The 71,894-nt window shown below is 41.7% G+C and overlaps 2 protein-coding genes and 1 pseudogene across 4 annotated transcripts; all 3 read right to left on the bottom strand.

The window, feature by feature from the left end:
• Positions 1 to 16,922: 16,922 nt before the first annotated feature.
• On the bottom strand, positions 16,923 to 40,826 carry CIMAP3 (ciliary microtubule associated protein 3). 2 transcript variants are annotated; one of them, XM_012751674.3, is made up of 6 exons: positions 40,717 to 40,826; positions 29,468 to 29,610; positions 28,203 to 28,301; positions 27,082 to 27,212; positions 25,492 to 25,609; positions 16,923 to 17,159 (listed from the first exon to the last, which is right to left on the bottom strand). In XM_012751674.3, exons 1-6 carry the CDS (start codon positions 40,820 to 40,822, stop codon positions 17,091 to 17,093), a joined length of 666 nt encoding a protein of 221 aa, XP_012607128.2. In that variant the 5' UTR covers positions 40,823 to 40,826; the 3' UTR covers positions 16,923 to 17,090. The 2 variants fall into 2 exon arrangements, with proteins under 2 accessions (XP_012607128.2, XP_012607129.1); XM_012751675.3 differs by lacking the exon at positions 40,717 to 40,826 and adding an exon at positions 29,859 to 29,938.
• A 3,789-nt stretch (positions 40,827 to 44,615) lies between these two features.
• Positions 44,616 to 59,739, bottom strand: LOC105864038 (chitinase acidic). Of its 2 annotated transcripts, XM_075999975.1 has the most exons (11): positions 59,715 to 59,739; positions 58,475 to 58,504; positions 57,711 to 57,912; positions 54,791 to 54,847; positions 53,938 to 54,103; positions 47,363 to 47,487; positions 47,057 to 47,180; positions 46,582 to 46,767; positions 45,980 to 46,099; positions 45,751 to 45,892; positions 44,645 to 44,980 (listed from the first exon to the last, which is right to left on the bottom strand). In XM_075999975.1, the coding sequence occupies exons 1-11, from the start codon at positions 59,737 to 59,739 to the stop codon at positions 44,700 to 44,702; spliced, it is 1,458 nt and encodes a 485-aa protein (XP_075856090.1). In that variant the 3' UTR covers positions 44,645 to 44,699. The 2 variants fall into 2 exon arrangements, with proteins under 2 accessions (XP_075856091.1, XP_075856090.1); XM_075999976.1 differs by lacking the exons at positions 53,938 to 54,103; positions 57,711 to 57,912; positions 58,475 to 58,504; positions 59,715 to 59,739 and having other exon boundaries at positions 44,616 to 44,980; positions 54,791 to 54,848.
• Positions 59,740 to 65,998: 6,259 nt separating this feature from the next.
• Positions 65,999 to 66,450, bottom strand: LOC105864041 (small ribosomal subunit protein eS25 pseudogene; annotated as a pseudogene).
• Positions 66,451 to 71,894: the final 5,444 nt, after the last annotated feature.

Genomic DNA, 71,894 nt, shown 5'->3' with positions numbered 1-71,894 from the left:
GAATGAGTATTTCTCCAACTCTGGGTATTCTGGCATAGCATGGTAAACCCATGAAGGTATTAACTCACTGTTAAGGTAGAAACTCATTTGGAAGAGGATATTGTCTTGCCAATACGTCTCAGCTGCTCAAAGGCTTTCAATTAGAGATAAAATAGCAGAATCTTGAGAGGAGCTGGCTCCAGATGGGAAGGAGAACTTGTGGGAGAAGCCGCTTATTCCCCCAAAGAAATGATTTCAGCAAAATGTGGGTCAACTTCTTGCTTATCCCTATGATAAGGCCTGATTGTTTAATGAGGGTGACAAACTTTCTTTGCAGGATTTCTACTTTGGAGATATCAGCATTGGGACACCACCTCAAAATTTCATAGTCCTCTTTGACACGGGCTCCTCCAACCTTTGGGTGCCCTCCATCTACTGCACCAGCGATGCCTGCTGTGAGTACACTACCACCGCCCTCCGCACCATGGATGGGGACAGAGGGAGGGGCAGAGTCAGGATCCAAGTGCAGCCTTATAATCCCAAATTCAGAGTTCTTTATGCAGATCTATATCTCACCCTCCTTACATTGGGAACATCTAGAAGTCCTGCTATCAGCCTGTCACTTCACCACATTTCAGAAGCACTGACTGTTCTGGAAAGAGAAAGCAGAAGTAGACTAAGGCTTTCATTCCTTTCTTCATTGCTCCTTCTCCTCAGCTCTCTCCTGTGGCCCAGAATTCCTGGCATCTCTGAGGCAATCTGCCCTTTAGGGAGTGATGGGTTAGAAGGAATTTGGGCAATATCTGTTATCTAAGGGAACAGAATTTTCTGGGGCTAGCACAGTTTATCTGCAATGCCAAGGATCTGAGGGTGATGCCCTATCCCAGCGTTTGATGATCCTGAGGCATTGAGGATTAGTAGCCTCCATGCATTTTGGAAAGCAGTGACTGGCACTAACATTCCCTTCTTCTTTCTACAGACAGGCACATGATGTTCGACCCCACCAAGTCCTCTACCTTCAAAGTGGGTAAGGAGATGTTTACCTTGCGCTATGGGACTGGCAGCCTGAGAGTGGCCGTGGGATATGACACCGTGGCTGTGAGTAGTGTTCCCTTAGCCTCTGAAGGTCTGTGATTTGGCTCCCGTTTTCTAGAACCTTAAGCTATTAGAGAAATTCATGCTTACTGAGTACGTGTAACCATCTCAAAAGCTGAGCATTGGAAGGGACATCAAAGGCTATCTAAATTTATGATTAAAGAGACATCACACCAAAAAAATGCTATCTAATTTAAGCTTCCTCCCAAGACAGGAATCACTTTCACAGCAGTCCTGGCTATAGAAAACTCTTTATATTGTGCCAAAGTTGCTATGTCTTCTTGTAACTTTGCTCTGTGGTCCTAACTCTGTCCTCTGGAAACACACAGAATAAATCTACTTCCTTCCTCTTCCACACAGTTCCACTTTGCATATTTGAAGACAGGTCTTTTCATTTTCTTATATTTTTAGGTTAAACACCCAGAGTTCCTCTAATATTCTTGCATGCAGATTGTTCAGTATAAAACCAGTTGCTCCTTTCACTGTCCTTGGAAGTGGAAATCATAACTCCAGAAAACAGCTGCCTGCACCTCCCCAAATACCCACACTTTTTTCCCCAAGACTCATGTGGTTGGTGGCACTGTTGCCCTTTTACCTTCCACTCCCGCCTTGATGGTTGAGCTCTGCATGAAAAAAACCAACTTCTTCTTCCCAGGAGAGGTTCTGGATTCCGGATCCTGAACACCTGAGCCATGATTTGTCTACCTCAATTGTCAAGCTCTACTGTCTGTTCTCCCCAGATTCAGGACATCACTGTCAATGGCCAGGCGTTCGGCCTGAGTTTGTATGAGCCCACCATCCCCTTCTACTATATGAAGTTTGATGGGATCCTGGGAATGGGCTACCCAGCCATTGCGGTGGGGAGTTCCCCAACAATCCTGCAGGAGATGATACAGCAGGGCCAGCTCACTGAGCCCATTTTCAGCTTCTACTTCTCTCGGTAAGAACCCTTGTCCTGGGAAGGGCTCAGGAAATGAGGCTCCAGGGGGTCTCTAGACAAACCAAGATCAGACGGGGGCCCAGGTTATAGTTTCCTGACACAATGAATATTTCTGAAACTATATTTTGGGAGGAATTTAATTTTAAATAGACTTTAAGAGTTTTAAATTATATTAGCCATAAGCCATATGATAACTCTTTTCTTAAAAGTGAGCAACAGTCCCTCAACATTTATTTAGGACTTCTGAAGATTGCCATATTTGGCAATACCTCTACAACTGTAGAGGTATAGAATAAACTAGCAAAACGAACAATAATGAAATAATAATTATACCATGTCTGGCTTTATGAAGCATTCTCATAGCAATTACTTCAAATGACATCTCAAAAATCCTGTCATTAGCCCCATTTTGCCAGAGAGGAAATGGAGGCTCAAACAGGTTGTTAGTATTGATCAAGGTCACCCACTGGTAGTTATGAAGCCAAGACTCAAACTCAAATACCTTGATTCCAAATCCAGTGCTTTTCTTATTTCACCTGGCCTTGAAATTTTGTGTCAGACCTTACTTCCTGTTCCTTCTTTCCTAAACACATGATCCTCAAGGTGCCAGACATAAAAATGTCTTTATTCTATGACTGGGGGGACCAAGATAGTGAACACAAAGGGGCTAAATTTTTCCAGCGTGTGCAGCACCAACTTGACCACAGTAGGAACATGCCCCTCATAGCACACTTGAGGGCTCTGTTAAACCCTGTTCCAGGTGCTCCTAGAGGTGTTTCTTCTCATTCTTAATTCCTCCCTGGGGAGAGTTTCTCTGGAATACCTTCACAGTTTGTTTCCAGGTACCTGGTTTCCAATTCCATCTTGTCCAACTATGGGCTAATACTTGATGTGTTATTCTGAGAAGCCTCCTCTCCCTGTGGCTCACCTAGGGGAACCTGAGAGCAGCTCAGAGGTAGCATCTCCTCATTCTGCAGCACCTCTGTGTCTGAGGGAGTGAGGAAAGGACAGAGGAGAGATAGAAACACCTGACCTAATTTTGTTGTGGGAACTCACACTTGTGTACATTTCTCCCCAGCACACCAACCCATCAGTATGGTGGAGAGCTCATCCTGGGAGGTGTGGACTCCAAATTTTATTCTGGCCAGATTGTCTGGACCCCTGTCATCCAGAAAACGTTCTGGCAGATTGCCATCCAGGTGTAAGTAGAAAGGGCAGTTCTTCAACATGACACTATTTCCCGTTCCTGCCATGGCTGACACCCTTCCTCCACATCACACAGGTTTCTTAAAGAATCTTCAAACCCCCAGGCTGAGATGGTCCTGGAACTCAGTAGACTCTGGCGCCTAGCTCTTGTCTGAACTTTTTAAATTGGTTACTGGGCCTGGCATGCCAGTAGGTTGGTTGTTCCTAGGCACTGTGAATAATCCATGTCTTCATTCTTGGAAGCTTCGTTGTCCTGATCTGAATAATCTTTACTACTTCCATCATTAGCTAAATTAATAGCTATTGTTTATGTTGGGTACATGCCAGATGCTGTGCTAAGTACTTTAAATATATTATTTCATATAATCTCCACAACAACACTATAAGGAGGTCAGCAATATATTTCATTCTATAGATAAAAAAAAAATCAAGGCTCAGAGGTTGGCTGGACATGGTGGCTCACACCTGTAATCCTAGCACTTTGGGAGACTGAGGTGGGAGGATTGCTTGAGGTCAGGAGTTTGAGACCAGCCTCAGCAAGAGCGAGACCCCATCTCTATAAAAATAGAAAGAAATTAGCTGGACAACTAAAAAATAGAAAAATTTAGCCAGGTGTGGTGGCACACACCTGTAGTCCTAGCTACTTAGGAGGCTGAGGTAGGAGGATCGCTTGAGCCCAGGAGTTTGAAGTTTCTGTGAGCTAGGTTGATGCCATGGCACTCTAGCCCAGGCAACAGAGCAAGATTTTGTCTCCAAAAAAAAAAAAAAAGAGAGAGAGAAAAGAAAAAAAGGCTGAGGGATTCTAAAGTCACATATTTTCTAAGGCCAAAATTTGAGCTCAAGCTTATCTGATCCCAAAACTCATGATCAGTTACTTCTACACTCAAAAGCCCTCCAGAATTCTCTATCACATGCAAATTAAATACAAAACTTTTTTGGCCTACACTTAAGAGCATACGAAAGCTAGACTCCACCTGTCAATACAGCCTTTCCAGTGCTTCCTGATATGAGGTAAAGACGTCTATGAGTCCTTGCACCTGGCCATGACTTTCTTGCTTCTCTTATTTTTATTATACCTCCTAGAGTGCTTACTTGAATTTCAGGCATCCTTCAAGGCCCGTATTAATTTCTACCTCCTCCAAACATCTTCTCAGGGGCCCAGTGCACAGTGATCCCATAGTATTTACCTGTGCTCCTGTCACAATGTACGCATCTTCGTCATTGAGTCAGGCACTGAGGAAATAGTCCAATGTGCTAGAGCAGCAGAGAGGTAAGAACTTGGCAGGTCATGAGACTAGTTGTGTATGGTTAAGAGGTGTCTTTTTCACATGGCCCAATTCTACTCATACTTTAAGTGTCACTTCCTCAGAAAAATCCTTGCCTGACCTCCAGATTAGATCAAGTCCCCTTTCTCTGGCATGTTGCATTTCCTTCATGGCACTTACCAGGACTGCAATTCAGTATCATTAGTGTGTTTTTGCTAAGTGTCTGACTCCTACACTGCACTGTGGTGTCTGCCTTGTTCATTGTTGTATCTCCAAGTGCCTTGCATGATGCCTAGCTCATAGACAGCACCCAGCAAGTATATGTGGAATGAAGAGGAAAGGTAGAGCAGCAGAAAAAGTTGAACAAGAAATCAGAGATTGAATCATGTAAGAGATTATGTACCACATTGCAGAGTTTATCAGATATTGCCCTATGGTGGTAGTCATGACTTAATGGATTATGTGGTTTCATCTCTATTAGAATAAGCTCCTTAAAAACAGTAAGTACAAATTACCTTTTCCTTGTATCATCATAATCCCTGAAAATGTCTTATATGTAGTGTTTTATACTATATGCTGGACCCCATATAGGTAGATTAAAGAAGACAAGATACAGCTTCTGTCTTCCAAGAACTTTTAGTAGCTGGAGAGGACACCGGACCAAGACTGGAGATATTGCTCTAGTAATCACAAATGCACAGAAGTATTACATGGGCAGATATATAATGGGGGTGGCCTGGGTTCCTGGAAAAGGCGGGATATTGGAGTTGCTGCATTGAGGGGATGAGGGATGGATGTGGCTCATTTTTTAAGGCACTTGATTCTCTTTGTCCTGGTGTCCCTCAGATTTTCCATGGGCAATGAGACTGCTGGCTGGGGCACCCACGGCTGCGAGGCCATCGTGGATACCGGCACCTACCTGTTGACTGTTCCCATGCAGTTCATAGGCTTCATCATGCAGTTAACAGGAGCCCAGCAGATTCATACCGGTGACGTGAGTAACCAGGAGCCAAGGGCTTTTCTGCGCATCCAGGCAGCCTCAACACAGTCACCTAAGTGCAAAGAGTTCACAGAAGAGAAGTGGTTGGATGGGACCTGAGTACCTGGCAGGAAAGATTGGGTGGGGACACAGAATAGCATTTCTGCCATGAACCTTCAATGCAAGGTAAGGGGAGGAGTAACTCCATCCAGACTGTGGGTATGGGGTGAATGGTGTCAGGAGGTGCTGCTAATCCATTATAGATCCTAGGAGCATAATTTCAGCTTTGTCTGGCCACTGTCATTTGACTTCTCTGAAATATTAGAATCAGGGACCAAGGCATTTCTCCATTCCCTTTGGTTTCTTTCTTCCCTAGGAATATATATTTGGATTTTACTTTGAGTAGTCTTCCGTTTCCACACTTGCCCCCTTTGTGGTTTGCTTCTGCCTGCATGCATGCAAGAGTCTGTGCCCAGACTAAATCTTGGTTCCTTAAGTTGTGTATGTGTGTGTGCTGTGGTGAGTACATGAATATGTGCACACAAACATCGGCCGGGCGCGGTGGCTCACACCTGTAATCCTAGCACTCTGGGAGGCTGAGGCGGGCTGATCGCTCAATGTCAGGAGTTTGAAACCAGCCTGAGCAAGAGTGAGACCCCGTCTCTACTAAAAATAGAAAGAAATGAATTGGCCAACTAAAAATAGAAAAAATTAGCCGTGCATGGTGGTGCGTGCCTGTAGTCCCAGCTACTCGGGAGGCTGAGGCAGAAGGATCGCTTGAGCCCAGGAGTTTGAGGTTGCTGTGAGCTAGGCTGATGCCATGGCACTTGCCTGGGCAACAGTGTGAGACTTTGTCTCAAAAAAAAAAAAAATTAAAAAAAAATAAAAATAAAAATAAACATGGATATGAGTGTACATGAGAGTAAGAAAGTATGCTCCTACAAATGTGTGCCCCATGCATTTATTCTGTACTTTGAACTTTCTGAGGTTATAGACTATGTTCTAGAATGTGTCTCATTTCTTAAGGCTGTATCAATATAACCAAAATCCACTAGCTGAGATGTATTTAAGGAGAGGACTCCAGAAGGCCAGAGGGCCTGGTTAGTCATGCCTGGGAATCAGGCCATGCCTCCCATGCTCTGAAATAGCTTCTGCTGGAAGGTTGTGAGGAAAATCTCACAGGGTACTCACAGGAAAAATGGGGGGCTTAGGCCCTTTGTCTGGGCTCCCAGTCCTCTGAGCACCTTGGCTTTGCCTCTTCCCTCTCTCAGTTTATTGTCGACTGCAACAATGTGCAGAGCATGCCCCCCATGGTCTTCGTCATCAGCGGGGTCAGATTCCCTCTGCCTTCCTCCGCCTATGTCCTCAATGTACGTATTCATCTCTGGGCTTTTTGACATTGTGATTGGTGGGCCCAAACAGGTGTTCTGTGTCCCAGCTCACATCTGGGCAGCTATGAAGAATCACTAGGGGCCAGGCTGAGGCTGAACAAGAATTCAGAGCCCCCTAAAGGGGCCATGGCCTATGGGTGGGGAAGTTCCTGTGGGGGAAGGTCTCTACAGTGCAACTGGTTATATCTTCATGTCCTTTGTCTCTTCAGAAAAATGGTTCCTGCAGCCTCGGGATTCAGGGCACCTACCTGCCTTCCCTCAATGGGAAGCCCTTGTGGATTCTGGGAAATGTCTTCTTCAAGGAATATTACTCTGTCTATGACATTGCTAACGACAGGGTGGGCTTTGCCTTCTCTGTCTAGGCTAGCTAGAGACAGCTGTCTTCACCCTTCTCTGCAGGACTCTGAGATTACTCTGTTGTTTCTGTGGGCCGATGGCAGCATTTTTCACAATCCTGACTCCTTCTGCTCACTGGAGTCTCACTTTCTGCAACTAATAAATCAGGAAACTCCAAATGTCTGTGTTGTTCATTCCACAGTGTCTTTTCTGGTGTGTTCTGCTTTTAGAATAGTAGTTTATTCTAAGTCCAAAATTAGCAACAGTTATTACAGGGGATCAATTAATTGATCAATGGGAGAGAAAAGAGGGAGGAAGGTCTCTGAGTATGAAACTGCAGCATGTATGTAAAGGACACGGTATCTCCATGGGGGCTCTGGTTGGAGGTTTTCACCCCTCCTAGTACTCTCTTCCAACTTTGTCTTTTTTCTCCATCCTTAGAAAAGAACATGAACCAGAGCAATTACTGATTCAAGAAGAATATAAAAGGGGAAAGAAAACCTTCCAGAGCATTTCAAACAGGTGCTCTGAAAGCCAAATTTGATCAGAAAACTTTTTTTAGTGATGCAGCACAGTTTTAATGAGTGTATTGAGCAGCGTTATATTCCTTGTTACTCCCTACTGGTACTCAGGCTGCCTCACATGTTTATTTTGCCTGCTGGGACCTGAAAGCAGTTGAGTTTAAAACCTCAGTTTTATTTCTTTTGGAAGGAACTTAGGCATGGAGAGGTGATCATACAGTTAGTGTTAACATCAGATCTGGATTCACCATAATAAATGTTTTTGTATTACATTGCTATGTAGTAAAGTCCACTGTGCCACCAGGACATGAGAAATATAACTGAGGCATGGCTTTGACTCCTAAGAATTTGTCATTAAGTAGAGTATCTTGCTTTTGAGCATTTTCCCATTTGAAGTCAGCCCAGTAGTTGGATTTGCATTACATAGTCAGTCATCAACAGTCATCCGAAGTGGGGGCCTCCACTGCTGACAGCTGCCTACAGAGAATTAAAAACTGGCATTGACCTGAGACCTCAGAATTGTTTCAATAATGGGGATATCACATTCAGAAAAGTGTACCTGGAAAAAAGATGGAAAGCATTCTCAATCCTTGTGTGTGTGTGTGTGTGTGTGTGTGTGTGTGTGTATGTTGGTGTGCATTTCCCCACATCATTTCATCAGTACCCTGTACTAACATATGATAGAGCTGATCTTATGGAATTGGGCAATGTCTGCAATGGGCCATTTCTTTTTTCTTTAATGTTGTGTTTCTTTTGAGGGAGAAAGAGATTCTTTTTTGTCAAAGAGAAGGGAGATACAGGTCAGGTCAGCCCCAATTAACCTCCACTCTCCTCTCTTACCCAGTCAGTCATTGCTCATGCCTCAGTATCACCTCTGATTATGCTCTGGCCTTTGACCTCAAGAGTTGAGCAAAGATCTTGAGTTAGAGACAGAATGTCTAGAAAGTTCTCAATGCAGTTACTGAGATACAACCAAACTCAAATTATCACAAGTCACCTGAAATTTATCAGCAGGAACCAGTCTGCTAGAACAATGTATGGTATTGACAAAGCCAGAGTTAGAAAATTCTACCTGCTCTTGGATTCTAGAAAATAACAACCAATAAAGAACTCCGCTAGCTTACGGTCTGTGCTACTTTGTCTATCATTTGGGATGGGGACAAGATTTGTTAACATGTGAGTATTTCCCACCTTCCACTAGCACCCCTCTGTCCTTACCACATTAAATAAAGCTCTTGCCTGCCCAATTCTTATATTTTTGTGATAGAGAATTGGGGGACTAGGTTGAGAGAGAGAATGAGCAGGTCCATAGAGGTAGAAGGAAAGAGGAGAGAATTTAGGTAGAAAGAGCTGGAAGATAATAGGGAGGTGGGAAAAGATAGAAACTATGAAAGGGGAGGTAAAGATAGAGATTTGGGCTTTGTTGGGGGGAATACCTCAGAGCAACAGCTCATTCTTCTGATTTGGCCTTACAGACAAGTGCCAAGTTTCTGGTAATAACATGAACATGAACATACTGACATGTACACAAACAAGCACACATAAATATCAATACCCAAAAGACCTTTACACATAAACTCACACACTTCTGGCTCTTTAAAGCCAAACCTAGGGCTCAAGGTAGAGAAAATATATAATTACAAAATTTTTTCTTTTTTTACTAGCTCTGACTAACTCCCCCACCTCTTACTCCATGTCCAGCCCTGTCTTTCCACCTCTGCCCTCTTTCCTTTGACATGTTTAGGGAGGAGGAAGCAAAGATATGACAAATGAAAGTGAGACTGGCCTAGGACAGTAGGAGGGAGGTTCTGACTGTTTAAATCCCTTTGTTCTTAAGACAGGGGATGGAATTAAAGCTGCTCAAGAAGAGGAATATTACTCCTTGCACTGCTGATCAGGGTGACAGAAATCCTAGACCTTTTCATTGGAGGGTCATAGAAGGCATTGTAATGTAGCTGGCATAGACTTTTAAGGGTGAGAAGTTAGGGCTAACCATAAGGCAACCATGTTACCACTGACTTAAGCATGAAGGTGTGGGTAGCCACAGTCTCTCAGACCTTGGCAGTTATTCACTGGTAACCAAAAGGAAACCTGATTTCCCATGAAATCCAGGCCTTGGGCCCAGTTCTGCATGCTTGTTGGAGGATACTGGCATTCCATAGTAGTAACTGAAGATCAAACTCTATTTGCTTAGAGTTTTTTCTGGGAGCTGTGGCAAAAGTACATTTTTATTCCGTGGAAAGAAAAAGGAGCCTAGTTGTTTTTCATTACCTGTAATGTGGCAGTTTTATGTTTTAGCTCTTATAACAAGCCAAGGGCTGGATTCCATGAAGAATACATGGTGAGTATGCACCTAACAAATGGCAGTTGGCATTATTATATGGTATATATTATTTCTATTTTTCAATAAGGAAATTATTGGTAAGAGAGATAGATTTACTTACCAATGGCATACATTTAGTAAGTGGTGTACTAGGATTTGGCTTATAGGTTTGAATGATGCCAAAGTTTATGCTCTTTCCAGCACACCACACAAACTCCCAGTTTCTAAAAACACTTGGCCTTCCAAGAGACCCTTGTATGGGGTTGAGTTGGCTTCCTCTTTGGGAAAACAAGATGGCTGTATGTAACAGGAATGATATACATATGTATACCTTTTAGTCTCCTATTCCAACTCTTGGGTAATTATTAGGAAAATCAGTGTGGTCAAAGCTTTATGTATAAAGGTATTTCTCCGAGTCTTGCTTATGATTCCAAAATATGAAAACAATGAGGGAAAGGTGTATTAAATTATAATCAATAAACACAAAAGAATATTTTTAATCATCACCAAAAATGGTAAGTATAAAGACTAAGCAGAAATATGAGAAATGTTTATTTCTGATGCAAAGTGAAAACAAAGACAAAAAACAGGATATAGGTGGTTTGTGTGTGTGCTATGATGGTGACCATGTAAACCAGGATGGCATGTACACAAAGACTATGGCCAACATGAAAACACAATTATTTTATAGTAATATGATTTTGCTTTTCTTTGTGTTTCCTTTTTTTAGAAACTCTCTGATCCTATTGCATCAATTTTATAGTGCTTTAAAAGACTTAGTTCTGGATCAACAGATTACACTCTTATATCACAGTTATGTTTCTGGAAGCAAATGGGTTTGGTGGTGCCATGGTTTGGGTTCTGGACTTAGATAACTTCCTGGGAAAGTTCTGCAGGGAAGGTTCATATTCTTTCATCTACAAATTCAAGTCGTGATACTGCTGCAGATGCCAAGTAGTCAGGGATATATCTGCATACTTTGAACAAAGAAACTACACGTTAGTGTTTACTTGTTGATGTCCAGAAAAAAACAGAAGCACAGGCATGATTTCTGCTCTGGGGATTTTAATTCATTTCTTGCTGAGAAAAATTTAAATTTTCTAGCTAGGGTGATCATATAATTTATTTCCAATTGTAAAATACAGGAAATTCGTAAAATACAGGAAATTGTAAAATACAGGAAAAATCGTAAAATACAGGAAATGGCAAAATACAGGAAAAAACACACTGTTTTTCCCACTCTCTACTCTCTACTGTCACACAATCACGCAACACTTCTGGCACCAGATTTGTGAGTTTTTTTCCCTCATACACCAAACAATTCTCCAGCAGATTCTCCAGTAGACACCAGCTGGGTGTCCTCCAATTTAATTCAATTTTGGCACTGTCTACCTGGAGATAGCATCACATCCCACAGGTGAGGGCTCAGTCCCACAAGACTGCCCCTCCCCCACTTCAGATGCCAGTTGCAAGTACTGGTTGTGACCTGTGCATCTGACCCACTGGCTATAAAACAGGATTCTCAAGACCCCAGAAATGGGATCCCTTCTGTGGGTTAGATTAATTTGCTAGAGCAGCTCACAGAACTCAGGGTAACACTTATGTTTACCAGTTTATTAATAAAGGATATAATAAAGAAGAGAAATGAACAGCCAGATGAATAGATGCATAGGGTGAGATCTAGAAAGGACCAGAGTGAATGTAGGAGCTTCCGTTCTCATGGGGTTGGGGTGGGCCACCTTCCCAGGGTTCACCAACCTGGACACTCCCCGAATCCCATAATACAGGGATTTTTATGGAGGCTTCATCACAGAGGCACGCTTGATTATTAACTCCATTTCCAGCCTCTCTCCCATCTCTGGAGAATGGGGGCTGGGCTGCAAGCTCTAAGCTTCTAATCATGACTTGGTTTTCTTGGGAACCAGCCCCCATCTAGGAGCCCATTGAGTGTCACCTCATTAGGACAAAAGATACTTCTATCACCAGGAAATTCCAAAGGATTTAGAAGCTCTGCACTTGGGAACTGGGTCAAAGACCAAACATTAGAATAAAAGATTCTCCTAGCATACCTGTCTATAAGGGGATTAGGAGCTCTGTGCCAGGGATTGGGGCAGAGAACCAACATGTGTATTTTGTATTATTTCATACCAACTCAGGACAATTTTGAGTGAAGAGTGTAATCCTGTACAGTCCACGGCAAACTGAGATGGATGGTCATCCTATTTAGAGCAAGTTAGGGCTCATGGACCATTCTACCCAGACAAGGAACATTATAATTTAAATGGTGTAAAATGAGGGTCAGCAGGCTGAGTTAACCTCAGGACAACTGATGGCTTCTAATTTTCCATAATTTCTCATTTGGGAGCATGGGATAGGCTGTTGAGGCAAATTAGTTAACAAAAACACCAGAAAATGCATAGTTTTTCATATGACAATATGTTATATACAACATTTCTGGCTTGATATGGTGAACTTGCCTTCTTCATTCCCACACTTAAGAATGTGTAGATCTGCACATTCTTAAGTGGAACACAAGTGCCTGGGTTGAGGGCCAAAAAGTGCCATATGCTTACAAAGATACTGAGTGGATTGGCTATGACAACATTCAGAGCTATGGCTATAAGTTATGAACATTGCAAAAAAATATATAATCCTGGCTTCAAATAATTTATTTGGAGTCCATTTTCCTAAGATCTGTGGCTTCAGGGTTTTAAATATGTGCTGAGGGAGGGTAGACCAACCTCATTACAACTTACCTTTTCCCTAGAGAGGGAAAACAATATGATTAAATATAATTTAATTTTTAATAATATATAATACACTGAAATATACTGGAATACTCTAATATGATTAAAATTTCTAATTTTTGTCCAGTATGAATTTCTGTTAGTACATATGAATTGTTATAAGGCTGGCATAAGACCATCACCTTCAATGACAATAATAAAAATAATCCTTTACATTTTTACCTAAATGTTTTACTGTTGCAAACCAAGAGTTCACAACCATTATCTCGCTAGATTCTATACAGTCCAGTGAGGTAGGAAACAGCCTCTCCATTTTACAGATGTACAACCTGAGGATCATGGATGCTATGACTAATCCAAGGCCACATAGCTGGAAAAGAAAAGGAGTAATTGAAAATGTGGTCTGGCTCAGAGTCTAGTTTATTTCCCCTATATTACTCTGTCAGGTCATCTTTACAGAATCCTGGGCAGAAGAAAGGTGGCTGACAAGGAGAAGGGAAGGGGTGTTATGGTGCAGTGCTTAAGAGTTAGACTTTGGAGTCAGATATACCTTATTCCAAATACTCAGTCTGGAGAGCTCAAGAGTTTGAGGCTACAGTGAACCATGGTGATGCCACTGAACTGCAGCCCTCCAGCCTGGGAGACAGAGCAAGATCTGTGGAAAGAATCCATACAAAGAATGAGGGGCAATATTTCATAGAAAAAAATGGCAGACTAGAAGCAGCTTGCCATGATGCTGCTCCCAAGGAAAGAAGTGAAAGGTGCAAGGGAGCTGCCTACATATGGATCACTCATCCATGAAGTAGCATTGTTAAGTCACATGGAATCAAAGTGAGATACTTAGAGTGGGAAATAAAAGGTCAGATCAGCCCCACCGTCTGCACAGCCCTGCTTTTGGCTCCTTCACCCTGCTCAGAAGTTCTGCCTTCTGACTCCTCCCCAGTCTTGGCTCTGAGGCTCTCACACCACAGCCAAAGGCTCTACCTCTGTGCCTCTAGAACCCCCACCAAGCCTAAGACATCATCCTTACATCTCCAGTGCTGCACCTAGACCCCAAGACCCCAGCCCAGAGCCTCCACCACTGCAGCAGAGTTGGAAGAACTGCTCTAAAGTCTAACATCCCACCAGAGACCCCCAGCCTCAAGCTGCCAGTATATTGCAAATTGGTCTGAGCAAACACACACAGCCTGGAAACCCACAACGACTGCATCCACTTGCTGCTGTCACCTCTGCAGAGAAATCCTGGGTACAGCAATACCCACAACACCAGCCTCAGTAAAGAGAGTCTCACTCAGCTCCCAACTCAAATACCCTATAACTGTTTGGTGACCAACCCAACACCCAACACAAACAGCATTTAGCACAGGTTTGAGAAGTGGCAACTAAAGGTGAACAGAACAAATCAGAACAGCTACATTACAGGCTTCTAGTGCACACACCCCTCCTCTGCTGCATCAACATTCCAGAGTAGATGGGTGTCAAGATGTCAGACCAAAGACACCACAAGCCACAGTGTCTCTGTAAGAAGGAGAAAGTTTGAATGAAAAAATCCCAAAAACCAGACAGACAGATATAGATTGGAAGAGGATCTGAGGGAAGGGTGCTCGAACCTACAGGAGACTCCATGGGAAAAGGTTGCAGAGCAGAACTGGAAGGAGAAAAAGCATTAGCAGGGATTAAGCCCAGAGAGACTCACAGACCAGTAAGAAGGGTAGGTGAATTGGCTAAGATCCCCCACCCTCACATCTTGGGCTGTAGATATGATCCCAAGATGTTGGAGACACTTCTGTCGAAGTGAGCCCAGAGACTGCTCCTGCCAGTGAATGGAGAGCTTCTTGCAGACAGGGCACCAGGCTCTCACCCCAGCCCAGGGTGCCTCCCGCTCCACAGACTTGAGTTGGATGGCACACCCCATATTGCCTCTCTACCCGCCAGGTGCCTTTGCCCTCCCCAGGGGACCTCAATCACACAGGTTCCATCTTACTCATCCCCACACACAGACATTTCCAAACTCCAGCCCAGACTACAGGAGCTACGGGGATCCAGTGGGTCCTGGGTGATCTGTGTGACTCCAGAGCCCCGTCATTCTGGGAGGACTGCCTCCCCGAGAGAGGGTTGGAGATGACCAGAGGGTGGACTTTCCCTTCCCCTAGACTCTTTGCTGACAGAGATACTTGATCCAACACATGGAGGCTTCCATAGGGAACCATACCTTTCCTTGAGGGGTCCTGCAGCAGACTGAGGGGTGCTCAGGCTGTGAGCTCCCTGTTTGCTGGCCCTCCCTGTGCTGCTTGCCTAGTGACTCCAGAAGAACAGGACATACCCTGAGGCGGAGGGACACTGAATCAGCTTGGGCATCATGTGAGAGATTTGAGATCAGTATCCTTTTCCCTGGGGTGGTCAGGGTTTCATCCCTGGGGCCCAGGGGATAGACCAGACTGAGACCTTACAAACTAGAAGGGACTAGAACCCCATTCTTAGTCTTCTCAAATGGAATAATGCCCAGCCTAGAATTTTGTATCCTGTAAAACTAAGCTTCATATGTAAAGGGGAAATAAAGTCTTTCTTGGATAAGCAAACACTGAGGGAATTTGTTAAAACAAGACCTACCCTACAAGAAGTACTCAGAACAGTGTTACACATGGATCAGCATGATAGACACTCACCAGTCTAAAATCATCCAAAAGATAAAGGTCAAGGGCAAGATACCACAAAGGCTCAAGAGAGAAAACAAAGCAACAAAATTCTACTCAACATATGAACAGAAATCCACCCCACTTATCACTTCTTTCAATAAATGTGAATGGCTTAAAGTGCCCACTGAAGAGACATAGTTAGCCAAATGGATAAATACACACAAGCCAAGTATCTGCTGTCTTCAGGAAACACATCTAACCCATAAGAATGCATGAAGAATGAAGGTGAAGGGATGGAAAATGATATTCCATGCAAATGGAAACCAAAAGAAAGCTGGTATAGCAGTTCACATACCAGATAACTTAGTCTTCAAATCAACAAAAGTAATGAAAGACAAATATGGTCATTATATAATAGTAAAGGGAACAATTCAACAAGAAGACATAACAATCCTAAATATTTACCCACCTAACACAGGTGCTCCCAGATTCATAAAGCAAATCCTACTTGATTTAAACAAAATGATAAACAGCAGCGCTGTAATAGCTGTATTGTATCAATGTAAGAGTTTTACCTCACTGGGAAGAGATTTAAGGTGATACCACAGGTAGGCAGTGTGTTTTTTACTCTCTGAAGAACTCCTATGCTGCCCAGGAGTGAGTGTCTGGAGAACTGTGTAAACAGTGAGCACCCTACGTAAGCAAGCTATAATGAACTCATGTAACTCACCAAGCTGAACTTGAGTCATCTTTGATCTCTCAGCTCCATCTCAGGGTGGAGAGCAGTTTTCTATATAGTCCCAGGATTTTGCAGAACAGAAGGAAAGAGGCCTACCTCTCAGGCTCAAGTGTCTGAATAAGTATTTTAAAAGTGGTTGCTGTGGGTTCTAGACTTTATAACTCTGGACTAACTTGTGAAGCTTCAGAGGTCATTCAGATTGGGAAGCAGACACAACCCATTAGCTGCTCTGAGGAGTCCTCCTCAGACTTGAGGCCAGGACCAGGGGGCTAATAGATGAGTTTATTTTGATTCATGCTGTATCCGCATTGCTTACTACTCTGCATGACACATAGTAGGAACTCAGCACATATGTTGACTAACAGACCACATAGATGATGTAATGGGAAAGGAGTAATTTTTGGTTCTTTGAGTTTTATGTCAATCTGAGAAAGGCAACCAAATCAAGACCTTCCCACTCCACACAGGAGAACTCCAAAACTTGGAAGAACTCCTAAGACATACACATAAATATTTTAATTTGCTTTAGGTGTCTTTTGCATCTAATAAACCCAGATCCCATCCAAACTCTTGATATGCATAGACCGATATCCTCTTAGGACCAGGGTTAGGGGTAGAATATAAAAAACTAGTGCTTGGGAATTAGAACTAGAGGGCAGGGGCCCCTGAGTATTTTATTATAATGAAACCAACTCAATACCCAACAGGAACCCTCCCACCCAGCTCCGTATGTATACACCACAAACCAGCAGATGGAGCTAGCACTCTGTACTACTCTTTATGCTTTCACACAGTAGTTACTAGCCCGGCCCCACCCTGGGCCCCATGCTGGCAGACAAGACAGCACAGCAATACAGAAGGAGAAGAGCAGCTTCGCCCTCAATCCTGGAGACTCTGTTTTCAAGAGGAGCACATGAAGGTAGTCACTGCTGCTCAGTTGTAAAACAGGCTTAGGTAGGCCACACGGTTCCGATGCTTTCTGAAGTCTTTGTCTGTAGACAGCTGCAATGAAAGAATATTGTCGAGATCAATATTCTAATGAGGCTTGAAAAATATGGAGGAATAGGGCTGACCTCTTGACTCTCGGCTCTCAAGGTGAGGGGTGAAGAGGATGGACGACCACACGCAGGCCATCTGCACCTACTCTGGAGCACATTCGCAGGACTGCAAAGAGACATCGGGATACGGAAATCGTGGACAACAATTAAAGGTGAACCGAAATTCTTCCACAAAATCCGGGCAGTCAGAACTATAGTGGGGAGGGAGCGCGCCCGCGTGTCTGCCGCCCCACGGGCTGGCTGGAGGAGGCATCCCTTCTCCCCCACACAGGGAGACGATCTCTTCCCCACTGGTCCCCACGCCCACGCAGACAGGGAACTGCCTGAAGTTGATGGGGGATGGCAACGTGGGCAGACGAGAGGTTTGGCGGGGAGTCTAGAGCAGGCGGCATTTTGAATTCTACACAGCGCCCCACTGAAGCAGTGGGGAGTACAGGAAGGGTCTGAACCCAGCACCTGCTCCTTAGCCCTGCCGTGCTGCCCCCGTGGCTTTGAGACTCCATGCAGAGCCATGCGGGAGACGTTCTCCTTGCTTTCCCACTGCCCCAAACCAGCTGAACTATTCCTGCCTCAGGAGAGGACTGTCTATCGAGGCCACAGTGTCGCTGAAGTGGTAGTGGGTAGGGAGAAGGGCCCAGCTCTGTGCCCGCTACACTGCCCCGCTACCGTACCCCCATGGCTTGGAGAAGCTGTGGAGGACCATGCTGGAGGAGTTTGCCAGGCATCCCTACTACCCTAAACCAGACAGACTCTTAGAGCAGCTGGAAAAGGCACCTCTCTGAACCGCCAGAACCCCACTGAACCAGTAGCGGGAGAAGAAAGGGTCCAAACCTGTGGCCACTTCCTAGCACCACACTGCCCCGAAGCTTGGAGACGCTGTGGGGGACAGCGCTCAAGCATTTCTCTGGCACCTCTTCTACCCTAAACTGGCTGATCTGTTTGGGCCTCCAGAGAAGGCAACTTGCTGAGCTCCCAGTGCTCTGCTGAAGCAGAAGCAAGTGGGAGAGGGTCCAAACCCAGCAGCTGCTTCCCAGCTCCACTGAGCCACTCCTTAGCATTAAAATGCTGTGGAGGGCTGCCCTGGTAGTAAACTAAGTCTACCCCTCTGCCCTAACCTGGCAGGTGGCCTTGAAAGCTGAATTTATAAGGGTGGAAAGTTGAGAGTGGTGCTTTGTTCAGCAGCTATCTCACAAGTTTGAACCTGAGTGGTATCTTGCTACACTCAGTGGTTGGTGTTCTGTGCTCAGAGAGTAGAGCCTGTCATAGCAAGGCAGAGAAGTGAAGGAGACTGCTATTACTGAGGACTCAAAGAACCCTTGGGAGATACGATACATGACCAGAACACATCCTCCCCAGGTCTTCCAAGGATCATTCCTTTAGAACCCAAGTACACAGCTTATAATTGACTTCTAGCACCTCTGGTCCTCAACAAAGTATCCGGATGAGGAAGAACCAGCGAAAAACATCAGGAACCATGAAAGATCAGAGAGAAAAGTCACCTCCAAAAGAAAATACTCATTCTCCGCCAACTGACACCAACTTACATGATATGATTAAACCAACAGAAGAATTCCAAATATGGATTGTTAGAAAGCTCAACAGAATCGAAGAGAAAATAGAATCCCAACATAGAAAAACCACAGGAACAATCCAGGAAATGAATGAAAAATTCTCCAAAGATATAGAAGTAATTAGGAGAAACAAAGCAGAAATTCTAGCAATGAAGGAAACATTCAAGGAACTCCATAACACAGTGGAAAGCCTCAAAAACAGGATAGATCATGCTAAGGAAAGAATCTCAGAGCTTGAAGATTATACCTACATGCTAAACAAATCAGAGGAAAAAAGGGTGCACAGAAACAAAAGACAAGATCAAAGCTTACAGAAAGTATGGGATTATGTTAAAAAGTCGAATCTCAGAATGATTGGCATTCCAGAAGGGGAAGAGGAACATTCACAAGGGTTGGAAAACTTATTGTATGGCATACTGGAGGAAAATATGCCGGGCCTACCTAGAAATCTGGATATTCAAATTCAAGAAGCACACAGAACTTCTGGGAGACACAATGTGAATCGGCAATTGCCTCGTCATGTGGTTATTAAGCTGATCAAAGTAAATGTGAAAGAAGCAATCCTCCGTACAGCAAGACGTAAACAACAAATAACCCACAAAGAAAAGCCTATCAGAATGACTGCAGACTTCTCATCTGAAACCTTACAAGCCAGGAGGGAGTGGCTGCCTATGCTTAATCTTCTAAAACAGAACAAAGCCCAACCTAGAATTCTTTATCTGGTGAAATTAAGTTTTTTCTATGAGGGTGAAATAAAATCCTTCTCAGACAAGCAATCGCTGAAGGAATATGCAAAGACCAGACAGCACTACAGGAAATTCTCAGACCTGCCTTCCACAGTGAACAGGGCAATAGACACTCCTCAAAATGAAATCTTCAAAGAGTTAAAGTCTAGATCTCGAACTTCATGATGACTCAAGCTCTATGTCAAAGCAATAGGACGTCACCCATTAATATGAACAGAAATCTTCCTCCAATTTCAATCCTCTCAATAAACATAAATGGTTTAAACTGTCCTCTGAAGAGACATAGGCTGGCAGAGTAGATAAATTCCACAAGCCTAGTATTTGCTGTCTACAGGAAACACACCTAAACCATAAAGATGCCTCCCGGCTGAAGATCAAGGGATGGAAAACTATCATCCAAGCAAACGGAAGTCAAAAGAAAGCAGGTGTTGCTATCTTATTCGCAGACAACATTAGTTTTAAATTAACAAAAGTTAAAAAGGATAAAGAAGGCCACTTCATAATGGTGAAAGGGAAGATCCAACAAGAAGACCTAACAATTCTTAATATTTATGATCCCAATGCAGGAGCACCCAATTACATAAAGCAAACCTTGTCTGAGCTAAATACCACCCTAAACAATACTGCCATAGTAGCAGGGGACTTCAATACACCACTAAATGAACTGGATAGATCCTCCAAACAGAAATTAAGTAAAGAAATAAGGGACCTAAACAAAGCTATTGAACAAAAAGGTCTGACAGATCTATACAGAACATTTCACCCAAATAAAGTTGAATTTACATTCTTCTCAGCAGCCCACGGATCCTTCTCAAAAATTGATCACATACTAGGCCGCAAAGCAGATCTCAAAAAATTCAAGAAAATAAAAATAATACCTTGCATTTTCTCTGACCATAGTGGTATAAATTTGAGTTCAACTCTAACAGAAATACACACCACATTACTAAGTCATGGAAACTAAACAACCTACTGTTGAAAAATTATTGGGTCAAGGAAGAAATTCAGAGGGAAATTGAGAATTTCTTCAAACAAAACGACAATGGAGCCACATCTTACCAAAACCTTTGGGATACAGCAAAAGCATATCTGAGAGGAAAACTAATAGCAATAAATGCTCACATAAAAAAAACAGAAAGATTAGACACCGACAACCTAATGAATAAACTCAAGGAATTGGAAAAAGAAGAGGAAACCAATTCCAATCCTAGCAGAAGAAGAGAAATATCTAAGATCAAAGCTCAACTAAATAAAATGGAGAATAAGAGAATTATATGGAAGATCAACAAAACCAGAAGCTGGTTTTTCGAAAAGATCAACAAAATTGACAGCCCTCTGGCTAGGCTGACAAGAACTCAAAGGGAAAGGACTCTAATAACCTCAATAAGAAATGAAAAAGGAGAGATCACAACAGACTCCACAGCAATACAAAACATTATGTTTGACTACTATAGAAATCTATATGCCCCAAAACTACAGAATGAAGATGAAATGGACAGATTTCTGGAATCACACAACCTCCCTAAGTTCACCCAGGAGGAAAATGAGTTCCTGAACAGACCAATCACAAGCTCAGAAATTGAAGCAGTTATTGAAAACCTCCAAAAACGGAGAAGTCCCGGGCCAGATGGCTACACCCCAGAGTTCTACCAAACATTCAATGATGAACTCATACCTATACTACAGAAACTATTCCACACCATTGAGAAGGATGGTATTCTTCCTAACTCATTCTACAAAGCCCATATCACCTTGATACCAAAGCCGGGAAAGGATGCAACAGAAAAGATAATTACAGACCAATATCCCTCATGAATATAGATGCAAAAATCCTAAACAAAATTTTAGAAAATAGAATTCAGCAGCACATCAAAAAATAATTCACCATGACCAAGTGGGGTTTATTCCTGGCATGCAAGGCTGGTTCAACATAGGCAAGTCTATAAATGCAATCCACTTTATAAATAAAGTCAAGGACAAAGACCATATGATTCTGTCAATAGATGCAGAAAAAGCATTTGATAAAGTCCAACATAACTTTATGATAAAAACCCTTAACAAAATAGGCATAGACGGCCCATACCTTAAATTTATCAAATCCATTTATGACAAACCAATGGCTAACATCATTCTAAATGTGGAAAAATTGAAATCATTCCCCCATCAAACCAGAACTAGACAAGGATGCCCACTTTCCCCCCTCCTATTCAACATAGTGCTCGAAGTCTTAGCTATAGCAATCAGGCATGAGAAGGGTATTAAGGGCATCCAAGTTGGGTCATATGAGATTAAACTCTCACTCTTTGCCGATGATATGATATTATATCTAGAAAACCCCATGGACTCATCCAAGAGACTCCTAGATCTGATAAATGAATTTGGTAAAGTTTCAGGGTATAAGATCAATATACACAAATCAGAATCATTCATATATGCCAAAAACCATCAAGCAGAAACTCAAATCAAAAATGCAATACTCTTTACTATAGCTCCAAAGAAAATTAAATATCTAGGAGTATATCTAATGATATATACGAAAGATTTATATAAGGAGAACTATGAAACACTAAAAAAACAAATTGCAGATGATTTAAACAGATGGAAAAATCTACCATTCTCATGGTTAGAAAGAATCAATATTGTTAAAATGTCAATATTACCTAAGGTGATCTACAGAATCAATGGAATTCCCATCAAAATACCACCAGCATTCTTTACAGATCTAGAAAAAATAATCCTTTGCTTTGTATGGAACCAGAGAAAACCATGCATAGCCAAAGCAATCTTAAGTAAAAAGAACAAACTGGGAGGGATCAGTCTTCCTGACTTCAAGCTGTACTATAAGGCAATAATAGTAAAATCTGCCTGGGACTGGCACAAGAACAGAAACATCGATATCTGGAATAGATCTGAGATTCCAGAGATCAAACCATCTGTATATGGTAACCTAATCTTTGATAAAGCAGACAAAAATATACTGTGGGGAAAAGATTCTCTCTTCAATAAATGGTGCTGGGAAAACTGGTTAGCAATATGCAGAAGAGCAAATCAGGACCCCAACCTCTCTCCCCTCACAAAAATTCACTTAAGATGGATAACAGACCTAAACCTAAGACATGAAACTTTCAGAATCCTAGAAGAAGATGTTGAGAAAACCCTATCAGATATTGGTCTAGGCAAAGAATTTATGAGGAAGACCCCCAAGGCAATCACCACCACAGCAAAAATAAACAAATGGGATCTGATCAAATTAAAAAGTTTCTGCACTGCCAAGGAAACAATTATTAGAGCAAATAGACGACCCACAGAATGGGAGAAAATATCCGGTCTCTACACTTCCGATAAAGGTCTAATAACAAGAATCTATCTAGAATTTAGAAGAATAAACAAGAAAAAATCAAACAACCCCATCAAGAAATGGGCAATGGAAATGAACAGAAACTTCTCCAAAGAAGACAGAATAATGGCCTGCAAACATATAAAAAAAGTTCAACATCTCTAATCATTAGAGAAATGCAAATCAAAACCACAATGAGATACCACCTAACCCCAGTGAGAATGGCCTGTATCAAGAAATCCCAAAACAACAAATGCTGGTGAGGATGCGGAGAGACAGGAACACTCTTACACTGCTGGTGGGACTGCAAATTAGTGCAACCTTTGTGGAAAAGAATTTGGAGATATCTCAAACAACTAGATATAGAAATACCATTCAACCCTGAAATAGCATTGTTGGGCATCTATCCAAAAGAACATAAGTCACTCTATTATAAAGACATCTGCACCCAAATGTTTATGGCAGCACAATTCACTATTGCACGGTCATGGAAACTACCTAAGTGCCCGTCAATTCATGAATGGATAACTAAAATGTAGTATATACTCACAATGGAATATTACTCAATCCTAAGAAACGATAGTGAACTAGCATTGTTTATGCTATCTGGGATTAAGCTTAAGCCTGTAATACAAAGCGAGACGACACAAGACCTGGAAAATGGGCTACACATCTACTCGCCATCAAATTGGTACTGACAGACTAAAACTATGGTGCTAAAATAATTGTAGTGTTCAACATAGATTTGGCGGGGGGAGACCCACATCTTAAGGATGTAATGAGCATTGTAGGGGGAAAGGATTACCTCCATCCCTTTTTAGGGAGAGGCAAAGAAACACACTGTAAACAAAATGTCTAAAAAAAATTTATTAATGGGAGGTGAACAGGTGGAAGGGGGGAGAATGGGAAGGGTACCCACTTTCATGGTGGGTGCAGGGCGCACCACTTGGAGACTGGACACGCTTGAAGCTCTGGCATAGCGGGGTGGGGAGGGGGTCCAGGGCCAAGATATGTAACCCTAATAATATTTGTACCCACAGAATTTGAGATAAAAAAAATAAAATTAAAAAAATATATATTCTAATGAGAACCCTCTGCCTCTGGTCTGCCCAGCTGTGCAAAAGAGAACTGTACATTACAGATACGTGAACCCCAACCCCACAGTAATCTAGCCTTAGTGAATCTCTCAACATTTGTATGTCCATCTACCCTTTATCAACTTACTATGGTATATATCATGCTAAGAATAACTTGCCACTTGGCAAATTTCCAAGTAATTGGTAGCCTTCTTGAAGATAAGGATTATATGTTTAATTCTTTTTTTTTTTTATTTTTTAAAATTTAAAAAATTTTTTTGGTCTTTCATTTCTTTCTTTTTTTTTTTTTTAGCGTATTATGGGGGTACAAGTGTTAAGGTTACTTATATTGCCCATGCCTCCCCTCCCCCCTCGAGGAAGAGCTTCAAGCATGTCCATCCCCCAAATGTTGCACTTCTTGCTCATTGTGGTTGTATATACCCGTCCCATAGGCCCTAACACAATGATGTTAATACATTAGGCATTTAATAAATATTTGTGGAATTAATCCAAAGTTCCACCAGGGAAAATAAAAGGCACCTCTGGAATTATGGTAACAAACATGGTTTGAGCATTTATTATGCTATCAGGTGCTGTATTAAATGATTTTACATATTATATCAATGTTTATAACCTTATCAGATTGATTCCATTATTTTACCCATTTCACAGATAAGAAAACTAAGACTTAGAAAAATTAAGGAACTTGCCCAAGATCACATCGCAAGTAAATACTGGGGCTGGTATTTGAACCTAGGCAGTTTTGTCCCCAGAATCCATGCTTTTAACCAGAATGCTCTACAACTCTCTAGTGATCTAATACTCAAGTGATGTGAGGGAGAGGGCACTGGCTTAGGACTCAAGATCTAGATTCCAGTTGCGCAACCTGCACAAATCACTTCCTCCATCTGAGTCTCCTCTCTCATATAGGGATATTTCTATGAGTGTCTTCCTCTCTCATATAGGGATATTTCTCCTGTATCTACCACAACAGATTATTTGAGGATCAAATAAAAAAATGTGACTTTTGTTTAGTCATACACACCTTAAAAAATTTAATGAGGCTGGACATGGTGGCTCATGCCTGTAATCCCAGCACTTTAGGAGCCCAAGGTGAGAGGATGGCTTGAGGCCAGGAGTTTGAGACCAGCTTGAGCAACAGAGTGAGACCTCCTCTCTACAAAAACTAAAAAAATTAGCCGGGCATAGTAGTGCGTGCCTGTAGTCCCAGCTACTCAGGAGGCTGAGGCAGGAGGATTACTTGAGCCCAGCAGTTTGAGGTTATAGTGAGCTATGATGATGCCACTGCACTCTAGCCTGAGTGACAGTGTGAGACCATGCATCAATAAAATAAAAAATAAATAAAAATCTAATGAAATTGTGTAGCTCTCCAAAAATATCCTCATATTTAGATACATACAAAATTGTGCATATAATTTCAGAACCAAGGACTTCCTAAGAGTCATTCCAAGCCTCCTGGTTAAGAACTCCTCATATATGTGAAAGTAACAGATAAGAGTCCTCTACAGAAGTCCAATGGTATTACCTCAGTTTTAAAGGTTCTTTTCTGTATACATGGAACTTGAGCCCAGTCAGGAGACCCAAATCTCATTGGCCAAGCAACTTTGGGATGTGGCTTCATCTCTGGGTTGTATGTGCCAGGACTAGAAATAAAAATACAAACATCATTTTTAATGAGTTAGTGACTATTCACAAACTCCCTCAGTACCATAGCCATCCTTGAACTAGGCATAACCCCTGGGAAAAAGGCAACAGACTTGATTATCTTTTTAATGTCTGGCAAACATGGGGAACATGGGGTTCCTTTGCCTGTTAATGTATTTCTAATTAGATGTTAGTGTTAAAGATGGCCAATCTTGATATCCAGCTAGGGTAAAGATCAACTGTAGTTTAAAAGATATTTCTGCGAATCAGTATCCTCAGCTGAGAGAGCAGAAGACCCCAAAAGCGGTGGGTGATGAAAGACATTTACAACAGTGATGAATTAGCACTGCCCACAGTTTGAAGTTGGTGATAAAAGTGCAGCAATAATCTATTTACAATGTAGGCACAGCAAAAGAGAACCAGTTAAATTTTCTTGACAATGGTATTATTTTAAAATTGTGTTTGCTCATAACACTTTGTGTTTTCGTACAGATTCTTTGCTGTGGAGAAGTAACACTTAGATTTGACTTAGGGGCAAGACTCAACGCTTCCATTTCCTCAATGCAAGCTCAAGAAAGTTACATTCACTCTCTGATCCTTGGATTTCTCATCCATAAAAGAAAGGCCTTGACTCTTTGCCCTACAATTCCATACATTCTAAACAGCTTCCTGAAACACTGAGAATAATCCCCCTAACCTGCAAATCCTGTATACTTCAGCCCACCCTCCTTTTCTGTTCTCATTCCCCCCTTGTTCACTACACTCTAGCCATGCTAAACTTCTTTTTCCCTCATACCAAATTCCTTCCCAATTTGCAGTCTTTGCATTTGCTGTTCCTTTTGACTGGAATTCTCTGTTCCTAGATCTTCATAGGGCTGGCTCGGTCTTACCATTCAGATCTCAGATCAAACGTCATTTCCTCAACCCTTGCTAAAGTAGTCTAGCCCATCACTCCCTATCATATAGTCATCTTTGTTTATTTTCTTTGTAGCATATCACCAGGTCAACTGGTTTGCCTGTGATAGTTTTAGCTTACGGCTACTGTCCTGATATAATTCTTAAAAGGCCCCCTTTCACTCTCAGAAGTGGTGCAATTTGAATAATAAATTATATGGTCACTCTCCTTATTACTATTGATTTTTTTTTATTTTTTAATTTGCTTCTCATCTGTCTGTGCCCAGGAATGTAAGCTCCAAGATATCAGAAGCCTTGTGTAATGGGTTTACTGCAAAATCTCTGGTACAAAACTACCTGGCACATTAATAAATATTTATTGAATTAATATGATTCTACAATTCTACAATGCCACAGATCTGGGAGGCAATAGGTTAAATTTTTAAAGGTGAGTGTTTTCTTATTTAATTGGGATAATTTAGATGTAATCTCTTCTTTATGTACTTCTTTTCCTATTATGTACTTTTCCCCCTTCTATTGCTTTTTGTTGAAGTGCACCAGAAAAGACGAAACATACCCAGGACAATAAGTGTCTTTTGAGTAGCTCCTAAATCGAGGCACCAGAGCATTAAATGGAGCAAAACTTTGTTTATGTTTTTCCTCCTGAAGCCTTACTTTCTGGTACATGCCTGGGTAAAGTGTCACATCCTGTTTCCAAGAAAAGATCAATATGTTAGAGGGTGATATATATGCACATAAAGTCTTCCTGGTAGAAAAAACAAAATTATCCTCTTCCTGTTTGTAAATCAGCTAAAGCTCAGCCACCTCAAGCTATAAAAATAGGCTGAGGGTAGGTAGAAAACCAAGATATGGGTGTCGTGCAGCTACCTAAGGATATACATAATGAATAGAATGCAGAGATAAACCTAGAACCAAGGCAACTTGTCCCAGTCACTACTCTTACCACTCAACTCAGATTTTGAGAGGTGGTATCACTACTTCTTGAGTTTAAATGTCAGGAAAATGTCCATAAGAAAATTAGGATCTTATAGTAAAGACTTTAGACTTGAAATCCAATCACACAAAAGGGTAGAAAAGTTGGAATTTTTTTTTTTTAGACAGACTCTCACTCTGTTGCCCAGGCTAGAGTGAGTGCTGTGGCATCAGCCTAGCTCACAGTAACCTCAAACTCCTGGGCTCAAGCAATCCTGCTGCCTCAGCCTCCCGAGTAGCTGGGACTACAGGCATGCACCACCATGCCCGGCTAATTTTTTCTATATATATTAGTTGGCCAATTAATTTCTTTCTATTTATAGTAGAGACGGGGTCTCGCTCTTGCTCAGGCTGGTTTCAAACTCCTGACCTTGAGCGATCTGCCTGCCTCGGCCTCCCAGAGTGCTAGGATAACAGGCCTGAACCACCACGCCCGGCCGGAATTTGCTTTTTAAACTAAGATACTACAATGTATGTAAACATAGCTTCCAGTATTTTAACCTCGTGCATCTCAGCACTAGTCCCTGTCTTGGGACTATTTCTTCAGTGAATTTTTTTCCACTCTCCTTGGGACACTCCTAAATGCCTACCCTTCTTAAATTTCAGGGTATATTCTTTTAGTTCACCCCTCCGTTCCCTGCCCTTTTAACCCCAATGCAAACACATTGCAGCAACATGGACCACACTAAAATCCTAGCACATTACCTTGTTGGTTGGCTTAAACCTCACGGCTGTTCTGGCTCCTAAAGTATATCCTTTTACACTGGTCGGGATCTTAGATAAGTTGTATGCCAAGTCATTCCTCTTTGGGTGGTGTATAAAAAACAATGAAAAAACAACACATAGATAACATTAGGGCCATCAAAATGTAGTGAACTTAGAATGTTTCCATCTGAACCTTCTCTGTGAGAGTTTGCTCTTTTTTGTCTTAACTCCTTACAGGTGAAGACCATAAGTAACACAGGTAACCCTGAAAAGGGATGTGGCTGAATAGGTAAAATAAATGACATTTCTATGTATTCTAATTAATCTAGTCTTCTGAGCCTAAACAGCTGAACAAGCTCTAAGGCAACTGTCAGCCTGAGGTTTGGACTAATGGGAGGGTAATTAGTATTGGGGCTCAGAAAACAGTGCCCCAAAATGAAGGCCTCAGAAACAAAAGTTTTTCTCTGACTTTCTCCTGTCCTCCTGTCTCTCAGTCCCATTGTCCCCCTAGGCTGGCCACAGAAACTAGAATTCTTCTTCTTCAAGGTGGGTCATAGAAACCAGAACCCCTTTTCCTGAAAGCCAGCCATAAAACCCAAAAATGTTCTCGGAAAAACTGGCCGTAAAGAAATTACCTGGCCTACTTTGACGGTAGGTCATTGAGACCCTCATCTTAGAGAGAGTCCTGCCTTATACCTAGAAGGAAGGAATGCATGCTCTGAGAGACCAAAAAGAACCTAGACAGTCCTTCCTGCGTTTCTACAGTCTATTAACACTAGAGCATACACTTCTAGTCCAATCATATTGCTACATGGTTGTCCATACTTTGTTCAATACAAGCATAAAAATGGACAATGTCTTCTCTATCTTTGGGTTTTCATTCTGAAGGCTTTCATGTACACATGTTAAATAAATTTGTATGCCATTTCTCCTGTTAATCTGCCTCATGGATTTTCAGCTAATCTCCAGTGGGCCAAGGGCCTTAACGTCCACACTGGCATTGGCTCACAGGCCTGAGGAGGCGAGGAAGGAGCAGGGACTGCATGAAGCTGAGGCTTGCATTTAGACTGGGTGCGCGGGGGTGGGGAGCAATGGTCCTTCAATCTCTGGCATTGGCTGGAACAGTTGGTTGCAGGAGACCAGAGCACTTTCTCCTGTTCAGACTGTGAAGATCACAAATCTCCTATAGTTTTTCTTCCACAAAATTTGGCTATCCTTCAACAGCCTTAAAACTGAGACCTAGCTAAGGGGAAGTGAATACTCACATCTTCTGGTACGTAACATCCAGGCCCTATATGGGGCGATCCCCTAATAGGGAGAAACTTGTTCCCAAACAAGTTTGGGGGATGGTAGAGAGGAAAGAGCTTCCTGTGTTGACGTGTTCCAAAGGAGGACTTATTCGCCGCACCTAAAGATCAAGAAAGAGGAGAAACTCCATGTGAGGGAAATCATCCTGGTCTGTGTGAGCATGCTGAGGGAGAAGAGGGTTAGGAGGGGAGGAGGAGCAGAGGACAGGGCCAGACCGTGCACTTACAAAACCCAGGCTGAAGGAGCTCGGTGGAGAGGGGCGGACTGTACTTCCTCCTGCATCATCTTTCCCAGCCCCCCAACGCTTCCCCGAACCTCTACTCTGGACTCCTTCCCAGCCCTCCTCACCCAATTTGAGGAAACACATCGCGCCCAGCCGAGGCTAGCACTTGTGTACTGCGTTGCCAAGGGAACGAAGGCTCTCGGCCCAGCCCGAGCGGCAGAGCTCTGGTAGAGGAGGGGCCGGGAATGCGTTTGCGCTGCCAGTGGGGGAGCCACCATCCCGGAGGGCGCCACCATCCCGGAGGGCGCCACCATCCCGGAGGGCGCCACCATCCCGGAGGGCGCCAGCACCTGGGAGCCGGAGCCCAGTGGGTAGTGATCTCGGCTGCTGGGCTGAAGGTAAAGGGCTTGCTGGACCTGTGGCCTCGTGGGGCCTATGGGTGAGGGAGTGGCAAAGAGCTCTGGAAACTTGGTCACGAGGAATGCGCTGCTGTAGAGGGAGGGACAGTGGGGTTCAGAGTGCCCCCGAAGTCCGGGCAACTAGGATCAGGGAAGCAGAAGAATGCAGTCGCTGCAATGATGGGTATGGGAGTGGGCTTTCTGGACAGCGCCTAGAGCTGGGCAGTGGGAGGCGGAGTTGAGCTAACTGCTAGTTCCATATTAAGCCCTTCTAACACCCATTTTCCCATTTCCTCAAGCCCTTCCAATAAGTTTGCATAACCCCCTTCTACGCCTACAGCTGGGCACGAGGACTTTAAAAGGTCTGGAGGCCTGAGGCCTTGAGTTCCTCTTGAGTACAGAGGTGCTTAACAGTTTTAAAAATCTTGGGAAGTCACTTAAATTTCTATGTAAATTTGGCTTGTAAAACAGGACAGAAAAAAAAAAACAAATTGGGGATAATAATTCTTCTTTATAGAGTTGTTGAGAGGATTGAGATGACAGGATTAGAACAGTTCGGTGCATGTGCCTTGGTGGGTGACAATACAAGAGGTTATTAGCACTGAAGATAATAACCCAAGAAAAAAAAGTCAGGGTATGTGTTGACTTTTTAACTTTTGTCCTTATTGTTAACACTAACTTATTTTCACTAGATTAGTCGTCGTGGTAACGGAGCGGTAAGAGAACATAAGCACGACTGGTCCATACTACCTTTTGGCCCCTTATGGATGATGATCTGGGCTCCACACATATCCTGGGCTAGCACTGTCTTCAGGGATGATTTTATAAGTCTAATGCAGGTTTTTCCAAAAATAAAAGGTGATACTGAGTCCAGAGGGTATTTTGGAAGCATTTTCACTTATTAAAAATGCCTGGGGTGTTGCTCCTGGTCAGCAAGCCAGGGAGGCTAGACATCCTGCAGCACATTGTCTAGTCACACAATAAATTGTCCCTTGTCCCACATAACATTTACATGCCCTGCTGGATTCTACAAAAATAATTAGTACTACTTATATATATTAACATTGATAAAAAACTTTATAAGAAATAATTCAGAAAGCCCAGTAATAACAACCCAGAAGGTTGTTATGAGGAGCCAAGCTTAAATGGAATAAAAGTAGGGTCTCAAAATTATTGTGTAATTTACTCCAAGCATTCTGTCTACTCACAATTGCCATAATGCTGATGGTAAATGCAACGTAAAGGTGTAGAATCATGCATCACTTAATGATGGGCATATGTTCTGAGAAATGCATCACAAGGCGATTTCATCATTCTGTGCTCCTCAAGAGTGCACTTTTACAAACCTAGATGGTAGTGCCTACTACACACCTAGGCTTGTGGTATATAGCCTATTGCTCTTAGGCTGTTAACCTGTATAACATGTTACTGTACTGAATACTGAAGCTAACTATAGCACAATGTTAAGTATTTGTGCATCTAAACATATCTAAGCATATAAAATGTACAGTAAAAATATGATATAAAAGATAAAAAATGCTGTATCTGTATAGGGCAGCTCCATTATAATCTTATGGAGCCACCATTTGATCTGCCACCATATGATCTTATGATCTTATCACCATATGATAAACCACCATATGAACTTATGGAGCCACCAATGATCTGTTATTGATCAGGATGTCATTATGCAGTGCATGAGTGTATTGGTTTTGATTTGATGATTTTTACATTCATTAATATTTTAGGTACTATTAATATTTGTAGGTAACCACAGTGTTTTTTGAAAATAATGTTTACATTATTGGTGACACCAAACATGTCTCAGAAAGTACTTTGAAAATATGGCAATCCATTCCTACATTGGTAGACTGGTTTGCTTCAGACTAATTCTTGAGCTTACAGGTAAAAAGCTGGACTAAATCGATAAAATATATATATATTTGAAGATATCAAAGATATATGAAGGAAGAAAAAACAGACAGGACCAATCCCAGAGAGAAGACCAAAGTGGTGGGTTCAATAATTGGTACTGCTGTTGCCTTTGAACATTTGGTAAATAAAAAGCTATCTGAGAAGCAGAAGATTTGACTAGAGCTTTGGACAGTCTCTGAGACCTGAGGAATGAGATTTAGGCTGGCCATGGAGAAGAGGAGACTGGCAAATACCCTGGGATTTTAGTTGAGACTTCAGATAAACTCTAGGAATAAAGATAAATAGGAAATAGACCAGTTCTCAAGAAACCCTGAAGTCCTATTTTGCATCAACTCAGTCCCCAATAGCATTAAACTGACCTAGACCTATCCTTACTGCGTGCAAGAAACAAAAGTACATCTTCACTGAAGATATCACCCAGACACTCAACTAATTTTTATGATTTTTTTCATGCAAAATGTTTGGCATTTACTATAAAACTACCACTTATAAAAAAAAGTAGAAATAGGCCAAAGGAATTCAGAGATTGGAGGCATCAAACGTAGCCTTTAAAATAACTATACTTGGCGTGAGATTTTGGAAAAAGCAACAGGACTGCGAGGTGAATGTAGGGAATCAAAAGAAAGCAGAGAAATATTTGAACATAAAGCAAATGCTTGGCTTCTGAGGTAAGAAGCTAAAATAAAGAGATTAGACCATAAAAACAGTCAATAAAGATCCCAGTGTACTCAAGGAAAGAGAAATTCCCTATTAATCTCCTGTTCATATTACTGACATAACCAGTATAACTGGGCCCACCTGGATTGATGTGAAATTTATCAACTATTCATTCAAGCCAGTTTGAACATAATACAAAGATGGACTATCTATATGCCATGTATATCCCCTGTATAACCAATGGTGTAATGGTAAAATTGAGAAGCTAATGCAGAATTTCAGATAGCTCTAAGGAATGTCAAGGATCCAATGTTTGAATGATGACTATGCACAAAGGAACCTATGCAGGTGCCTACTAATACCAAGGAATGCTTAGACAAAATTTATATTGTGGCTACTTTAGATGAAGCCTTTAAGTAAAGAGTTTAGCAGTTTCTGTCATGTACATTTATAACCACAGTTATAATATTAAGAGAATGCTAGATGTTTGTGGAGACTATCTTCTATAACTATATGAGGCATTTATCTACTTTCCTCATTTGACTGTCTCTGAGTCCATTATAATAATAATTATTATTATTCCAGGGAATTACTTGCTCTGCTGCAGTAGTCTAATTGAATGAGGATAAGTAGATTCAAGTTTTGGCATAATGTTTTATTTATTTTTTTATTTTTTTATTTATTCTTTTTTTTTGAGACAGAGTCTCGATTTGTTGCCCAGGCTAGAGTGAGTGCCGTGGCGTCAGCCTAGCTCACAGCAACCTCAAACTCCTGGGCTCGAGCGATCCTTCTGTCTCAGCCTCCCGAGTAGCTGGGACTACAGGCATGCGCCACCATGCCCGGCTAATTTTTTCTATATATATCAGTTGGCCAATTAGTTTCTTTCTATTTATAGTAGAGACGGGGTCTCGCTCTTGCTCAGGCTGGTTTTGAACTCCTGACCTCGAGCAATCCGCCCGCCTCGGCCTCCCAGAGAGCTAGGATTACAGGCGTGAGCCACCGCGCCCGGCCTGGCATAATGTTTTAAATGGATTTGTCTCATTTTAAAATTTATTAAATTAAATAATAATGAATCATTTCAACACAGAGGATAAGCTGATTATTATATTTAAGAAATTAGCCAGACATGGTGGTTCATGCCTATAATCCTAGCACTCTTAGAGGCCAAAGTGGGAGGATCACTTGAGGTCAGGAGTTCAAGACCAGCCTGAGCAAGAGTGAGACCCCATCTCTACCAAAAATAGAAAACATTAGCTGGGTGTGGTGGTGGGCGCCTGATGTTACAGCTACTTGGAAGGTTGAGGCAGCATGAGGATTGCTTGAGCCCAGGAGTTTGAGGTTGCTGTGAGCTATGATGATACCACTGCACTCTACCTGGGGATGGCAGAGTGAGACTCTGTCTCCAAAATAATAATAATAATAATAATTTAAAAAGGAAAGAAAAGAAAAGAAAGTCAATGACAGGATGGAAAATTTTGGAAGCAACAAAAAAGGATCAAATAAAAATTATAGAAATAAAAAGCGCCATCACTGAAAATAAGAACTCATTGCATGGATTTAATAGCAGATTAGAAAAGTTGGAAAAAAGAATGAATGGAGAGAAAAATGAATCAGAAGAAAGTATCAGACTGAAGCTTGAAGAAACAAAAGGATAGAAAATGCATAAAAAATGTAAGAAGAGATGAGAAACAATGAAAAAAAGACTGACACAGCTGTATTTAGAGTTCCACTAAAGGTGGAGAAAGAGAATGTGGGAGATGCAAAAGTTGAAGAGACAATGGCACAGAATATTTCAGAACTGATGAAAAATATTGAACCAGAGGTTAAAGAAATACCACAATCTCAAGCAAGACAAATGAAAAGCAAACTGCACTTGGTCATTTCATAGTAAAACTGATGAAAAACAAAAACAAAGAGAAAATCTTGAAAGCAGCCAGATACAAAAGGTATTTTACTTTCAAAGAAGCAACAATAAGAATGATGACTGACTTTTTGACAGAAACAATAGAAGCCAGGAGGCAATGGAACAGTATCTTCAAGCATTGAAAGAAATAACAGTAAAAGGATGGAATACAAATTCCATATGAAGATTAACAAAAAGAAAAAGTGAATTTATGCATACTAATATCAGACTGAATAAAGCAAGAATCATCACTAATGATAAAAAAGATAAATAAAAGTTACTACCTCTAAAACCTACAGCATTTCTAAATGTATATACATCTATCTAACAACATAGGCTTAGAATATATAAACCAAAAATTGATGGAATAAAATGAGAATGACATCATTCTACATTCATAATGGAAGGTTTTAATACATCACACTTGGTAATTGATAGTACAAGCAGGCCAAAAATATCAGTAAGCATGTGGAAGATTTGATCAATGCTACTATCAAATTTGACTAAATTGATATAGAGAGAACACTGCATCACTAACTGCAGAATACATATTATTTTAGAGTCATATGAAACATTTACAAAAACTGACCATGTGCTGCATCATAAAGACGTGACAGATTTCAAAGGATTGAAATCTGAGCTGCAGAGTATATTCTTTAACCATAGTGAAAATAAAGAAACCAGTAAGAAAGCCAACAATAGAAAGATAAGAAAATGAGAAGGTATTTTAATTGAATCATAAAGAAAATAGGATGTGTATAAAGTTGTCTGTGGAAGCCAAAACAATGACTAGATGGAAAATCATAGAATTAAATGCATATATTAGAAAACAGAAAAAGCTGTAAAAAAAATCTTAAGGTGCCCATCTCAAGAAATTAGAAAAAGAATATTAAATTAAACCTAAAGGAAGTAAAAGGAAGTTAATAAGAAAAGCAAGTATAAATATTTATGAAAAAGAGTGTAAATATATAATGGAGAAAATCATCAAAATCAAAAGTTGGTTCTTCAAGAATACAAATAGAATTGATAAATCCCTAATAATAGTGTTTAGGAAAAAGAATGAGAGAAGACACAAACTGCCAATATGTGAAAGGAAAAGGGGGAGATTATGACAAGTTGTACAGACATTAAAAATTGACATTACTCTGGGAGGCCGAGGCGGGTGGATTGCTCAAGGTCAGGAGTTCAAAACCAGCCTGAGCAAGAGTGAGACCCCGTCTCTACTATAAATAGAAAGAAATTAATTGGCCAACTGATATATATATATAAAAAAAAAATTAGCCGGGCATGGTGGCACATGCCTGTAGTCCCAGCTACTCGGGAGGCTGAGGCAGAAGGATCGCTCGAGCCCAGGAGTTTGAGGTTGCTGTGAGCTAGGCTGACGCCACGGCACTCACTCTAGCCTGGACAACAATGCGAGACTCTGTCTCAAAAAAAAAAAAAAAATTGACATTAAATGGAAATCATAAAATATTTTATTCAATAAGTTTGAAGATTTAGATGAAATGGATACATTTCTAAAAAAGTATAACTTCAAAATTATTCTAATAAAGAAATAGAATTCATAATTTAAAACCTTTTCACAAAGAAAAATACAGACTCAGATGACTTCACAAAAGAGTTCTACCAAATATTTAAAGAGGAAATAACACTAATTCTATACAAGCTAATCAAGATAACATAAAAAGAGAGACTGTTTCCCAGTTTATTCTATAAGACTAACAAAACAATAATGACAATACTGGACAATGACATTATAATAAAAGAAAATTGCACACCAATTTTGGTAAAAAAATATTTTAATAAAAAATTCATTTTATAGAGACAAGGTCTGATTATATTGCCCAGGGTGGTCTTGTCCTGGGCTCAAGCAATCCTCCTGCCTCAGATTGTAGTTGGGACTGCAGGCACATGCCACCACTCTTGGCTCTCTTTATGACTATAAATGCAAAAATGCTAAACAAAATTTAGCAAACAAAATACAGTCATTTCATGACAAAGTTAGATTCACCCCAGAAATGCAGGTGAATAAAATAAAATAAAATAAATGTAATTTATTATATTAACAGAATTTTAAAAAGTGATCATCTCAATAGATGGAAACAACGCAATAGCACTCAATGTCTACTTGTGGTTTAAATAATAAATCTCTGCCGGGCGTGGTGGCTCACACCTGTAATCCTAGCACTCTGGGAGGCCGAGGCGGGCGGATTGCTCAAGGTTGGGAGTTCGAAACCAGCCTGAGCGAGACCCCGTCTCTACTAAAAAAAAAAAATAGAAAGAAATTAATTGACCAACTAAAAGTATATATACAAAAAATTAACCGAGCATGGTGGTGCACGCCTGTAGTCCCAGCTACTTGGGAGGCTGAGGCAGAAGGATTGCTTGAGCCCAGGAGTTTGAGGTTGCTGTGAGTTAGGCTGACGCCACGGCATTCACTCTAGCCTGGGCAACAAAAGTGAGACTCTGTCTCAAAAAAAAAAAAAAAAAAGAAAAGAAAAATAATAAATCTCTTAGCAAGTTTGGAATAGCTTTCTTAATCTGATAAATATTATTTATAAAAACCTATAGCAAATATACATTTTTCTTCTGAGATTAAAATTAAGAATGCCCACTGTCACCATATTGCAATCTGCTGAATAAAATGGGAACACATAAGTCCGTACGGATATAAATAAATTAATAAGAAGGGAAACCACCTTCTTATAGTATAATGCCAACTAATAAATGAAGAGAGAATGATGCAATAGGTAATCATTTGGCAGCCATCATAGTGATAGTTGGTATGGGAAGAAGTTATAAATGGGTGCTAAACCTGATGAGTAGGGATTCATGAGGATCAGGATGTTGGTGTAATATAGAGACATTTCCTGTGATAACTTTTGATAATCAATTTAGCTAGGCTGCAGTTCCCAGTTATCTAATCAAACACTTGTCTAGGTTTTACTGTGAAGGCATTTTGGAGATGTAAATAAATAAAGTCCCTAATCAGTTGACTTTAAATAAAGGAGATTATGTTGGCTAATCTGGATGGGCACGATTTAATCAGTTGAAAGGCTTTAAAAAGGCAGTGCTGAGGAGAGAGAGGAGGAGAGAGGAGAAGAAATTCTACCTGTGGATAACAGCTTCAGCCCATGGGGCTCAGCTTGCCCATGATTTTCCCTTTCTGATTGCCTGCCCTGTGGATTTTGGACTTGCTTAGCCAGCCACCACAATCTGAAATGAACTCAGGTTGAGGGTCCTCCTACATAATAAAAGGCCTGTGTTTTTTAAGACTATCAAGGATATGAGAGACAAAGGATGAGGAATTATTCTGAATTGATGGATATTGATGAGGCATGATAATTGAATGCATCACGAATTCCTGGATAGGATCCTGGGTAAGATAGGAAAATATGTTCTTGGGACAGCTGACAAAATTTGAATTGAGTATGTGGATTTAATGTTAGTAGTAGTGTTGTATCAATGCTGATTTTCAGATTGGTAGGTTGTGTGGTTGTAATATAGGAGTGTATCTTTGGGAGAGTTACAGTGAAGTTTTTTTTGAGGATGGGGCATGATGTAAGAAAAGTGGGGAGAGAGAGAGAGAGAGAGTGCAAACATGTGCAAGAGAGAAAAGTAACATTTAACAATTGAGGAGTTTGGGTGAAGAGGATAAAGGAATTCTTTGTACTCTTTTTTAATGGGTTTGAGAGTGTTTCAAAATAATAATTTGAAAAGATACACCATTAAGAGAATGATAAAGTAAGTCAAGGTATGAGAGAAGATATAAGTGATAAAACATCTGGACTTGTGCTGTCCAATACAGTAGCCCTTACACATATGCAGCTATTGAGCACTTGAAATGTGGCTAGTCCAAACAGAGATGTGTATAAACACAAAATATACACCAGATTTTAAAGACTTAGAATGAAAACAAGAATACAAATTTCTCGTTAATAAATTTTATATTGATTATGTGTTGAAATTGATAATATTTGGGATATATTGGATTAAATAAAGCATATTAAAATTAACTTCACATATTTCTTTTTACTCTTTTTTAATGTGGTTACTTGAAAATTAAAAAAAATTATACATCTTGCTCACACTGTATTTTCATTAGACAATGCTAGTCTAGAATATATGAAGCACCATTACAGATCAGTAAGAGAAAACAGTCTAGCAAAAAAATGAGTAAAAGACTTGAATGGGCACCCCACAAAAAAAGAACATCCAAGTGGCCAGTAAAATTATAAAAAGTGCTCTACTTCAGTAGTCATAAAGGAAGTGCAAATTAAAACCACAATGAGATACCTGAGAAATGGCTAAAGTTATGAAGTCAGATTAACACCTCATGCTGGTAAGAATATGAAGCAACTGGAACTATTGACTACTGTTTTGGTGGAAGTGTAAATAGATACCTTAACTTTGGAACACTGTCTAGCAGTCTTTCATAAAGCTGAACAGATGTTTTTATGACCTAATAATTTCTACTTCTTGGTATTTACTCAGTAGGAATGCACACAGTTGTGCACTGAAAGACATGTACAAGAATGTTAAAAGCATTATTTTCCGTAATAGCCCCAAATTTGAAACAAAAATGTCCATTAACAATAGAATGGAAAATAAATTGTGGAATATTCATACAAAGAAGTACTATGCAGCAAAAAAATGGACAAAATCATGTACAATCATATACATTCAATAATACAGATTAATGATGTCGAATAAAATAATTCAGTCATGATCATTTACACACTGAATCAATTTATATAAAATTTAATAATAGGCCAAACTAATTTATGGTTAGAATTCAGGGTAGGGAGACCCTTGATAGAGGAGTGTGGGGGGAGTAGCGGGGGGATATGAGGAGGGTTTTTAGTGGGAGAGTGATGTCCTGTTCCTTGAACAGGGCTCTGCTTACACCAGGAAATTCGCATGTTTTATTAAATCTGGATCCTTTTTGGTATGTATTATAGACCAATTAGTTTATTTTAAAAAAATATGACAACCCTGGAGAAGCTCATTGCTATTGTTCACTCACTTTTCAAGAATAACATATTCGTATCCCTCCCTTTTTGTACTTCAGTGGTTTGTAATATTCCTAGGTATTATCCCTATTTCCACTAAAGCTATTTACTATCAGAAAACAGTAAATCTGGAGTGTTTTTAGTTTTCCTAATACTAGTTTTTATTGTGGTATCCACTTATAATTCTGTCCTTTAACTTTCCTAAATTGATTGTATGAAATGACTTTTAGCCTTCTCATAATTCTAGACTTATTCATTATACAACATATGGTACAAAAACCTTAAGTGCTCCCTTGTCTCTAAAGTAGTTATATCTGAACATTTATATACTGACATCCATATTATTTTATTAATAATTATTTTTTTCTCCTTTACCTTACAGTTATGGCACTATATTGAGTTGTTTGTAAAATTATATGTGGTAGGTTATATTATCCATGAATTAATTTTAATTTTAGAATAACACATAGGGTGTTATAATCTGTTACTCAAAGCAGGTTTGGGGTCTGAATAGGGTTGAGAACCCTTGATCCAGAGAATAGAAATCCTCCTGGATCTCAACTCTGGAGAAGAGAGACAGAGGGGAAGGAAATAGACTTTCTAAATCCTACTTTCTAGACTTTCTTACAGCCAACCTCTCTCATCTGGGTAGAGGAATGAACAAAGTCTTTAAAGTCCCTCAGAATTGGCTTTCAATAAGGGCTGTATGCCATTTAATAGTTACATAACCTTATGGAAACTACTTAAACTACCTAAGCCTTGGTATATCTATAAAATGGCACTAATCATTTCTTTCCTCCTAGGGCTGCCACGAGAATTTGGGAGCTAACACAGGCACAAATCCTGCACAGTGAGTGACTAACCTACAGTTGGCATTTAACAAATGTTAGTGCACTTCCAGTCTACCACCTCCATGCCCAGGGATGCAGGGCTGCAGGGCTGCAGCTAGCTCCCCATGCCCTCACCTAGGATCTGGGCCCTTATGGAATCCTGTGCACATCCCACTTCTTTCCAGTTAGACTCTAACACTGAAAGGATACATCTTCATACATGTGCTAGAGTCCAAGAACATAATTACCTTGATCAAAGTCCCAAAGGTATTGCTTGTTGATCCACTGTGAGCTTTTGTTCCCAGGCAGGTCATATGGCAAGGACTTGAAGGATTTCTGCGAAGCTTTGACCATGATCCGTCCCTGAGAGGGACTTGCAGTGAACTTGGATTTCTCGTATATTATCTCCATGATTCACCACCCTCATCTGTGGACTTTAACCAAGAATATGAAGGGTGTAGCTAAGACTGGCTGCTAAGCAACAGCCCCGCTCTGGAAGTCCCTCTTTTAAGTCATTGTGACATTGCTTTTGGCAAGGAAGCATTGTGGCATAAAAGGAGCCAGAAAGACCTAATTGTGAGAATTAGCTCTACTGATTACCAACTACGTGATCCTGGGAAAGTTATTTATCCTCACAAGGCCTCAATTTTGTCACCCTGTATCTTGGGGATAATATTCCCCACATAGGAGATAACTTGTATAAAGTACCTTGTCCAGTACTTGGAATGCTCAATTTGTTAATTCCTATCTCACTTCATGCCCTCATTCATCTAAATTCAAAAGCTCCCAATTAAACTCTCATAAAATGCCAGGCTCTGTTCTAGACAGTGAGGATATAGCAGGGAACAGAAATCCTTATCCTCTTGGAGGTTACTTCTAGTGGAGGAAGTAGACAATAAAAAAGGTAAATACATAAAATGAGTGATATGTCAGGTAGTGATGAGTGTCAAGGAAAAGCAAAGGAAGAACAGTAGGGAGAGGAGAAAGGGGGTTTCAATCTTAGGTTGAGTGGCCAGCAAAATCCTCACTGAGAAGGTGACTTCCAGGAAAATCTTGATGGAAGTGAGGGAAGCAGTCAAATGGAAATCTAGGGAAAGCATGTTCTTGCAAAGGCCCCAAGGCAGTAACATGCAGGGAACAGTTGAGAAACAGCAAGGAGGTGACACAGTTGAAACGGAGTGAGTGAGGATTGTAGTGAGGTCAAAGTGGTCATGGGGGCTAGTTCATGCCCATCTTCTTGCATATGGTAGCCACACAGTAAACATTTGTTGAGTGAATAATTACTATGTAAAAATAAAAGGAAAATAGGGGGCACTATATTTTTAGGCTGCAGTAATTTCTGCATTCTAGAAATGGTGGCAGAATTAATCTTTGTGGGAAAATAGTGGCCATGTTAAAGGTGTTAGTATGGAAAACCACTGTGATCTAGCCACTGGCCACTGTGTTGTTTAATGATGCTGTTCCTCAAAGCCAACAGCTGACTTCATGTCCGCTTGTCATCCAGTCCAGAGCCCCACATCCTCATGTCCTCCCTCGATGCCATTTGCCTTAGTAGTGACCTAAATAGAAAACTCCTTCCAAAAGGACTTCCTATACTTTATTTTACTCCAGACTTCATCATTCTTTGAGTAGAAATGTAATGACCTTCATAACAATATGTAATTTTACTCACTTTTGCCTTTGCCTGCTCATTCAGGACACAAGTCTCCCACTTCTAGGTCTTCTATCTCTAATGCATGTCATGTAAGTGCTCAAGAGTCAATTTATTAGCTACAGTCACCAAGAGTGCTATTGTCCATATTTTATTTTTTACTGCTCTTCTGTCCCCAACTCATCAATGTTGAATGTAGATCCTGTGACCACCACCCTGTCTCTGCCATCACCTTCCAGTGGCTTCCGGGCTCACTTACAACAAAACCCAAACTTCTAAGCATGTTTCGACACCTTGTATGATCTGAACCCTACCTGTTTCTGCCCCCCCCCGCCCCCACCTCATGGCCACTGACCTTCGTGTATCTAACGTGCCACGCTCATCTCCACCTGAAGAACTTTGCACTTGCTCTACCCTCTGCTTGAAATGCACTTTTCCCAGATCTCAAAACACCTGGCTCTTTTTGACTGTCAAGGCCCACCTCATATGGGACCTCCCCAGAGAGGCCTTCCTGGACTACCCAAACTGAAGTCGTCCCTCCCTGGCCACTTTCAATCACCATTTTCACTTTCCTCATTTCCTCATTGGCTGATTTACTATCTAACACTTCCACCAGCAAAATGTAATCCCCATGGGAGTGGAGTCTTTGTCTTATTTACCACCATGTTTTCAGTAGCGAGAACATCACCTGGCACATAATAGTAAGTGTAGTGAGTTCATGAATGAATGACGTTACCCGGAGAGCTAGGTGTACCTCGTCACTGTCACAGTGCTGTCATCTCCCACGAGAACACCGTGGTCTGTGTCAAGGGAGGCCAAAAAACATATTAATAGCAGATGCGACTGTGAGTTCTGGGGTCGCCTGTCTGGCTTTGGATCTGGCTCTGCAACTAACTAGCTGTGTGACAACGGGCAGGTTAACTAATTCCTCTGTGCTTCAGGTTCCTGGAGTTAATGTTATCTATCTTATAAGGTTTCTGGGAAAGCTAAATAACAAAATATGTGTAAAACACTCAGAAAAGTTTGACACATACTGAGCATGCCAGAAAAAAACCTGAGCCATTATATTCTTATTATATTAGTCTTTCTTTCTTTCTTTCTTTCTTTCTTTCTTTCTTTCTTTCTTTCTTTCTTTCTTTCTTTCTTTCTTTCTTTCTTTCTTTCTTTCTTTCTTTCTTTCTTTCTTTCTTTATTTCTTTCTTTCTTTCTTTCTTTCTTTCTTTCCTTTCTCTCTCTCTCTCTCTCTCTCTTTTTCCTTCTTTCTTTCTTTCTTGACAGAGTCTCACTTTGTTGCCCAGGCTACAGTGAGTGCCATGGCATCAGCCTAGCTCACAGCAACCTCAAATTCCTGGGCTCAAGCAATCTTCCTGCCTCAGCCTCCCGAGTAGCTGGGACTACAGCCATGTGCCACCATGCCTGGCTGATTTTTTCTATATATATTAGTTGGTCAATTATAGTAGAGATGGGGTCTCACTCTTGCTCAGGTTGGTTTCGAACTCCTGACCTTGAGCAATCCGCCCGCCTCGGCCTCCCAGAGTGCTAGGATTACAGGCGTGAGCCACCATGCCTGGCTGAGTTAGGCTTTCTTATTTGCAAGTAAAAGAAACAAACTTGAGCCAGCATAAGCAGCAAAGAAGAATTCATTATATAGGGAATTTATTATATATTTATCATAGGGATGTTTCAGAGAACGCAAAGGCAGGCAGAAATGCATCTGGCCTCAGGAAGGAGCTATAATCAAAGCCATCTATTGGTAAGTGCTCTCTCTCTCTACCTCGCATCCTGGCTTTCCTCTGTTGCTCTGCCCCAGAGCAACTTTTCCTTCTCCTCGATCTCTCACTACAGCTCCTGAGCTCACATATTACAGACCTAGACACTCTCAGAGACTGACAGGCAATTTCTTTTTGTCAGTTGCAAATTCTGAGGGGTGACGATCTGATTGGCCCTCTTGGGTTGGATGTTGACTCCTGTCACAGCCAAGCCAGAGGAGGGGATGATGTGTACCAGCTCAGCAGCTGGTGGCCACCAGCGTGTTTCATTGATGGGAGCAGTCTCCTGAGAAAGGGATCCTGCGGGCCTTCGGGCTGGGCAGACGCCCTACGCAGAGCCCGCTGCACAGCTCCTCCCCAGGCTGCCAGTACAGGAGGAGCTGGACCAGCTCTGGGTCTTCAGCAGAAGTGGAGGGAATACCCCAGCCTCCCACTCGTTAGTAAGCCAAGCTGCACTGCCTGTGCCCCTCCAGCTCCTTCCTGAGGACTGTCACAGGCTGCAGACCTGTCCTCTTCATATCCTTATCCCACCGCTGCACCAAACATTCAGACATTTCCTCCATATAGCCTCCAACCTTCACGCAGGCGAACGCAGGCAGGAAGAAGGCTGTTGGCTCCCCTCTTCCTCACACACACTCTGCTGCCACTCCACCCGCATGAGGGGCCTGTGTTTTCACATCTAGAAAAGGTTTTCATCCAAACCACTTAAGACCAGGGACACTCATGTTTTTGACTGCTGATTTTATTGCAGAACGTTAGGCAGGAGCACGATGTCCTGGTGCCAGGAGACTGTTCAGAACCCAGGGCAAGCTTATGCCCAGTTGCAGCATTCACAGCTGGTGTCGAAGACGAGCCCCGCCTGGCAGTTCTGCTGGTACGTGACTCCATTCTGGCAGTGCCAGAAGGCATTTCTGTTATTTGCCACAGGGTAGAGGCCGTTGGCTTTGCCAGCACAGAATCCACTGCCCCCTGGGCTGCCTCCAGAGCTGCTGCTTCCGCTGTCACTGCCACTCCCACTGCCACTGCCACTGCCACTGCCACTGCTAGGAGCAGCAGTTATTGGCTCAATGGGCTGAGCGGGGGCCTTGCAACCTGAAACACACAACACAAAGAGCAGACTAGTGGGCCTAGTCGAGGCTCCAAGCTTCACATGGAGATGAAGAGCACTGGGGTGGAGGTGTGCTGGTGTAGGTGTAGTTAGTGGGTGTAGTTTGCTCTGGGTCCCTGCAACTGAGGAGCCCAGAAGGCAACACCATACTCGGGAATTAGGAAAAGCTACCATGTCAAGCCAGCCTGGCTTTCAATTTAAAAAAATGTCACTCTTTCCTTATGAAGTCTAAATCATTTGAAAAATATTTACTAAGCACTCAGTATGTGCAAAACACTTTTCTAGGATCTGGGTGTAAGTGGTGAACAAACTCTAAAAGAAAATCTGGAAATAGTGTAGGGAGTTGACACATTCCCTGAATTACAGATTGGAGATATGTGAGCATGGGTGAGGGTTTCTTGTTAAATCTCCCCAGGTGGGTTGAGAGAGACTTCGAATAAGGGATTCATAGAGAAGTAGATGCTTATATTGAAGGCCAACATAATTTCTCGAGACTCTGCCACACCTTTAAGCCTTAGCAGACTTGGAAAAACCCACCCAGGTAGGTGTGGTTTTTCCATAAGAGCGTGCAATTCCTGATGTGGACGTTTAGGGGTAGGAGAAGGATGCAGCACTTGTCTCTCACCTGGGCAAGAGCAGTGAGGTGAAATAGGAAGAGGCTCCCTAGGCAATGGGGGTGGGTAGGTGTCAGGGCTGCCTTTGGAGTTGGAGAAGGAGTGTTTTTACACCTGGGCATCCTCCTGCTGTCACTCACTTGCATTCTGCAGGCCGAGGGCATTCCTCAGGGCGGAGATCAGGGGGAACTTGCCCTGGTTGCAGAAAGTGCCAGTGAAGTCATCCAGATCAAGGGCCCAGACCATGGCACCTCCAAAGTTGTTCTGCTTAAGCCACTGAGCCTGTTTAAAGAGAGAGGACAACAGGAGTCGTTTGATTTCCTGGAACTCAGGGCTAGAACCTCAGCACATCTGAGGGGCTGAGCTTACCTTGATATCGAAGCTCTTGACATTGTCATAGCCAACCCACTCCGTGTCCTGATAGGCGTAGGGCACATCCTGAGGGGCATCCCACACCTGAGTGGCTCCATTTTTCAGGAAGGTGCAGATCTTTAAAACATCAGGAGATCCATATCTTTTAATTATTACTTCCATGGAAGAAAAAACATGCTTGTCTCTGATTTGTTTTTCTTTTGTGTCTCCAGTTGGGGGGTTTTCCTCAGTTTTCTAATTATAGGTTTTTATTTGCAGTAGAGAAGATCCAGTTGCTTTCCAAATACTCAAATGTTGTCCCTACTCTTAGTGCTTAATTTGGGGAACCCACAGTAATAGGAGAAGTGTATTCATTTTATTCCCTATGTGCTAATATAAATGACCTTAACAATGTGGTCTGTTGCTTGGAGGGATATTGTGCATTATTAAATACTCTTCATTTGGATTAAGTAGATGAATATGTTATTTAAACACTTTAAGCAGCTGGAGTGACCTTGTTTGAAGCAGGAAGGTAGTAGGCAGTACAACATTCAAGAATTCAGCAGATTCTAGCCCCACGCCTAGAATTCACAGAGCACTGTACAGCCCAAACCACCTACCTCATAGTAGGCCCAGAACCCAGACTGCCTGGTGTAGGGCCCAGCGGGACCAGCACCAGAGGTAGGGGCATCAATTCCATGGTCGGAGGGGTTGCTCAGGATGAAAGTGTGTCCATAGGCAGGGAATCCAACGATGAGCTTCTCGGCTGGGGCCCCATTGTCCTTCCAGTAGTTCATGGCATAAGCCTACAATGGCAGCGTATTAGCTACAGGCCCCAACGGGGTGATAAGCCAGTGTTTAGTTATGTTGTAACAGGTAAAATTGTGTGATGTTAATGACAGATGGATTAGTTACTGTTGTTCTTCAAAACATTTTGGTGAAGTTGTAGGTAGTGATATATGGTCAGTACTTAAAAGGAAAATTCAAGTTGTCTAACTGAGACATGAGCAGAATTGATGTCTATTTTATGCCTGAATCCCCATGTGATTCACATCATCATCTCTGGTCTGCTTGTGCATCTGTGCAGGGACTCACCACATTGAGGTAGGCATTGCTGCCAGTGGCAGTTGGGTACTTGTAGAGGGGGCTGTTCTCTCCCGCGTAGCCCTCCCAGGAGCCATGGAGGTCATAGGTCATGACATGGATGTAGTCCAGGTACCTGAGGTAGGATGAATGATTTAAAATCATTGCTGATGGTCATTTCCCCACTTACGCAGGCAAAAGACACTACTTCCAAAGCCTCCTAAACAAGGTCCTGAATAGCGGCAAGACAGACCAAGGACAAGTCTACTCTGCCCAAACGATATCTATACAAGTTTGAGGGTAGGGTGCATCACTCACTGGGACAGCTGGGGGATCTCATAGCCAGACTGGATGTTGGAGATGCCAGCAGCTACCGCAGCAGTGACCATCAGCCTGGGCTTGTTGATCTGCTTGGCCTCTTGCTCAAAAGCTTCACGCATTTCCTACAGAATAATAAAGTGTAATGGGACATTTATGAAACTGATATTAGCTCCTTAATTATAATAAATATATGTTTATATAACGCTTTTCTTTTTTAAAGTGATTTTCCATATTTTATCTTACTTTAGTTTCAAAACATCCCAATAAAGTAGATAGGATAAATGATATTAATCGATTTTACAGCTATCTAATATGCACAACAATCAGGAAATTTCATCAGATTCCCACAGTAAGTTAGTAGCCAGGTCATGACAAGAATACAGGTCCCAGATGACCATCAGAGTTCCACTTATAGCACCACACTCTGAAGCTATAGTTGCTGCAGTACCCTACATCTAGCAGTATGGAAATTTCCTTCTGTTTATTCAATAGATGAATTACATTATAGGACTGACATCCCATAAAATGAAATGCCAAATTGGCCAATAAGGAAGGGGCTAACAGTGAGGTCGTAGGTTTCATTCAAAGCTAGAGGTTAATCCACCACCTGTATTTTGTGTGACTGTAAAATCATTTGGAGTACTGGATTTGGTTCTTCTTCTTCTTCTTTTTTCTTGCTACATAATTTTTTATTTACCTATCATTTTCTTTTTTTTCTCTTTTACATTTTTTCTATTTTTTTTTTAATTTTAGAATCTTACCAGGTTACAAATGTTTAGGTTACATATATTGCCTTTGCCCCCACCTGAGTCAGAGCTTGAAGCCTGTCCACAGATGGTGCATACCACACCCATTAGGCGTGTATATACCCACCTCCATTCCCTCCTCCCCCCCACCTGCCCAACACCTGATGAATGTTATTATATGTGCACATAAGTGTTGATCAGTTAATACCAATTTGATGGTGAGTACATGTGATCCTTGTTTTTCCATTCTTGTGATACTTCACTTGGTAGAATGGGCTCCAACTCTATCCAGGATAATACAAGAGGTGCTAGATCTCCATTGTTTTTTGTGGCTCAGTGAAACTTCATGCTATACATATACCACTTTTTATTAATCCACTCATGTATTGATGGGCACTTGTGTCATTTCCACATCTTTGCAATTGTGAATTGTGTGGCTATAAACATTCTAGTGTAGATGTCTTTTTAAAAGAATGTCTTTTTTTTCCCTTTGGGTAGATGGCCAGTAATAGGATTGCTGGATCAAATGGTAGTTTTACTTGTAGCTCTTTGAGGTATCTCCATATTACTTTCCACAGAGGTTGCACTAGTTTGCATATACCAGCAGTGTATGAGTGTTTATATCTCTCAGCTTCCATGCCAACATTTATTGTTTTGGGACTTTTTGATAAAGGCCATTCTCACTGGAGATACGTGATGTCTCATTGTGGTTTTGATTTGCATTTCCCTGATGATTAGAGATGTTGGGCATTTTTTCTTATGTTTGTTGGCTGCTAGTCTATCTTCTTTTCAAAAGTTTCTGTTCATGTCCTTTGTCCACTTTTTTTTTTTTTTTTTTTTTTTTTGAGACAGAGTCTCGCTTTCTTGCCTAGGCTAGAGTGAGTGCCGTGGCATCAGCCTAGCTCACAGCAACCTCAAACTCCTGGGCTCACGCGATCCTCCTGCCTCAGCCTCCCGAGTAGCTGGGACTACAGGCACAAGCCACCATGCCCGGCTGATTTTTATATTATATATATTAGTTGGCCAATTAATTTCTTTCTATTTTTATGGTAGAGACGGGGTCTCGCTCAGGCTGGTTTTGAACTCCTGACCTTGAGCAATCCGCCCGCCTCGGCCTCCCAGAGTGCTAGGATTACAGGCGTGAGCCACCGCGCCCGGCCCTTTGTCCACTTTTTGATAGGGTTTTTTTTCTTGCTTATTTTCCTGAGTTCTATATAGATTCTAGTTATCAGCCCTTTCTCAGATGTGTAGCATGCAAATATTTTCTCCCATTCTTTAGGTTGTCTGTTTGCTCTCATGATAGTTTCCTTGGCTGTGCAAAGCATTTTTTGTTTTGTTTTGGTTCTTTTTTTGAGACATAGTCTCACTCTGTTGCTCAGGCTAGAGTGCCATGGCATCAGCCTAGCTCATAGCAACCTCAAACTCCTGGGCTCAAGTGATCCTCCTGCCTCAGCCTCCCTAGTAGCTGGGACTACAGGCATGCACCGCTATGCCCAGCTAATTTTTTCTAAATATTTTTAGTTGGCATAAATATTTAGCTGCATAAATATTTAGCATTGTTATGTCTTCTTATTGAACTGTACCCTTCACCACTATATAGTGACCATCTTTGTCTTTCATTACTTTTTTTGATTTGAAGACTCAGTTACCTGAAATCAGAACTGGTACACCAGCTTTCTTTTGGCTTCTATTTGCATGAAATATTGTTTTCCATCCCTTCACCTTGAGTCTGAATGCATCCTTGTGGGTTAGATGTGTTTCCTGAAGACAGAAGATACTTGATTTCTCTATATTTATCCATTTGGCCAGCCTATGTCTCTTTAGTGGGCAGTTCAAGCCATTCACATTTATTGAAAGAATTGATAAGTGGGACAGGTGTTCATCCTATTGAGTTGAACTTTGTTGCTTTGTTTTCTTTCTTGAGCCTTTGTGGTATCTTGCCTTTGACCTTTAGCTTTTGGATGATTTTACACTGGTGAGTGTTTATTGTCCTGATCCATGTGTAACACTGTTCTGAGTACTTTCTGGAGGGCAGGTCTTATTGTGATGAGTTTCCTCAGTCTTTGCTTGTCTGAGAAGGTCTTTATTTCTCCTTTGTGTAAGAAATGTAGTTTTGCAGGGTACAAGGTTCAAAGCTGAGCATTATTCTGTTTGAGAAGATTGAGAATGGGGCCCAAGTCTCTTCTGGCTTGAAAGGTCTCAGTTGAGAAGTCTGAAGCTAGTTTGATGGGTTTTCCTTTGTAGGTTACCTGCTTTTTCCTTAAAGCTCATGGGGGGGGCTCTTTTGTGGTTATTTTGGCCAGTCTGATGACTGTGTGACGTGGTGTCTTCCTGTTTGCAATGAATCTGCCAAGAGTCCTTTGAGCTTTGTGTACCTGGATATCTATATTTTTAGCAAGGCCTGAGAAATTTTCTTACATTATATCCTCAAATATATTATACAACCCTTGTGTATTTTCATCTTCACCCTCAGGGATGCCTATAATTATCATCTTAGGTCTCTTCACATAATTCCACATTTCTTGTAGGCCTTGCTCTTTTCTCTTATTTCTGCTGTATCTCTGCAACTAACTTATTTAATTGAAAGGTGTTATCTTCAATCCCTGAGATTCTTTTTTCTGTTTGATTTAGTCTATTCTTGAGGCTTTTCATTGTGTTTTCTAATTCCTTGAATAAATTCTTTATTTATAGAAGTTTTGTTTGATTTTTCTTTAATATTTTAAATTCTTTAGTGAATTTTTCCTCCAAGTTCTGGATTTTTTTATTGTGGTTTCTTTGTGTTGGGTCTCCATTTTCTCTTGCATATCATTGATTTTACTTATATTCCATGTTTGAAATTCTTCTGTCATTTTAGTGTTCTGAATTTGGTTGATATCCATTGCTTGAGAGCTGATGTTCCCCTTTGGGGGTGTGCTTTCAGTTTGACTCTTCACACTTCCAGAGTTCTTTCCCTAATTCCTTCCCATCTGGAGCAGGTGTTGCTTCTTACCTTTGCATTTTTGTTTAGATAATGTCACACGCAATTTAGTCTCTGAGCCAGTGGGTGGTCTTTTTGGGTGAGGTTTGACCACACCCTGTATGATGAATCAGTAAATGCAGTAAAAGGGCATGCAAATTGACCTCCCTGTCAGTAGGTGGTGCTTGCTGGGAGGAGCAAGCTGCAGCATTGTTTTGGGGTCCTGTAACCAGCTCTGGTTCCTCTGGAGAGGCACTCTAGAGCCTCAGGTGGTGTGTGTGGCCCTGGAACTTCCAGGTGCATCCTTATTCTCCACCTCAGCAGGGGTAGGTAGGGGAGTGAGGTTGGGTGGGTCTGGGTTGGGTTGGGTGAGCCCACCCTCAAGCTCCACAAATGCTGTCAAAGATCTGTTCCCTGCTTCTGGGCAAAGCTTCCAGGGAGGGGCTGAAACAGCCCCACTCATCCAAAAAGTCTGTGTGTGGGGATGGGGCTTTCTGAGACCTGCAGTCTGGAGCAGGCCTCACTCCTTTTCACACTCCTCTATTCTGAGGTTTTTCCCAGGCCTCAGCTGGCAGGGAGGACCTCAAGCCAGCAGATCTCCTCTGACTGTGATGTGAGCCGGCAGACTAAGCTGGGAGTGTGGCCCTCCCATGGGAAGAGGGTTGCCCCTAAAGCACACTGCAGCTGGGTCCCACTATGATCTGCCCCTGAAAGCACACAAACTTCGTTACTAGTTCACAAATATCCCTTCTATGCCCCCGGGCAATGCAATTGAGACCTGGGTGTATGAGAACTGGTCTGTAGGCCTGTGCCCTGGACCCTGGCCAATCCTTGACCCTGCCAGGGAGAATAATGCTGGTCTCAAGTCATCCATGTGGTGCCCAAGCTAGATCAATGGTGCCAAGCTAGTCTCTCTGCCTTGGGATTCGTCCTGCTCTGCTGGAGTCACCAGGCAAGCAGCACCTGGGAGGGCTGGTATGTAAGGAGCTCACGCTCTGAGTACCCCTCAGTCCACTGCAGTGCCCCAAGAGGAAAGGTCCTATTCCCTGCAAATGCCTCTGGGTGGGTTTAGTTTTTATGGTTGTATTATTAGGATATGCCAGAGTATATTCCCTTGAAAAATGGCTCTGAGTATTGTCATGTGGTTATGGCTAAAAGAACTAGGATTCTTAACTGGAGAAGAGAAATTATAGTCAGGTCATTATAGCTGTCTACAAATATTGAACCCGTATATTACAAACGGTGCAGTTTTACTTTTAGTTGCTTCCGTGGGCAGAGCTAGAACCAATGACGAGAAGTTATAAATTATGACTGAAGGCATATTTTACCTAAGAACAGAGATGTTCTTTCTGATCATTAGAGCTGTTCAACAAAAAAAAGTAAATTGACTTTTTACCTAGCAAGTTACCTGACACTGAAACTATTCAGAGTCTGGCTGACAATCTGGTATATGGAATGGTATAGAAAAGAATCTTTGTCTGAGGAGACAGTAAATCTAAAAAACATCCTAGTCCTTAGATTTTTCATTCCATTTACTTTTCTTTGGTGATCTCTTAATCATCTACCCATGGGGTTCTTTGTCTTAAACTCCAGATTGACATTCATCCAATGTCTACTGAGCATTCCTTTAGGATGTCCTACAGATACCCCACCCTCCTCATGTTCAAAGTTAAATTAATCAGCCCTTTTTTCTATTTCAAAACTATACTTCTTCATGTATTTGCCATTTCACTTAATAGTACCACAATCAAACCAGTCCTCAAAGTCAGAAAACTTAAGAGTCCTTTCTCTTTTCCACTTTTAGTTGATCTCCAAATTCTATTGATTCTATCCTCTTGGTATCCCTTGGACACATCTCCTTCTTTACTCAGTGTTAGAACCTTTGTTGGCCCTGGTCATCTCTTGCTTGATTTACTGTAATAACCTCCTAACCCTATTCCTGCCTCCTCCTTCAAAGCTATCCTCATGGTCAAAGCCAACTCTCCACTATTTAAATCCTTCAAAGTTGCCCCATTGCCTTGAAGGTAAAGTTCAAATTCCTTAACATCATGTAAAAGTCCCATGCAGCTCCACAATCCATCACTCACCTACTTGCTCACACATGTCTTCATTTGTGCCATTACCATCCTCACTTAATTAGTTAACACCAGTTTCTATCAAGAGTAACCTCAAGCATCACTTTCTCTAGGGAACACTTTCTGATCCTGCCCTAGAGCTGAATTAGGTATCCCTTCTCTGTGTTAGTTGTGTACTCTGCAGACCTCTATCATGGCATTTATCAAAATGGTCAATTGATATCATTAATGGACAATAATTATTTGTTATTTTTGAATCTTCCACCTCAGATTGTATGTTATGTAAAGCCAAGGATTGTGTCTTATTTCTGTCTTTAGCCTGAGAGCTAACCCAATGTCTGACACAAAGTACATATGTGCTCAGTACTAATGGGCAGTCTCGAGTAACTGTTATTAATAGGAGCAATGGATGCTAGCCAGACTGCATGGGTAGTTATGACATCTTTCAGTTGAGTGATCTTGGGCAGGTTACTTAAACCCTCTCTATACCTTAGTTTCGTTATCTGTAAAATAAAGATGATCATACTTACAGTACCTATTTCATAGAGTAAATGTACAGACGAAATGAGTAATGGTTCTTAAAACAGCATATAGAGCAGTGCCTGGCACATAGCACACCTGTTGTTGTTATTAAATGTTTGCTGAATCAATGCATGATGTCTAAGAATCTTCGCAATGCTAAGATTCTATAATTCTAAGTTTGAGTTTTGTTTTACTCTAGAACCACCTGATTCTCCTGGGAAAGAAAGGCTTTTAATTTTCTTGGGTTAAAAAGACTGTTCCTTCCTTTCTTACCTGCACCAGGACAGTGAAGAGATGTTTGTCCTGAGAAGTGCTCCCACGAGAGCCAGGGTATTCCCAGTCAAAGTCCAGCCCATCAAACTCATACTGGCGCAGGAATTTGATGACCGAGGCAATGAAAGTCTGGCGGTTCTCAGGAGTGGAAACCATGGCAGTGAAACTGAGGGAGACCCAAAGAAGGCAGGGTGAGGCCTCAGTGGTCTCAGCACCTTAGAATAACATCAAACGCTCAATTCCTGCCTCAGAGCCGTTGACTGGGACCCACAACCCTGATTAAAGCATGTTCCTGGTTTTCTCCTATCCTTCCTTTGTAATCACTACTCTTCCCAGCCATGGTATCTCAGTGTTCCCTTTATTTTGTTATCCCTCCAACTCTGATCTTTCTCCCAAGGTATACTTGTTGCTTTGAACACCTGGCTAACTCAGCTCACTGTGTTCTCCCTTCAGATAGCCCCTCAAATTCATATACCCTCAAAAAAGTCTTCTTATTTATTTGTATGACTGTTTCTTTCCTTTTCCTGGAAGGTAAATAGACAGAAGCTCTATAACACCCTCTGCAAAGTTTGTACTCCTGAAATACTTTAAGAACAGGTTGTTTTGGGATCTCAGTAACTAAACCTTCATGGGTAGGGTCTCAGAATATCCAACTAAATTTAAATATATGAAATAAATTATGTTCTACTTAATATTGAGGTTCTGTTATAATAATTTATTTAATTAGCATATTTGTTTAATGCATATCCTTAACTCCCTGTCTTAGATTTTGAAGTCTCAAGGGACAGTGATCCCACTGAGCTAACTTGCTTTCAATAGCAAATAAACAACAGGCTCTCCATAGAAGACTTACGGGGCAGTGCCAAAGTTCCAGCCTCCAATGGCCAGCAGAGTTTTCAGCTGGCTGTTCCTATAAAGCAAAGGATAAAAAAAAGAGAAATTGCAAAATCCATGATTCCCTCTATCGAAAATAACATCGCTCTAGTATTGGGCTTGGTCATTGACTTTGGTGCTGTCTTGATATGATATTCTACAGAATAATTTTCTTCCTGAAAACTTTCTTTATAAAAATTCTTTGTCTTGTTCTCATCATTAATGCATTCAGGGGTCCTTAGAGAAATCTAGATTATACAGCTGTTTCTTTTCTAACAAAGAATGTATTTGTGATATTTTTGATACATGTAACTTAAAAGCATAATTTGCTCATTTTCTGTTCCATCTGATAAAATGGTAAATGTTGCTTGAGCATAATTACTCTCTCAGCCTCCATGACAATTAACATAAATTAATTGGCTACGAATTACACACATTCTCTGGAATAGAGGCTCTCAAACATCCATTTACATAAGAATTAAATGCAAGGGTTGTGAGAAGACAACATTAAAATTACAGGCTTACTACTCCTTCCCCAGAGATTCTGATTCAGTTGGATCAGAGCACAGACTGCCATTTTTTATCAAGTTCCCATATGATTTTGTTGCAAGCAGTCAATGGCTGCACCTCAAGAAATACTGCTCTAAAGGAGATACCTCCTTCTAGGTATCATAACTTAAATTCTAGTAGCTGCATTGGTGATAGTGCCATTACCGATATTAATAATCATCTGTAGGCTGGGCGTGGTGGCTCACGCCTGTAATCCTAGCACTCTGGGAGGCCTAGGCGGGAGGATCATTTGAGCTCAGGAGTTTGAGACCCGCCTGAGCAAGAGCGAGATCCCGTCTCTACTAAAAATAGAAAGAAACTAATTGGCCAGCTAAAAGTATATATAGAAAAAATTAGCCAGGCATGGTGGCACACACCTGTAGTCCCAGCTACTTGGGAGGCTGAGGCAGAAGGATTGCTTGAGCCCAGGAGTTTGAGGTTGCTGTGAGCTAGGCTGATGCCGCGGCACTCTAGCCCCGGCAAGAGAGTGAGACTCTGTCTCAAAAAACAAAACAACAACGACGACAAAAAACAATCATCTGTAGCCTTTCTTCTAGATATGACTAAACTGAACAAATTCGTCAATTAAAAGATACCAGGTTTTTTGCTTGTTTTTACACAAAAGAGAACTCTGTTAAAATATAGGAAACCTGTCTGATTCTTGGGCTCAATGATACCTAATTTTTAGTATCTTCCACCTCCTGCTCCCTGATGCTTGTAATTAAGATGGCTTGCAGTTTCCTAGGTCATAGAAAAAAACAGAGAAAGAAAGATACAGGACCAATATTTTTTGAATATTTTCTAGACCAGACAATGTGTTATGTTATCTATATCCTTGCGATTATACTTAAAGTGTGGCTCCTGTATCAGAATCATTAGCATAATCGGGGGGAGCTTGTTGGAAATGCAGAGTCCTATCCACAAGCAAAAGAATTAGAACCTCATCTTCTACAATATACAAAAATCAACTCAAAATGGATCAAAGACCTGAATGGAATACCTGAAACTATAAAACTACTAGAAGAAAACATAGAGAAAAGCTCCATTACATTGGTCTGGGCAAGAATTTTTTTGGATATGAGCCTGAAAGCACAGCAACAAAAGAAGAAATAGACAAATAGGATTACATTAAACTAAACAGCTGCATGACAAAGGAAACAACAGAGTGAAGTGACAACCTATGGAATGGGAGAAAGTATTTGTAAACCATACATCTAATAAGGAGTTAATATCCAAAGTTTATCACAAACTCAACTCAGTAGTGATAAAACAAATAACCTGCTTAAAAAATGGACAAAGGACCCCAATAGACATTTCTCAAAAGTAGACGCACAAATGGTCAACAGTTATATGAAAAAATGCTCAACATCACTAATTATCAGAAAAATACAAATCAAAAAGCACAATGAGACATCACCTCACTCCAGTTAGAATCACTATTATCAAAAACACAAAAGATAACAAGTGTTAAAGAGGATGCAGAGAAAAAGGAACAGTGTTGAAAGGAAGGTAAATTAGTTATAGCCATAATGGAAAACAGAATGGAGTTTCCTCAAAAAACAGAACTACCATACGCTCTAGTAATTGCACTACTGAGTTTATATCCAAAGGAAATGATATCAGTACGTTGAAGAGATATCTTCACTCCATTGTTCATTACAGCATTATTCACAATAGCCAAGATAGGAGATAAGCCTGAGTGTCCATCAACAGATGAATGAAGAAAGAAAATGTGGTATATACACACAATGGAATACTATTCTGCTTTTAAAAAGAACAAAGTTATGTCCTTTGGATGACATGCATGCACTTGGAGGCTATTATGTTAAGAGAAATAAGCCAGGCACAGAAAGACTTGCTTAAAAGTGGAATCTAGAAAAGTTAAACTTATGGATGTAGAGAGTAGAATGGTGGTTGCCAGGGGCTGGAGGCATGCTGGGGTTGGGGGATTGGAGAGATGTTGGTGGAAGTATAAAAAATTTCAGTTAGGAGGGATAAGCTTAATGGATCTATTGTACACCATGGTGACTATAGTTAATAAGAATGTATTATATTTGAAAATTACTAAAGAGTGGATTTTAAGGGTTATTGCTACAAAAAAAGTTAATTATGTGTGGTAATGCATACATTAATAGCTCAATTAAGCCATTCTACAATATATACATATTTCAGAACATCATGTTGTACCGATAGACATAAACAATTTTGTCGCTTAAAAAAGGAAAACAAAATGCAGAGTTTTGGTTGCCACCTCAGGTCCACTGATTCTGAACTACATCTTAAGAAGCATTAACGTCTGGGAAGTACTGACCTAGGCCATAACAAATTTAATATCTCTCCCCTCCTCTTACTTGTTTTTCAGGCCATTGAAAGCTTTGTAGAGAGTCACGTCATCCCATTCGATGGTGGTGATCTCATTGTCCTTCATGCCAGCGAAGGCATAGATCAGGTGAGTGCAGAGGCAGGGGTCGATGTTGTCAGGCTTGAAGCGCCCAAGGCCCGGCCGGTACTGGGCCCAGTTGGTGAAGTAGCACGTCAGCTGGTAGGCAGAGCCTGTGGGTAGTAAGGAGAAAGGACCATGGCCTGACTTAGCATCCACTGAAATGTGCTGTGAGTTTTGGCCCTGCCTCTGTTTCCCTCCCTGTGTCCCAGATGCCTCATGTCTGTGTGGAGGTGGTTGGGATGAATGCTTTTGCAGATGATTCCCAAAATTCTCAGTTGGAACTCCACTGACTTGGAGTTGGTTACTTTTAATTTTGACAGACTCATTTTGGGATCTTGAATAAGCCTATGCATCTTCTTAGAAAAGATGCCCAGTAGTCACATGAAGCCAAATAACTCCCAGGTGGTCATGCTGAGGAGGACAGCAGTGACAGCCAATCCAATACAGCAGATTCCCCCAAAATACAACACATCTGTCTGTGGACGTAAACGATAGCTCTCCTTCCCTATTATGGTTTATGTCTTGAAATATTTTCTTTAAAAAAGTAATACTGGAATATTAACACAATCACATGTATTAAGCAGATAATTGAGTTATGAATAATTTATAGGCACTGAGGTTTCTGTTAGGAAAAGATTATGTCAATGATAAAATATAGAGCCCATGACTTACCCAACTCAGCATTCAGCAGAAGGGCCAGACCTAGGCAGAAAGTAAAAACACATACTTTGAACCAGTTGTCTGTACCCTGTAGAATCTCATTCTGAAGCCTTGGGTGCCTTCCTATTTGCCATGGATTGTTACGGCCCGAGTGAAACTTAGTGGTTACACCAAAGGCTTTTCAGTGAATACAACAATAGATCTTCCTTTTTTTCCCCCCTTTGTCAAAAATGGTCATGATGCCTCTTCTTCCAGCTTCCATGTCAGAAATAAATGTTACTGAACGCAGCAGAGTCTGAAGCCTACTAAGGAAGATAAACTTACTGAAATTACCCCATGTTCACGCTGCTCAGTGGCTGTACATCCAGCCATGCCTCACCTCCCTGAGCTGGCGTGAGTGCAGCCTTGCAACAGACAAGGCGTCCTCTACAGCAGGGAATTCAGTGTCTCCTGGAGCCTTAGAAGTCTTTTTGGAACCACTTTTCAGGAGCCCTTACAGGAGGCGAGAAGAACTAGGTACTGTGAGGTGAGACTCCAGATGCCTCTCTCTGGCTTCTACCAGAGCACTTCTGGGCTGATTGTTTTATAAACTGAGCTTCAGGTTTCATTTGGAAAGGTTCTGAAGCTTAAAAAATATTGTAAATCCCAGCTTTAGAGCAACTAATAAACTCTGGATATGACTCGGCTCTAAACAACTTACTGGATCAGTCTTGAATGAATTTCTAACAGTGCATTTTTATGGCACGTCATCAACTCAGTAGGATAACAGGTGATAAAAGAGAAATAATTCTGAAAACAGAACAAAGACAACATGTATAACCCTATCTCAGTTCCTACTGATTTTTATCCCTGAGATAGCTAGTCCAAGGACACCTGGACTATTACAGTTGGTGTGATAGGTAAATAAATATGACACCAATTAAAATGAGGTGGTGCAGGAAGAAGAGTGGAGAAAAAGGAACAACTGAACAAAAGATGAAAGAGTAAGACAAACATTGGAAGAAAATGAGCCTTTCTTTTTGCACTGAGCCTGTAGGATAATGAGGACAGAAATGTTGCTAGAGTCAAGTGAGGTTAAGAGAACAAGAGGCAGACTGACTTACATATGACAAGATTCTCTGGAAAATTTGAAATGATGGAAGAAGAATGGAAAAGCATAGAGATGTACTGTGAAGACTACTTCATAGTTGTCAGATCCTGAGGGAAAAAGAAACCAGGTAAGATAAAGGCACTATCTCTGATTCAAACTCACCTGTGAGCAGAATAAGCTTTGCCATGGTTGCTGTCAATACCAGGTCCAGCAGATCCTAGATTTGCTTTTTATATCATCTGAGTCCCTGGTTATCACAAGGGCCTCCAAATGGAAAACATTTAACCTGGATGTGCATGTGACTAATCAATAAATCCACAGATCTTCTACCCTATAAACACCACTCCTTGAACCTTTGACTTATACCTTCCCACCGCCACCACCACCTTCCCTGCCCAATAAGGACAAAACAAGGCAATGTGTCCTAACAGGGTGGTGGAGGTCACCACCTTGGAAAGCACCAATTTAATAGCTTTTTTGGCAGTTCTCAGGGCTGATAAGCATCTATTTAGATTCTGCGGTGAGGTTTCATGTTGTGGACATTTCGTGCCTGGCATCAAAGCATGCTTTTATTGAAAAGTAAATAGTAAGAACCCTTGGAAGCTATTAGCTGTTCTTAAACCTTTTTTCTTCATGGAATTATTCATAGGTAATATGTACAATCAATGCCTAAAAACTTTCCCTCCTTAGGTGCTACTTTCTGAACATTCTATTCGCACCTGTTCTTTGGAATAGTTTCAAGTCATGATTATATGATAAAAAAAAATCTAAGAATGTATAGGTCCCAAAATATACCCTCTGAAGGTCACCAAGAACTCTCTATTGTTCCATAGTTTCAAATTACATCCAAGAAACACTAAAAAAAAATTGTGTTGCCAATGGATAGTGATGATGTTGATGATATTGAAAAGAGTCTCTTTTCATAGAAATATTTGCAACTTCACCATTTCTAGAATTTTGTGTTTAAAATTAATTTCAATCTACCCTTCTAAACATTATCCATTACCATTATCCTATAATAAATTTCGGCTTCAGCCAAAATAGTCTATTCATTGTCCTCAAACATGCCTTGCATGCCTTTGCTCACACCATCCCTCCATCCCTTGCCTTTAATGTCTCCTTCTCCTCACTGCCTATCCAAATCTTAGCAATTCTTGAAAGTCCAGCTCAGATCCTCTCTTGGGATCTTCCTCTGAGTTACTTTATGTACTCTAGTACATATTGTCTGTATTGCTTATATGGTATTGTCTTGGACAATACCTGGAATGCAGTTGGTGGGAATATAGGTGCTTATCATGGGATGTCAGCATCTTAGCAGAGTTCCTGTGAGTCCAGACAGGTTGATTCATTTAACACACTTAGAAACTAAATCGTATCCATTAATTCTATGATAATTAGGTTAAGTGTTTTGTTCTGCTCTTAGGACCAGAGAAAGTCTAGTAGAAGTGCTGCCAGGGAAAGTTTCAATTGTGAAAGTAATAATATCAGCACCTACTATGTGCTAGAGATTGTACTTGGTGCTTATATCAGTTAGCCTTTGATTTTGCAGGTGACCAAAACCAACTTTAACAAGCACAAATCATATTTGAAAGACTTAGGAAGCTTACAGAATCAAAGATAAGAATATAAAACTGCCTCTGGGCTGGGTGTAGTAGCTCACACTTATAATCTTAGCACTTTGGGAGACTGAGGCAGGAAGATGGCTTGAGTCCAGAGGTTAGAGAACCTGCCTCTGACATGACAGAAATCAAATCTGTCTTGGGGGAGGGGAGTGGGAGAAAGGCTTAGGATAAATAAACTCCAGTTTTATTTTCTGTCCATGTATAACAGGAATCAAAGTCCCAGGAAAAGTAGTATGGTTATGTGGCACCAGACCCTTGATTAGGGAACAGGCAGAGCACCTGGATTTACATTTCCACCAGGACTGGTCACAAAATGAAATTCAAAAAGAATGAAGAGTGAAAGCTGAGTGACTAAAATGCAGTGAGTGTTCATCAGAGAGCTGTACTTCATTATTTCATTGAACCCCTAAAGAGGATCATTACTATCACACCAATTTTGCAGATGAGGAAATTGATCAGCTGTGAAGCACCAGATCCAGGATTCAGTGCCAAGACTAGCTGCCTCCAGAATGGAAATTTAATATTTACACTGCATGGCCTCCCTGGGTTAAGTGGGCCAGTATGTGGTCCAGGTTGAACTGGGTGAGGCATTTTCCAGAGGTCGTCAGGAGAATACAGTTGGGCCAAAGAGCCAGAATTGTGTCCAATCAAAGTCAAGGATTTGCACAAACAGAAAGGCCAGTAGGCCGGGCGCTGTGGCTCACGCCTGTAATCCTAGCTCTTGGGAGGCCGAGGCGGGCGGATTGCTCAAGGTCAGGAGTTCAAAACCAGCCTGAGCAAGAGCGAGACCCCATCTCTACTATAAATAGAAAGAAATTAATTGGCCAACTGATATATATATAAAAAATTAGCCGGGCATGGTGGCGCATGCCTGTAGTCCCAGCAACTCGGGAGGCTGAGGCAGGAGGATCGCTTGAGCCCAGGAGTTTGAGGTTGCTGTGAGCTAGGCTGACGCCACGGCACTCACTCTAGCCTGGACAACAAAGTGAGACTCTGTCTCAAAAAAAAAAAAAAAAAAAAAAAAGAAAGGCCAGTAGCTCCAGGTTTATCTTCATCAGCACTATCAGGTCTAACTACCATTTATATTTAGTGAGGTATTTTCTATTGAATTTGACATCACTGATTCTGAATAAATGACCTAACCTGCAGATTAAACATTCTTCTTGATAGCTCCTTAAGAGCTCTAGGTAGCCCCACCAACCTTGACTCCATCTGAGCACCTTGGGTATTGAAGAGAATTACTGCCAAAGGTTTAAAATCATCAGCATTGTGTATCCTTTCATAATTATTATTTTTTTCAATAAGCCAGTATTATTTTTAGTTTCTTTAAATTTTATTGTAAAATCTACCATACACAATTTAGAGATATGTTTTGTTTTTAAATAAATTAAGCTATGTTTTTTTTTTAATTTTTTTTTTTTACTTCGGCATATTATGGGGGAACAGATTTTAAGGTTTCAATAAATGCCCTCCCCCCCGACACAAGTCTGAGTTTCCAGCATGACCATCCCCCAGATGGTGCACATCTCACTCCTTATGTATATACATACCCGCCCCCCTCCCCCCTCCCACCTGCCCAATACCCTATTACTGTAGTACCTATGTGTCCACTTAGGTGCTACTCAGTTAATACCAGTTTGCTGGAGAATATATCTGGTGCTTATTTTTCCATTCTTGGGATACTTCACTTAGTAGTATGGGTTCTAGCTCTAGCCAGATATCAAAGACTGGGATATTAAAAAATAACTTCATATCCAGGGAAAAATTAGAAAGTGACTGCATATGCCTGAGGAAAGACTCAGAAAAGACCTTAGAAGATCTTAAGTTTACACCTGTGTCTGATTCTCAACACAGAGATAGCTTACAGCAATCCAACAAGAGGTAGATGGGAATATGGCAGACTAGAAGCAGCCTGTCAGCACTCAGCTCTCAAGGCAAGGATTGTAAATCTCAGGGAGATACCTACCTGTGGATAGCTCTTCTCAGAAGGAACACTGTGAAACCCCAGAGAAGTGATGCTGGATACTTGGAGTTAAGGAGAAGGTGAAGGGCAATTCATTCGACAAGATGGAAGGGATCTGTAGTGAGGCATCTACACGGGGGGAAGATTAGAAGGATAGAGCACAGGGGTCCCATGCTCACTCCACGGGCACTGTGGCGTGAGTTTTGAGGGGGCTCCCTCCACCACCGCAGACCTCTATCCGGACTGACGGGGGAGCTGCCTGGAGTCTGTGCACAGTCATTGCACCGGAGAACAGGCACGGGAAGCATCTGTAGGCTGCCGATCCCAGGTTTCTGCAGCTGACGCGATCCTGAGCTTTCAGGTAAACGGTGTCAGGTCTACATGGGACTCAGCTCTGCAGCAGTAGCCTTCCCATTGCCCTACTGGGATGAGGAGGGAACAGAGAGAGTGGATGCTCCCCTATGCCATGCTCTGTGACTCTGTGATCCCATCCCAGTGGGATCTGAGCAGAGTAGTTGCCTCAGGCACCTCAGGCTCGCTCTGAGAAGCTTTGGGCAACTTTCTGACCCAGTCCTGGGAGAGAGAGAATTCCACAGTCCCTGGGGCACTGGAACCAACACCCACACACGCAACTTGGCATCTGTGGTCCCTAAGACAGTTAAATACCTGTGATCTGCATGGCCCTGCCTCTATACCCCAGTTGGGAACAGCCCACCGACTATGCAGCCTTGACTTCCCGGACCCAAGGTATAGACCTGAGGCTCTTGTGCCCAAGCCCAAGGCTCTGCTCTTGTGGCTCCAGATTCCCCAGCAGGCCTGGGACACTGCCCCTGAGATTCCAGCACTGCATGTGAGCCCCAAGACCCCACCCGAGTCTCCACCAGTGCCACTGAGCTGGCAAAACTGCCTCAAGGTCCAATGCCTCTCAAGGACCCCCACAAACTTGAGCCACCATTACAGATGGAACTAATTCTAGTAAACACCCACAGCCTGGGTACCCACAGCCACTACCTAGGTAGCCTCAACCAGATGTCACTCTCACCTCTGTGGGGAGACGCTGAGCAGAGCAATCCCCACAATGCCAGCCTCTATGGAGAGGCTCTCACCCAGTCTCCAACTCGAACTTCCTACACCGATCTTGGGAACAACCCACCACCCTAAACAAAGATCATCCAGCACTGGCTTGAACTGTGGCAATCACAGGTAAACGGGACAAAACAGAATGGCTGCACTATAGGCTTTTGGTGGGATTGCAGATTAGTACAACCTCTATGGAAAATGTATGGAGATTCCTCAAAGAACTAAAAGTAGACCTACCATTCAATATAGCAATCTTACAACTGGGTATTTATTCAAAGGAAAATACACCATTTTTTATCAAAAAGACTCTTGCACCTGAATGTTTATTGCAGCATTGCAAAATTTACCATTGCAAAGATGTGGAATCAACCCAAGTGCCCATCAATACATGAGTGGATTAACAGAATGTGGTATATGTACACTGTGGAATACTATGCAATCACAAAGAAGGATGGCTTAATGTCTTTTGCAACAAATTAGATAGAACTGGAGACTATTATTCTAAGTATCTAAAGAATGGAAAAACAAACACTGTATGTACTCACTATTAAATTGGAACTAACTGATGAGCACACATATGCACAGAGGGAAATAAAACTCAGTGAAAATCAAGCAGGAGGGAGGGGGAATGAGGGAATAGGCAAAAATCTACCTAATGGGTACAATGAACACTTTCTGGTTGATGGGTATACTTATAACCTTGACTCAAGCATAACGAAACTGGTACATGTAACCAAAAACATTTGCACCCCTGTAATATTTTTTGGAAAAAAAAGGATTATTAAAGTGCCGTGAGCCTTTTGGGCTTGGCAAAGTGGGGGAGACAGCAGGCAGTGGGGGACCTATCACCAGGCTGCCCCATGTTCAGTACATCCCTGTGCTTTTGTCAAAAGCAATCGTCTCAGGCAACTTGGTTTAAATTTGAAAGTTAAAGAGAGTTTGAAAGAGGCAGAGAAACAAGAAGGAGAGAGTAGCTCACAGGCAGAGTTGAGGTGGCCCCTTATCGTTGAGGAGGGTGAGCTTGGTCATCTTGCCTCAGTGGTGGAGCCTCCCTCATCCAGCCTGCCTCTTTGTCCTCTCCTGTGCCTTATCAGATTTTCCTTTATTAGGACTACCTCTAAAGTAAGTGTTGATATTGGCAGTGCTCACAAAGCTCAAATGAATGTAAGAACCCATTAATGATAAGTAAACAATACTATCTTCATTTCATTTTACAAGAAGAAAAGATTGAGCTCAACCCCAGGCACCGTAATAATAAGCCCCATTATAAAGTAGCTTATATAACTCAAAATGGTTTATGTACAGTGGGCTATATTCTCTGTTTGGATAGTGAAGCAACTAAGTGGCTATTTCACACACTGTTTGTCAGGCAGAAGCACTAACTTTGCATTCATTCATTCTTTGTGGTAAGAACCAAGGTCCCTCCATAAGCAAAGGCAGAGAGTGCCATAGCCTGCTCTTTTTGTCCCCAAATTCATTATCCCGTTTCCTCCTATTAATTTTCCTAATCCTAGTCCTCCTTCTCTTCCCTAGCCCTCTACCCCTGAAGTGGCCTTCCATTGGTTCCTGTCTGCTGGGGAGGCTCGTTCCCTCTGTGCCACTTCCCTGGGTTCAGCCTGCCTTGGGGCCTCCAGCGTAACGTACCTGGCCACCAGACCCTGAGCCCGATGGGTGACACTTTCCCAGGGGTTCTTTCCCCTAGGCCGGCACCTCTTCCTGTTGCTATATTTCTGGGGATGGTTCCGAAGCTCTCCTGATCACCAAGGCTCTCACCACAACAGTTTTTTTTTTTTTTCCGATTTAATAAAGTTTTATTTTTCCAAATATACAGTTGGTTTGACCTGTTCACATGTCTTCACCAGCAGCTGGGGCGTCTCCACCCTTGGTATTTCTGGTGTAAATTACTTGAGCTCTGTGCTTTGAAACCAGCTTGATAAGTCCTTTACTAAGGAGCTCCTGAAGGGCTGCCCTGGCCAGGGAACCTCGAACCTCCAGGCTCTCAGAGGCCACAGCTGGGGTTATAAGCTTATAGTTGGGAACTTCCTGACAGAGTTTGTCATATGTAGCTTTGTCAAACAAGACTAAGTTGTTGAGCTTGTCCCGAACTTTGCCTTTGGACCACTTCTTCTTTTTGGCCTTGCCCCCAGATTTGTTCACTGGGTCTGTGTCTTTCTTGGCCGACATTCCTGCATCTTTCTTCTTCTTGGCGTCCTTGGGCGGCATTGCGAAGCTTGGAGAAGCGCTGCAGCTACCGCAGCATCGTTAAGATGTCAGACAAAATGGCCACAACAGTTTTTTGAGTCATCCCCTTCCTCTGCTCTCCACAACCCCTTGGGTATGACAACTGCAGGGCTCCTCTTGCGGGTCCCAGAGTTGCCCCTCTTCTCAGAGCCCTCCATTCCACTCCCCACCACCACTGCTCTCAGAGCTCACCACTTGTGACAGTTTACTGTAGCTTCTTTCTTTTCCTTCTAAGTCTATTCTACAAACGGCCCCAAGTGCCTGGGGTGTGGGGTTCAGTGGCTTCCTTTTGCCTCATAAAGTCCTTTCTCCTTCATCTCTCATCAAGACTCCACAAGAGGCCGGGCGCGGTGGCTCACGCCTGTAATCCTAGCTCTTGGGAGGCCGAGGCGGGCGGATTGCTCAAGGTCAGGAGTTCAAAACCAGCCTGAGCAAGAGCGAGACCCCGTCTCTACTATAAATAGAAAGAAATTAATTGGCCAACTAATATATATATAAAAAAAAATTAGCCGGGCATGGTGGCGCATGCCTGTAGTCCCAGCTACCCGGGAGGCTGAGGCAGAAGGATCACTGGAGCCCAGGAGTTTGAGGTTGCTGTGAGCTAGGCTGACGCCACAGCACTCACTCTAGCCTGGGCAACAAAGCGAGATTCTGTCTCAAAAAAAAAAAAAAAAAAGACTCCACAAGATGATTCTTGCTGCTTTGAACTTAAAGAAAAAATAAAAAATATTAAAAAAAAAAAAAAAAAGACTCCACAAGCTTGCCTCAATTTACCTTTCCAGCCTTGCCACCTGCTAGCCTCTCAGTTTAAATCTTGCCTATTAAATTATACTGTTCTCCGGTCTCATCTCTGCACTTTTGCTGAGGCCATTTCCTCTGCCTACAATACAGAATATTGTCCTCCTGTACTCACCTCCACCACTATCTTGGAAAGCTCAGCCCAAATGCTTTTCCCCACAACACCTTCCCCAATCATCACAGCTGAAAGTGACCACCTTCCTCACCTCTGCTTCTCTGGCACCTTGTTTGTACCGTCCAGATAACTTATGCTTCTTTTTACGGACCATTTGTAGGGAAGAAATGTGGAAGCAGTGGAAAGGGCCACACAGATTGAGGTTCAAATCCATCCTACTGTTTAGGTTCAAATCCTTCCCACCACTTATTAAGTGTGGGAAATTGAGAAATATAAATTTTATATAATATAAGTTTTAATATAAGTTTTCTAATTTTTAAAAGTGGGATACATATGCCTACTTTGCATTAAACAAACATTTGTAAAGAATCAAGTGCATAATATGCACTGCACAAATAATAATCATTACAGAATATTTGCACGTGTCTTACTTCCCAAGAAAAGAGAAAAAAAATATTAGTCAAACCCATGTTTATTCTCATATTGCACCCTAAAATCTACTTCCTATGCAAAATAGGCCCCCCAAATAAACATTCATTGAGCACCAAATGAATTAATTTTAGTAGGAATAACTGTTTTATTTTATAGACAAAAAAACCAGGCTGGTGAAATGAGGGATCTTCTGATATCTTTAAAGTCACACCTTGCAGAAGGTAGTCTAGACATGCTGTCTATCTTAGCACAAGTACTAGGAGTTGCTGGAGAGATTTTAGTTGAGTCTTCTTGCAGCTTGAGAAGAACTTCTGTAAAGCTCATAGCCAGGAAAGGTAAGTGGTCTCTCTCCTCCTTTACTCCAGCCCTCCAAGATCACCACTGGTTTTTCCTGTGTCTCTCTGGCTGTGTTTCAGAATGCTTAAAGCCTTCCTTGCCCTTAAAAGTAAAATAATTTACCTAGAGAGTGGTAGCACAGAGGAGATATGCTCTAATGAAGAGATAGAATCTAGCAGGTGGTACTCAAATGTTGATTCACATGAGAAATCAGGTGGGAGGTATTAAGAGAAGGCATCCTTCCAGTAAAAAATGAGTCACCAGTTGGAAGAAAGGGAGGAGGTGCAGTCCCTATCCCCTATAATCTTGTAGTCAGATGCTGTGTAAACACTATGGGAATGCACCTATATCAAACTATTCATTAATTTTCATTCATCTATTTAATAATTATCTAATGAATGCCTGCATTGTGTCAGGTAGGTGATTGGCTATATGAGTAAACAGGACACGGGCTTACCCTCACTGGTGCAGACATTTAAACAAATAGGAACTCGTGATCTGGAGAATTAAATGCTACTGGAAAAGTTAGCTTAGAGTAACTAGGACAGCAAGTAAAAAGGAATCTAGCTTGAGGAGTGGACAGCCGCACATCTGGGTTTAAGGATTCTAAAGGAAAGGGTTAAAGGCAGAGCAAGCAAATCAAGAAAACATTTTTGGAGAAGATTGTTTTTAGAATATTTAGCATTTAGCATTGAGGTGCAGTAAAGACAATGGAGAGACAGGGGAGTGAGGCAAGCCCAGCAAAATGATCATGTAAAAATTCACCACTAAAATGAATAAAATACATCTGTTGTGCTGGTGAGATGGAAAGGTGTCTAAGAGAGTGAACGAAAATGAGGTACACTTCTGAATATATAAAATACAAGGAACAGCTAATAATGTATTATTCTGGAAAATGGGGGTGCAGAACAAGTGTGGACAATTGTGCAAATGGCCACAGTGCTTTTTAGCCTCTTGTGTCAGGAGGTGGAGTTGCTGTGCCTAACCCTTCATTCTGGACTGGCCTTGTTATTTGCTTTGACAAATAGAGCACAGGCTAGAGTAACATTGTGTGAGTTCTGGGCCTGCGGTCCCCACCCCCTGGGACTGTTGGGAACAGGGCCGCACAGCAGGAGATGAGTGGCAGGCGAGAGAGCAAAGCTTCATCCATATTTACAGCCACAGCTCTGCATCTCTCGAATCCCCGCCTGAGCTCCACCTCTTGTCAGATCAGCGGCAGATTCTCATAGGAGCATGAACCCTGCTGTAAACTGTAGCTGCGATGGATCTAGTATACGTGCTCCTTATGAGAATTTGTCTGAACCCATCCCCCACCCCTCACTGGTCTGTGGAAAAATTGTCTTCCATGAAACTGGTCCCTGGTGCCAAAAAGGTTGGGGACTGCTGTTCTGGGCCAAGTTCTGAAGAGGCCAGGCAGTTTTTGCTCTCACACTCTTGGAAAGCTGAGACTGCCGTGTGACCAGAGCTAGCGTGAGGGAAAAATGAGAAACATGTGGCCAGTTACTCCCAACGACCCTAGCTGACAGCCAGGCCACCCCCAGGAGCAGCCAGCTAGTTGGCCGCCAGCTGACCGCAGATGCAGGCGTGAGCACAGTCAAGACCAGAAGTGCCCTTGCTCATCAACCCAGCCCAAACTTCTGGCCCACACAATCGTGAGCTAAATAAATTGTTGCTGTTTTTGTTTTAATTTTAATTTTTTGAAACTGCGGTTAAAAGACACATAATATAACATTTGCCCTCTTACCCATTTCTAAGTGTACAGTTCTGTAGTGTTAACTATAGTCACACTGTTGTGTAACAGATCTCTAGAACTTTTTCATCTTGCAAAACTGAAACTCTGCACCCATGGAACAACTCCCCGTTTCCCCCTCCCTGCATCCCCCCTGGCAACCACCATTCCTTGTTTCCATGATTTTGGCTACTCTAGATATCTCATGAAAGTGGAATCATACACTATCTGTTCTTTTGTGCCTGGCTTATTTCTTTCATGATGATGTCCTCAAGTTTTATCCGTAGCATATGAAATTGTTGCTGTTTTAAGCCATTATATTTCAGGGTGGTTTGTTACACAGCAAGTTAACTGACACAATATGGGTGATCTCAAAGGGTCTGATTCATCATCAGACCTTGAGACCTTGCGACCTGGTCTCACCTGGGGTGAGACCTTGAAATCTGGTGAAAAAAAGTGGTCTAGATATCAGTTGGGGTGAAAAGCAAGAGAAGAAATTTGCAATCCAAGCCTTGGGCTGCATGACAGGACTTATGAACCTGGGTAAGGCCTGTGAGCTTTATTCTATAGGCCAGTTCCCTAAACTGTCCTTCAGAATTGTGTTAATGGGTGTTGTGTTCATGATGAAAGGGTTCTTTGGATGTGCTGGAGAAATGCTGCATATGAGATGCCTCACTTGGAAAACTGCAATTCACGTTCTATTGAGAGCCCTGAGAAGTTCTCTATGCCTAACCTGCCATTTCCCAAATGTGTTTCATCCACAGAATTTTTTTTCAAGGATCTCACATTACCATCCTCCAGAATATAGCAAGAACGGGCTGTAGTAGGCAGTGTTTCACAAATTATTAAACTATGGAATCCTTTTGCCATATATGGTGTATTTATTGATATCTTCTAGTTAAAGAAACTTTACAGCTCTGTCCAATAGAAATATAATAGGAGCCACATACATAGGTGATTCTACATTTTTCAGTAGGTGCATTTAGAAAGGTAAAAAGAAACAAGTCAAATTAATTAAAAAATATATTGTATTTAATTATCTAAAAATACTATTTCAATATGTGATTGATATAAAAATCACTGAAATATTTTACTTTTTTCCCCCTCTACTAAGTCTTCAAAATCTGGTGTGAAAATAAAAAAAAAAAAAAAGAAAAAAAAAATCTGGTGTGTATTTCACGCATATAATACATCTTAGTTTGAACTAGCCACACTTCAAGTGCTAGTAGCCAACTGTGACTAACCGCTACCAAATTGGACAGCACAGCTCTGGAGAGACAAGCAGAGAACTAAAACCTGCCTTTTACATAAGCTCCTCATAGGTTTGCTTTGATTGATTGCATTTTGGACTTAAGCCTTCCTTTTCTTTTGAGGGAGTATTCATATGTAAAAATAGGCCTTTTTATTTACTTTATGGATGCTGATCCTCACACTACACAGTGTTTTGTTTATAAAAATCCTGGAGGGAACTACATTCTGGTCTTAGAATCTGAAGTATTTGTACTTGTTGATTTGTTCTGATATTCTAGACATTATATATTGTGTAACTATTTTTGTTTCTCAGTTTTCATTTGGCTACCAGAAATATAGAGCCAAATTTGTGGCCCATACATGGCATGGGTATAGGATAGCATTTCTCAAAACGTATTTAGTTTGGCACTAGCTTGCAAAAAGCCACTGTTATTCAGAACACATTTTGTGAAATGCTGCTGCAGCTAATGGGACAGCCATCTGTCAGGTCCAAATGATTAACAGCGATTTTTTTGGAAAATGGAGTGAGGAATTGGAGACAGAACAACAGTGGAGCAGGTGAGTGTCAATGGGAGGAAGAGGGGGCAACATCTAGGCGCCTGGTCCCACAGACTTATCCACTTCCAATCTGAGCACCTACAGCTTCTCAGCCAGTAGGTTTAAAGACCCTGGCTGTCACCCATTTGCCCCCTGTTGCTGGAGATGGTGGCGATTGCCCAGCTCTTGCCCTGGCCACACAGTGGTGGCCTATGTTGGCTGTCAGGGAGGGAACCTC

The sequence above is a fragment of the Microcebus murinus genome, chromosome 2, assembly GCF_040939455.1.
Source record: "Microcebus murinus isolate Inina chromosome 2, M.murinus_Inina_mat1.0, whole genome shotgun sequence".
Lineage (NCBI taxonomy): Eukaryota > Metazoa > Chordata > Mammalia > Primates > Cheirogaleidae > Microcebus > Microcebus murinus.
The sequence above is the reverse complement of the archived record's forward strand: the minus strand, read 5'-3'. Positions and strand labels throughout refer to the sequence as shown.

Bases quoted from the DNA above. Each gene is read 5' to 3' on its own strand.
- CIMAP3 (XM_012751674.3), bottom strand. From the start codon at position 40,822: ATGGTCAAAGCTTCGCAGAAATCCTTCAAGTCCTTGCCATATGACCTG. The intron at 29,611-40,716 runs GTAATTATGTTC...CTTGATCTTTAG, and splicing joins CCTTTGGGACTTTGATCAAG to GTGCGGCGAATAAGTCCTCC. The intron at 25,610-27,081 runs GTATGTTTCGTC...TTTTATTTCTAG, and splicing joins AAAGACACTTATTGTCCTGG to TCCTGGCACATACAACCCAG.
- LOC105864038 (XM_075999975.1), bottom strand. From the start codon at position 59,739: ATGGCAAAGCTTATTCTGCTCACAG. The intron at 58,505-59,714 runs GTGAGTTTGAAT...CTTTCTGCCTAG, and splicing joins AAAGCTTATTCTGCTCACAG to GTCTGGCCCTTCTGCTGAAT. The intron at 47,181-47,362 runs GTGAGTGATGCA...ATCCTACCTCAG, and splicing joins GAGATCCCCCAGCTGTCCCA to GTACCTGGACTACATCCATG.